General features: G+C 31.5%; 1 protein-coding gene across 11 annotated transcripts; it reads left to right on the top strand.

Annotated features, from left to right (window-relative positions):
• Positions 1-5,211: 5,211 nt before the first annotated feature.
• On the top strand, positions 5,212-54,911 carry LOC143234678 (protein boule-like). 11 transcript variants are annotated; one of them, XM_076472218.1, is made up of 12 exons: positions 5,212-6,371; positions 9,201-9,320; positions 13,416-13,507; positions 16,479-16,533; positions 18,550-18,609; positions 24,189-24,210; positions 25,724-25,845; positions 27,988-28,056; positions 31,588-31,635; positions 38,805-38,951; positions 47,455-47,652; positions 53,093-54,911. In XM_076472218.1, the coding sequence occupies exons 1-12, from the start codon at positions 6,369-6,371 to the stop codon at positions 53,348-53,350; spliced, it is 1,194 nt and encodes a 397-aa protein (XP_076328333.1). In that variant the 5' UTR covers positions 5,212-6,368; the 3' UTR covers positions 53,351-54,911. The 11 variants fall into 11 exon arrangements, with proteins under 11 accessions (XP_076328333.1, XP_076328338.1, XP_076328341.1 ...); XM_076472216.1 differs by having other exon boundaries at positions 5,224-6,969; XM_076472219.1 differs by having other exon boundaries at positions 5,225-6,371; positions 9,204-9,320.
• The last annotated feature ends 6,037 nt before the right edge of the window (positions 54,912-60,948 follow it).

The raw sequence follows: 60,948 nt of genomic DNA, 5'->3' as shown, positions 1-60,948 counted from the left end.
ATTTTTGTTCAACTTAGGACATGTTGGTTGGTAACACAACATACTTGGCCTATATAGCTTATAAATGACAAACAATCCTCAAGTTTGACTGCCAATATTAATTTCATTCCTTCAAGTCAAACATTCGATTTTTTTTCATACCTAAGGTGTTTTTGATTAGTTGTCAACATTTTTTGTCAATACACACCAACAAACAACAACAGGTAAGAAAGTGAACCCAGTATTGACGACCATCACATTTTGAATCACGGTCAGGTAATTAAAGGGCCTGACACGAAAGGTGTGAGTGGCGAGTTCGAAATTGCTTGACGAAAGCTTTTTGAAAATTAATACAAAGTTTTGTCAGAGATGTGTTTTTACTTATTTTGAACACATTTTTATTATTTTTCCACGTCTTAAGCTCTTTTGAACTATCTTTTTTCTATCAAAATGTTTATTTGTAAATAAAGCCAAAATGCGTTATTACAATTTATAAATAAACGAAAAAATATCAGTTCTTTTATTTAGAATATCGGTTTCATAAATTGCACTTGTACAATCTTTTAGATGTATTAACCATCCAATGTTGACTAGTTACCTTCTCTCTAGCCTATACGTAGATAGTGCTCGAGTGGTTTTGTACTAATTTCAACGGTCCGACATGGCCAAGCGTGTTGAGGCATGCGACTCGTAATCTGAGGGTCGCGGGTTCGCATCCCCGTCGCGCCAAACATACTCGCCCTTTCAGCCATGGGGGCGTTATAATGTGACGATCAATCCCACTATTCGTTGGTACAAGAGTGGCCCAAGTGTTGGCAATGGGTGGTGATGACTAGCTGTCTTCCCTCTAGTCTTACACTGCTAAATTAGGGACGGCTAGCGCAGATAGCCCTCGAGTAGCTTTGCGCGAAATTCAAAAACCAAAAAACAAACTTTCCAAACAAACTTTTCGGTTTACCTGTTTTTCTTTATTTCGCAATGATGACCAAGCATTTAGCAACAGTGTTTATGATTAGTGATGTCGAGAAAACCCACTTGTAGAAAATATATATGTATATATATGCTAAAACGGCTCGTTTGAGTTGAGAAAATTTTTTTACGTAGAGGAGCGAACAACGTTTCGACCTCCTTCTGACGATGACCGAATATATATAGTGTTTATGATTGGAAGAAAAATAATAACATTTCAGTAAGTTGGGAAATTTCAAAGTATCAGTTAAAAAGGAGTTAATAAAGGTAATAATATATCCAGTATTCGATACACGTTATCATGTCACTCCACTTTTTATCAGATTCACCAACTGTGATCACCTTGAGAGACGAAACATTTTCAAAATGTTCAACTTCCTGGCTGTAAATTTTGAAAGTCCACAATCTTGGTGTGCTTGATTGTATCATCGAACTGGAATATGTCTTTCATTCGTTTTTTTTTTGTTTTTTTTCTCGCACATGGTCCATGATTTTAATAAATGTTACTATTTCTTCATCAAACTGGTCTTTACCGCCATAACAGTATGACCCAGGTTCTTATAATCTCTATGCTGTGTTGAATTAATTAGCCTGGCCCGGTACTGCCAGGTGGCTAAGGCGCTTGACTCGTAATCTGAGGATCGCGGGTTCGAATCCCCATCACACCAAACATGCTCGTCCTTTCAGCTGTGGGGGCATTATAAGTGACGATCAATTCCCACTATTCGTTGGTAAAAGAGTTGGTGGTGGGTTGTGATGACTTGCAGCTTTCACTCTACGGGGTGGCCCGTAAGTCCATACCCATCTATACGTTATTATGTTATATTAAATTACGCATGTATTACAAATTTATTTCTTTTTCTCAGAGAAATATAGCGGATGTAAGCCCATTTATACTTGAAAATGTCTCACAAAACATGGCGTCGCATAATATTATGCAATGAGAATGAGGGACAGCACACAGATATACTGGATATATAAGATATATGGATGGGTAGGGACTTACGGGCCACCCTGTAGACTTTACACTGCTAAATTAGGGATAGCTAGCGCAGATAGCCCTCGTGTAGCTTTGCGCGAAATTAACAAACAAACAAATATCTATTATTCCACAGGTTTATTTAGGTTATTTAAAAAATAATACCAAATTCAACATTACATAGTGGCCCAGCTGTTTAATTATTGAAAATACGTGTTGAAGATATTTTTCACAGGAGTTAAATTTCAAACAGAATTTGTGACTTAGAAATTTAATGTATTGCTTGATTGGCCGTACCTTCTGCTGTGGATTATTCAAGGCTCATCAGCGCAGATTGAAGCAGCAAACCAAAGAATTGCCATTAGGCCTCGCAATAACTATAAAGTACATAAGATATCTATGGGTTTTGAATGCGTTTAGTTCATCATATAATAACCTGAATTAATTTACGTATGTGAATAATATTATTATATTTCGTCGAATTCATTATTCAATATTATAGAGCGGACCAGCTGTTTAATTTCTTGTTTCACCAGAGGTGAAACGGAAAAAAAAAGTGTGTGTGGTTTTTCTTATAGCATTGCCATACTGGGCTATCTACTGTGTCTACCGAGGGGAATCGAACCCCTGATTTTAGCGTTGTAAATCCGAAGACTTACCGCTGTTCCAGCGAGGGTAAAAACTGAAAAGAGAAGCCTAATGTTATTTCTTCTGTTTCTTGATTCAAGCAGTGGGTACGACCACTCAAAGAATGCATTTGGCTTCTACGTCATAGATTCTTTTCTCAGTTTCGCCTCTGGTTAAAAAAAAAAAAAAAGGTAGAGAGAGAAATCTTTAACTCGTGTATACAATTATTAACAGATGGTCCCCTGTATATTAATGAATACCGACTTCGATGAATGTTTGTTTGTTAATTTCTCGCAAAGCTACACGAGGACTATCTGTGCTAGTCGTCCCCAGTGTAAAGACTAGAGTGAAGACTGCAAGTCATCATCACCCACCACCAACTCTTAGGCTACTCTTTTACCAACGAATGGGGTAATTGATCGTTTCATCATAATGTCTCACGGCTGAAAGGGCGAACATGTTTGGTGTTCGATGAAATGTTATAACATTATTCACATACCTAAATTAACTTGGGTTACTATAAGGTGAAGTTCAGTCAACGTAATAATAAAAATTAATTTATTTCTTCAATCATGTTTGCTGTTGTAGGTCCAATACACTTATTTTTATTTGTATAAACTAATTTTCCAGTGGTAACCACAAAGTGATTACCTTATAAACGAAAGTAGCTCTCACTGAGTAAATTTCTTAGATCTATCTTCCTTAATCAACAACTACTTCTTTCCTACTATTGAAATATTTCACTGAACTATTTAACTTGTGTGCGACTAACTAGCAGGAGTACCCGTCTGTTTGACGGTAGAATATTATGTTTCTATTTTTTTTATTAACCTAATAAACATTAATAGTGTAATAAAATATATAAAGACAGAAATATATACCGTTTTCAATAATTTTATCAATATGAAATTAGATGGGGATCCCACTCCCCTCATGATCTTTCTCATATTATTCTGTATCTTATCAGTATCTCAAATTTCGCTTTGTGCGAAATTCAAAGCAAACAAGCTATGATAATTGGTATTTTTTAAAGAAATTAAATGAGTGGTCCAAACCCCCATCATGATATCCATTACCACTGTGTTAAGTTTAGTGCTGATTGATAAAAAAATGTGGGAACGTATGAGGTACAGATATATACACATACTGACGTTTATTTATATGGACGTACATGTGTCTGGACATTAATTAGCTTTACTAGGGTTTAGATGTGTTCGTGAACTTTCTTGGTATTCAAGACTGAACTGACGTCATACATCCCAGAGATGTCGCTAAGCGCTGGCACATGGGGTACGTTTCTATTTGACAATGTTCAGAATCTCAATTAGTGTCTTGAAAAATCAGAACAAAAACTACGTTCTGTATCATACCGAATTGCCGAAAAATTTCGCAATTATAGGCCTAAGTCTGGATCTTTTAAATACTTAGCGACACCTGTACACTTCTGGCAAATTACTTAAATTAAAACAATGAAAATATAGCTTACAATAATATAAACTGCATATACAAGTAATCTTTACACTTGACGATCATCAAATTCAACCGAGTGTGTCAGAGATACCCTCAGTTTATAAACTTATGAGATTGTCTTATTAAGTAAAAAAATTCCTAGGAGAATCGGAGGCATTCAGAAAGGATGTTTGCTCAGTTCCATTATATCCATTTATAAATTATATATCAGAGCACTTATTTAATATTGCTGCATGGTTACAGGTAACATGTATAATAACCTTACGGAAAAACTCGAAGCCTTACAATATCAATTCGTACAGCTTACCAATTATCAAGGTACACTCCCCCATTTACCCAGATTCGCTCAATACATTACTTAGACTCAGAGAATTCAAAATTTAGCCAAAAGATAGTATCAAACAGCTAGTAGAAGAAATACATTAATAAAACAATTTTCAATTTTAACTAAAATATCCTACCATGGCGCACCCACCAGTCTCCTTACTTTATTTGTAATATGTAGCGTATTAACCATTAATGTTTCCAAATTTCATTTTAGGTATACAGCTCAGGCACTTCTCAGATAGGTAATTTGGTGTCTAGGTATTTCTCTCGGGGTTCTCGCGCTTCTCCAACATCCAATTCTTGGCATAGGATCTACTGTTTCTCTACCGCCCAGAAAGACCCTAATTCCCACATCGGCAGTTGATATTGAAATAATCGTCGTTTTTTCCGCAGCTACTTGCTTGCTTGCTTTTATCTACTTCCAGTAAATTTTGTCTTATGTAAGTTCTTCAATTTATTTTAAATTTTCTTTTTTATTATAATTTTTATTCATTATTATTTATGATTATCATTATTTATTTATTTATAATTATTATTATTTATTTATTTATTTATTATTATTTATTTATTTATTTATTTATCATTATTATTATTATTTATCATTATTATTATTATTTATAATAATTATTATTTATTTATCGTCATTACTATTATTTATAATAGTAACGTTGAAAGCCATCTGGACCATTCTGGTTAAATGTTTTCTCATCAGAGAACAAAACTTTCTTTCACTTTTCTATGTCCCATGTTTTGTGCTTCTCAGCAAAGTTTAACCGAGCTGTTTTGTGATGTAGAAGGAGGCGTGGCCTTTGAAGACATTTACGGTTTTTAAAGTCTTTCTCTCGTAGATTCCGTCTTATTGTTCTTGAGCAGCATTCTGCATCCGTAAGAGCCTTAATCTGTTTCGACGATCGGCTGGTGTCTTTAAACGGAAAACCCGTCGAATCCTCCTGCTCAACGCCGGCGAAATTTTCTTTGGCCGACCACTTGAAATTTTCGTTCCGTAGCCCTCAGGATCTTTTAAGAATTTTGCAACAGGAGTTTTACTGAGCCCAATCTCACCAGCGATGGCACGTTGATAGAGACCTTGCTTTTGCAGCTCGACAATTCTGCCACGTTCAAACTCTGCCAACCTTTTAGCCAATGTAACACAGGAGATGTCAGTGGGAGATGTTGACAACGCTAATGCTTGAACACAAATGACTAAATTTTGTTACGTGTATACCGAATAACGCTTCGTTTCAGTATGGACTTAAACTTTTGACCAGCTAGTATTTAGGTCAATTTCATGGTCTTCACATTTCCCTATTATAAATGCTGAAAACGATTTTTATTTTTATTTTCTTTTTTCTTATTTTCACCTTTCGAAGCTCTACTCAAATAAGTGGTTGAGTCTAACAACGCAAAACGCATATTTTTTCTTTATGTTCATAGGCCTTAAGATTTTGGCCAGCAATGTATCATATTTTTTGGACAAATATACCAAGCATGTTTGAGCAACTTTGTTTAGTCATACTCTTAAGAAATTTTGCGAATGACAAGGATAGAGGGCACTGATGCAGTGGGGTAAAACTCAGTTCTGAGAACATCAATTTGACAGCACTTGGTGATGTAGTTAATCAAACCTAAAATAATATTGTTCAGCTTATGTATAATTTTGGTAAAATACTTTATTTGACAGAATTTTATGAATAAAAACTTTTAAAAGAAAGTTTTAATATGCTGTGATGAAAATGTTATTTGCTCGATTAAATAATTTACGTATAATGTGATAAATATTCTCTACTTTATAAGTCAAACGACAGAAAATATTTGTTTGTAGCTGAATAGACTATTTTGAGAATGTAAAAAGTAGTCCCTTCATCTTAAAGTGGAAGGTTATAAGTACCCGAAACTCTTAAAATTGTCTTTTGGGAGAGTAATATCATATATCGTTGTTGTGTTTACTGTGTCGGTGTTTGAAGATTGAGAGTGAATACTTTGGATACTGCAGAAAGATTTGGCATTAAAATTCAGCATGGTGGGTCGAATTACGTACTTTATGATTTTGCATATATTTGTATTATTCATGATGTATATTTAAAATAAACTAGATCTGTAACTTAAAAATTAAAGAGATATGTATGTTATTTTATACTAAGTCGACAAGTATTAACCCAGTTTAGTGTAGCCTGTATTGTCTACAGTAACAATATTATTATTAATATTAGTAAGAAAGAGAGGTTACCAAATAATATATTTACATTAAATAGTGAATATGTAATACACACTGTTTTTATTTGCATACTGTGTTTTTCGACTGACACTGACAGCGACATTGCTTTTCAGCATATAAAAGTATAAACAGTGAAACATTAATAGCAGTATTGAGTGATGAGAAAAGTTAAGACATACATCGTCACTTTTCCATTTGTCGGGCTGCATTAAACCTAGTGTTACGCGAAGAAAGAACTTATAATTGTATTTTACTGCTAACTTTGTAATTGGAAATTAAAAGTTAAATTCTCTCATAGTATTAATAACAACTCAGAACAATTATATATATCTAAGACTAAACATAATTTATTGTGATGCAACTGGAACGACCTTGTGATGTAGAAGCTTTGTATTTACTGAAGGTAAGTCTTGTCTAAAATATAGAAAACTGTTTGAACGTAATAGTACTAACGGCAGTCTTTCTATACAACATGTTAGGCCTAACAAATGTTTGTTAGGTACAACTCAACTAGCAACAGTTAGTCTACTGTGTATAAAATCAAAACTTCAGATATTCTGTAAAGAGAGTCTCTACTGTGTATAAAATCAAAACTACAGATATTCTGTAAGGAGAGTCCAATGTGTATAAAAACAAAACTACAGATATTCTGTAGAGTTACTGTGCATAGAATCAAAACTACAGATATTCTGTAAGGAGAGTCTAATGTGTATAAAAACAAAACTACAGATATTCTGTAGAGTTACTGTGCATAGAATCAAAACTACAGATATTCTATAAAGAGAGAGAGACTACTGTGTATAAAAACAAAACTACAGATATTCTGTAAGGAGAGTAATGTGTATAAAAACAAAACTACAGATATTCTTTAAAGAGAGACTAGTGTGTTTCAAAACAAATGGGTCTATCTGATGTTAAAAAAGAAGCTACAGATATGTAAAGAATGTAACAAGTTACATAATAATAGAATAGAAGGTAGTGTTCTACTGATAATAGAAAATAGAATAATTAACATTTGTTTAATTGTTTGTTTCTTTTAGATACATTTATAAGACTAACTTAAATCAGCTGGAATTGTGAAAAAGTACAGCTGTTTCATAGAATACTGATTTTTATTTCCATGATTGTATGGCAGAGACTTATCTTACAGTGACATTGGATAGTAAATGGTGTAGTTAAAAGTTTGCAGACATTATGGTAAACAGCTGTAAATCAATGAACACCACTGTTTATTGAACTGTGAACAGTTTTTTTATCATCCTAAACTGTGTTTGATGAGGGAATACAATATTAGTGAGTGAAAGTATTATTTAATACTGCAGATAAAATAAAAAACCACGAAGGTTGTCTTCAAATAGTTTTCAGAATCACATTACTTTGAAGACCTGACACTGTAAAACTGTACCATGTAATAATGTTATCTTCCAGTAGAATGTAACACTGTACCATGTAATAATGTTATCTTCCAATAGAATGTAACACTGTGCCATGTAATAATGTTATCTTCCAATAGAATGTAACACTGTACCATGTAATAGTGTTATCTACCAGTAGAATGTAACACTGTGCCATGTAATAATGTTATCTTCCAGTAGAATGTAACACTGTACCATGTAATAGCGTTATCTACCAGTAGAATGTAACACTGTGCCATGTAATAATGTTAACTACCAGTAGAATGTAGCACTGTGCCATGTAATAATGTTATATTTCAGTAGAATGTAACACTGTACCATGTAATAATGTTATCTTCCAGTAGAATGTAACACTGTGCCATGTAATAATGTTAACTACCAGTAGAATGTAGCACTGTGCCATGTAATAATGTTATATTTCAGTAGAATGTAGCACTGTGCCATGTAATAATGTTATCTTTCAGTAGAATGTAACACTGTGCCATGTAATAATGTTATCTTCCAGTAGAATGTAACACTGTACCATGTAATAATGTTATCTTCCAGTGGAATGTAACACTGTGCCATGTAATAATGTTAACTACCAGTAGAATGTAGCACTGTGCCATGTAATAATGTTATCTTCCAGTAGAATGTAACACTGTACCATGTAATAGCGTTATCTACCAGTAGAATGTAACACTGTGCCATGTAATAATGTTAACTACCAGTAGAATGTAGCACTGTGCCATGTAATAATGTTATATTTCAGTAGAATGTAACACTGTACCATATAATAATGTTATCTTCCAGTAGAATGTGACACTGTGCCATGTAATAATGTTAACTACCAGTAGAATGTAGCACTGTGCCATGTAATAATGTTATATTTCAGTAGAATGTAGCACTGTGCCATGTAATAATGTTATCTTTCAGTAGAATGTAACACTGTGCCATGTAATAATGTTATCTTCCAGTAGAATGTAACACTGTACCATGTAATAATGTTATCTTCCAGTGGAATGTAACACTGTGCCATGTAATAATGTTAACTACCAGTAGAATGTAGCACTGTGCCATGTAATAATGTTATCTTTCAGTAGAATGTAACACTGTACCATGTAATAATGTTATCTTCCAGTAGAATGTAACACTGTGCCATGTAATAATGTTATATTTTTGTCTTCCAATAAAGTACAACTCTGCAACATGTAATATTGAGATATTTTTTGTCTTTCAGCAGTCAAGTGACCCAAGTTGTGATAGATCACCTTCACCTTCCCCAGTTGGTGGACTTAATGCTCCGAAGTTTGGAACTTTAGTTCCTAATAGAGTATTTGTTGGTGGAATTGATCCAAGTGTAAGTGTTTTACAATGTTTTAGTGGAACCACTTATTGGTGTTAATAATATTTAGGTTAACACACACAGTTTGATTGTGAAATTGTTTCGTGTGTTTTAGTGGAACCAATTAGTAGTGTCAATAATATTTTAGGTTAACACACACAGTTTGATTGTGGAATTGTTTCAAGTGTTTTAGTGGAACCACTTATTGGTGTTAATAATATTTAGGTTAACACACACACTCATGGTTTATGAATTTGTTCAGTTATGCAGTATGTAAAAGTACTTTTATATGAAACATTTTGGTTTAATTTTGATCCAATGGTCATTCATATTAGACTATTTATGATAGTTGTCAGAAGTGCTTTATAACTAAACTTGTTAAATGTTTCTAGTGCATTTTAATAAAGGTGCTCCCCTAAAAAAAAGGAATGAAATAGATAAATAGAAACAAAGTAAACTGATTGATTTACAATAAAATAGTAGTATTAATCATTAGAGTTGGGTTGCTTGTTGCTGATCAGTTCACCCTCTAATATTAGTTCGGATCAAAGTGCACTTGTAGTGACCTCTTAGTGAATTATATTAAATCACTTTGGCATCAGAACGTATTTGATAAGTCAAGTTTTATTAATATTCATGTTTTAATTTTTTTATTTTTCTCACACTTCAGTTTTCTAGGTAAAGATACCTTGTTACTCCAAATTGCTCATATTTAAACTAATTCTCACATTTCAGTTTTCTAGGTAAAGATACCTTGTTACTCCAAATTGCTCATATTTAAACTAATTCTCACACTTCAGTTTTCTAGGTAAAGATACCTTGTTACTCCAAATTGCTCATATTTAAACTAATTCTCACACTTCAGTTTTCTAGGTAAAGATACCTTGTTACTCCAAATTGCTCATATTTAAACTAATTCTCACACTTCAGTTTTCTAGGTAAAGATACCTTGTTACTCCAAATTGCTCATATTTAAACTAATTCTCACACTTCAGTTTTCTAGGTAAAGATACCTTGTTACTCCAGATAGCTCATATTTAAACTAATTCTCACACTTCAGTTTTCTAGGTAAAGATACCTTGTTACTCCAAATTACTCATATTTAAACTAATTCTCACACTTCAGTTTTCTAGGTAAAGATACCTTGTTACTCCAAATTGCTCATATTTAAACTAATTCTCACACTTCAGTTTTCTAGGTAAAGATACCTTGTTACTCCAAATTACTCATATTTAAACTAATTCTCACACTTCAGTTTTCTAGGTAAAGATACCTTGTTACTCCAAATTGCTCATATTTAAACTAATTCTCACACTTCAGTTTTCTAGGTAAAGATACCTTGTTACTCCAAATTACTCATATTTAAACTAATTCTCACACTTCAGTTTTCTAGGTAAAGATACCTTGTTACTCCAGATAGCTCATATTTAAACTAATTCTCACACTTCAGTTTTCTAGGTAAAGATACCTTGTTACTCCAAATTGCTCATTTTTAAACTAATTCTCACACTTCAGTTTTCTAGGTAAAGATACCTTGTTACTCCAAATTACTCATATTTAAACTAATTCTCACACTTCAGTTTTCTAGGTAAAGATACCTTGTTACTCCAAATTGCTCATATTTAAACTAATTCTCACACTTCAGTTTTCTAGGTAAAGATACCTTGTTACTCCAAATTGCTCATTTTTAAACTAATTCTCACACTTCAGTTTTCTAGGTAAAGATACCTTGTTACTCCAAATTGCTCATATTTAAACTAATTCTCACACTTCAGTTTTCTAGGTAAAGATACCTTGTTACTCCAAATTACTCATATTTAAACTAATTCTCACACTTCAGTTTTCTAGGTAAAGATACCTTGTTACTCCAGATAGCTCATATTTAAACTAATTCTCACACTTCAGTTTTCTAGGTAAAGATACCTTGTTACTCCAAATTGCTCATATTTAAACTAATTCTCACACTTCAGTTTTCTGGGTAAAGATACCTTGTTACTCCAAATTGCTCATTTTTAAACTAATTCTCACACTTCAGTTTTCTAGATAAAGATATCTTGTTACTCCAGATTGCTCATATTTAAACTAATTCTCACACTTCAGTTTTCTAGGTAAAGATACCTTGTTACTCCAAATTACTCATATTTAAACTAATTCTCACACTTCAGTTTTCTAGGTAAAGATACCTTGTTACTCCAGATAGCTCATATTTAAACTAATTCTCACACTTCAGTTTTCTAGGTAAAGATACCTTGTTACTCCAAATTGCTCATATTTAAACTAATTCTCACACTTCAATTTTCTGGGTAAAGATACCTTGTTACTCCAAATTGCTCATTTTTAAACTAATTCTCACACTTCAGTTTTCTAGATAAAGATATCTTGTTACTCCAGATTGCTCATTTTTATATTTTTTTTATCTTTGTTCAAGATGCTAAGTTTCCTATAAATTATGTGTCTTTATTATACATATCCCTGATCTAAAATATTAATTTTTAATGTAGAAGAAGGATTTAACAAAATATATTTTATTTATAATATGAAAATCATCTTCCACTTGTTCAAACTTGGTGAAGGGTTTGTAAATTCACTAAAAAACTTTGATGTATTTGGAAAAAAAAAAATTTTGTGTACAATACTTATAACGTACTAAAATCTTGTGAATCATTTGAAAATACACTGTATCCATTCAGAGATATTGTATGTGTAATTTTATGGTTAGAAACTTGGTCAGTGGTCAAGCGTATGTATGGATAGTTAATATTTCAGCTTTTTAAGTGATTACATGAGATTAATAAATTATTCTCTTGGGAGACTTAGACAGTTGGAGTAATTAACACTAATGTTAATTATAAACATTAATTTTGATTGGTTACCTGTTATCAGGAGTAGTGAAAGTAATAATTAAACTGAACAACTTTGAATTAATTAACTAAATAATAATGAGAGAAGTCTTTGTGGAAACATTTAATTAACTAAATAATAATGAGAGAAGTCTTTGTGGAAACATTTAATTAACTAAATAATAATGAGAGAAGTCTTTGTGGAAACATTTAATTAACTAAATAATAATGAGAGAAGTCTTTGTGGAAACAATTAATTAACTCAATAATAATGAGAGAAGTCTTTGTGGAAACAATTAATTAACTCAATAATAATGAGAGAAGTATTTGTGGAAACATTTGAAATGTGTGGATAGTTGGGATGATCAAATGGTAATTTTAACTGTTTGATCATCTGTGAGAAGATTACAATTTCTTTTTATTAATTAGAATAATTGATGTTTATTGGTAATTCAAGTTAATCCCTCATTTCTTTTGTTCTTAAAAGCTCTCATTACTATATGCTGTTACTTTTGTTGATTTAAATAATATTTTAAATAGTCTAGTGGATATTGTTATTTTTAGTCTTTCATCATTGTTCAGTTCTGATTATCTTCACCTTTGATTGTGTAACAACACACAGGAATCAGTAAACTCTTTATGTGTTTGCAGTTAAAGTATTATTGTTGATGTGTTTTTTCCTAGTGAACTATATAAAGCTATACGTATGAACAACATTGTCATATAACAACACACATGAATCAGTAAACACTTGAGTTGTTCAGAGTTAAAGTATTATTGTGGATGCGAGTTTCTTCCTCCTGAACTATGTAAAGTTATATGTATGAACACTACATTGTTATTTAACACTAGACTGATACAACACAAAATACATAACTTTGTTCTGTTAACAGCATTTGTTTGTTAAATATTTAAAAATGTTCCTGAATTTTGTTATTTCTATTGGCCCTGTATTAAGAACATTGGTTGGTTATATTGTGTAGATATGGTTAATTCTACAACTAAAATCAAACTTAGAATGAGTGTAGATAATAAAGTAGTTTTCTTATGATTGTTATAATGCAGTCTTTGGTCAGTTAAAAACTGCTACTGTCAGTAATAATATCTTGTGTGTATCATAAGCCCACTAATTACAATTATGTACATAGTTTCTAAATATTTATTAACAAATCTGTGTTGTATACCTTCAGAATAACCCTAACTCAGAGCCCTTGGATGTGCAGCAATATGAAACAATGCAAAACAGTTTAATATTGTAGTTTTATTTCAGACAACAGAAGCAGAACTATATGCATTATTTTCAAACTATGGAAATGTCAAAGCTACCAAACTTATAGCAGACCGAGCAGGAGTTTCAAAAGGGTAAAGAATTTTAGTTATTGGAAGATTTATAAGAGAGAAAGTTCTGTTTACTTGACCTTTTATGTGGTTGTTATATAGTAAGTTGTTGAGGTAATTAAAACAATTATTTTTACATATTTTTCACATGGCTTGTTACAGAGATTAGTTACAGTGTGGTAAAGTATGTTTAGAACATTTAATTTATCAATAGATCTATGTTGTTAAAGCAGCCTGTTGCTGTAGTGATACTACTTGGATAAATATTGTGATGAACTGTTTAAACAAGTTCATGGTATGGTATTAAATGTTTACTAACATTTCTGTTGCTGTAATGATACTACTTGGATAGATCTTGTGATGAACTGTTTAAACAAGTTCATGGAATGGTATTAAATGTTTACTAATATTTCTGTTGCTGTAGTGATACTACTTGGATAAATCTTGTGATGAACTGTTTAAACAAGTTCATGGTATGGAATTAAATGTTTACTAATATTTCTGTTGCTGCAGTAATACTACTTGGATAGATCTTGTGATGAACTGTTTAAACAAGTTCATGGAATGGTATTAAATGTTTACTAATATTTCTGTTGCTGTAGTGATACTACTTGGATAAATCTTGTGATGAACTGTTTAAACAAGTTCATGGTATGGAATTAAATGTTTACTAATATTTCTGTTGCTGCAGTAATACTACTTGGATAGATCTTGTGATGAACTGTTTAAACAAGTTCATGGAATGGTATTAAATGTTTACTAATATTTCTGTTGCTGTAGTGATACTACTTGGATAAATCTTGTGATGAACTGTTTAAACAAGTTCATGGTATGGAATTAAATGTTTACTAATATTTCTGTTGCTGCAGTAATACTACTTGGATAGATCTTGTGATGAACTGTTTAAACAAGTTCATGGAATGGTATTAAATGTTTACTAATATTTCTGTTGCACAACTGTAGCATTTTTTATAAAGTTCTTTAACTCTCTCAACACGGGTTTGGTCTATATGACTGACCACGTGATATCTTTGTACTTTTTAAAGTCTTTTTAGATTTAGTACGTATTTCAGTGTAGTGTGTATGTCTTCACAAAGTTGACAGATTTTCAGTAAATATTATAAGTCTTTCACTAACAAAAGAAACATATTCTTAGTGAAGTATATTTAATTAGATGTAGACTTGTCCATGAATATATTAAGTATTTGTTTTGAATAACCCATGGGCAAAGTAATTTTTGTGTTAAAATTAAAAATACTTTTCCTTGTTTTAAAATTATTAAATTACCTTTCTGTGTATCCATAAAACCTCCTAAGTGCATTCCAAACAATTTGTTTTCAGTAAAACTTCATAACTTGTATGTTATTTTCTCTACCCTATCTCATAACTACCAAATAAAAATCTAAATAAATTTAAATTACATTTCCACTCTTCTGGAATGACTTCATATTGAACAACAATAATTTATGCTAATATGTTTGTAACAGTATACATCTATTTATAAGTACATTTTATGGTTTTATTGCCCATTGACTGTATCTGTGTCAAAAAATATTACTGTGATAATGAAAATATGTTGTTTTTATTTTATTAGTAAAAAACCACAAATATTCACGTAAGATTAAATATTATCTAATCTATCACCAGCAAGGTTTGTAAGATAAGAGACTGAATATCATTGACTGTTACCAGCAAGGTTTGTAAGATACAAGACTGAATATCATTGACTGTCACCAGCAAGGTTTGTAAGATAAGAGACTGAATATCATTGACTGTTACCAGCAAGGTTTGTAAGATAAGAGACTGAATACCATTGACTGTCACCAGCAAAGTTTGAAAGATAAGAGACTGAATATCATTGACTGTCACCAGCAAGGTTTGTAAGATAAGAGACTGAATATCATTGACTGTTACCAGCAAGGTTTGAAGGATAAGAGACTGAATATCATTGACTGTCACCAGCAAGGTTTGTAAGATAAGAGACTGAATATCATTGACTGTCACCAGCAAGGTTTGTAAGATAAGAGACTGAATATCATTGACTGTAACCAGCAAGGTTTGTAAGATAAGAGACTGAATATCATTGACTGTCACCAGCAAGGTTTGTAAGATAAGAGACTGAATATCATTAACTGTTACCAGCAAGGTTTGTAAGATAAGAGACTGAATATCATTGACTGTCACCAGCAAGGTTTGTAAAATAAGAGACTGAATATCATTGACTGTTACCAGCAAGGTTTGTAAGATAAGAGACTGAATATCATTGACTGTCACCAGCAAGGTTTGAAAGATAAGAGACTGAATATCATTGACTGTAACCAGCAAGGTTTGTAAGATAAGAGACTGAATATCATTGACTGTCACCAGCAAGGCTTGTAAGATAAGAGACTGAATATCATTGACTGTTACCAGCAAGGTTTGAAAGATAAGAGACTGAATATCATTGACTGTTACCAGCAAGGTTTGAAAGATAAGAGACTGAATATCATTGACTGTCACCAGCAAGGTTTGTAAGATAAGAGACTGAATATCATTGACTGTTACCAGCAAGGTTTGTAAGATAAGAGACTGAATATCATTGACTGTTATCAGCAAGGTTTGTAAGATAAGAGACTGAATATCATTGACTGTCACCAGCGAGGTTTGTAAGATAAGAGACTGAATATCATTGACTGTCACCAGCGAGGTTTGTAAGATAAGAGACTGAATATCATTGACTGTCACCAGCAATGTTTGTAAGATAAGAGACTGAATGTCATTGACTGTCACCAGCAAGGTTTGTAAGATAAGAGACTGAATATCATTGACTGTTAACAGCAAGGTTTGTATTCTGTTAATACGTAGCCTTTATAACTATAGATACATATATGTATGTATGTATTTTTTTCACTTCTTTGTTTTATTTCTAAAAAAAAAATTTGGATAAAATAATTTTGACTCATAACAACACACATTTCATTTTTTATTTATTATTTATTTCATTTCTTACTTCTAGCTATGGATTTGTAACATTTGAAACAGAAGAGGAAGCTAGGAGGATGCAAACAGAGGTAATTCGTCTATATTTATCATTGTTAGTGGTGTATATGACAATGATGCAGATGTAGTTCAGGTATAATTATCATTGTTAGTGGTGTATATGACAATGATGCAGATGTAGTTCAGGTATAATTATCATTGTTAGTATGTATATGATGATACAGATGTAGTTCAGGTATAATTATCATTGTTAGTGGTGTATATGATGATACAGATGTAGTTCAGGTATAATTATCATTGTTAGTGGTGTATATGATGATACAGATGTAGTTTAGGTATAATTATCATTGTTAGTGGTGTATATGACAATGATACAGATGTAGTTCAGGTGTAATTATCATTGTTAGTATGTATATGACGATGATACAGATGTAGTTCAGGTATAATTATCATTATTAGTGGTGTATATGACGATGATACAGATGTAGTTCAGGTATAATTATCATTGTTAGTATGTATATGATGATACAGATGTAGTTCAGGTATAATTATCATTGTTAATGGTGTATATGATGATACAGATGTAGTTCAGGTGTAATTATCATTGTTAGTGGTGTATATGACGATGATACAGATGTAGTTCAGGTATAATTATCATTATTAGTGGTGTATATGACGATGATACAGATGTAGTTCAGGTATAATTATCATTGTTAGTATGTATATGATGATACAGATGTAGTTCAGGTATAATTATCATTGTTAGTATGTATATGATGATACAGATGTAGTTCAGGTATAATTATCATTGTTAGTATGTATATGATGATACAGATGTAGTTCAGGTATAATTATCATTATTAGTCATGTATATGACGATGATACAGATGTAGTTCAGGTATAATTATCATTGTTAGTATGTATATGATGATACAGATGTAGTTCAGGTATAATTATCATTATTAGTGGTGTATATGACGATGATACAGATGTAGTTCAGGTATAATTATCATTATTAGTGGTGTATATGACGATGATACAGATGTAGTTCAGGTATAATTATCATTATTAGTCATGTATATGACGATGATACAGATGTAGTTCAGGTATAATTATCATTATTAGTGGTGTATATGACGATGATACAGATGTAGTTCAGGTATAATTATCATTATTAGTGGTGTATATGACGATGATACAGATGTAGTTCAGGTATAATTATCATTATTAGTCATGTATATGACGATGATACAGATGTAGTTCAGGTATAATTATCATTATTAGTCATGTATATGACGATGATACAGATGTAGTTCAGGTATAATTATCATTATTAGTGGTGTATATGACGATGATACAGATGTAGTTCAGGTATAATTATCATTGTTAGTATGTATATGATGATACAGATGTAGTTCAGGTATAATTATCATTGTTATTGGTGTATATGATGATACAGATGTAGTTCAGGTATAATTATCATTGTTAGTGGTGTATATGATGATACAGATGTAGTTCAGGTATAATTATCATTGTTAGTGGTGTATATGATGATACAGATGTAGTTCAGGTATAATTATCATTATTAGTCATGTATATGACGATGATACAGATGTAGTTCAGGTATAATTATCATTGTTAGTGGTGTATATGATGATACAGATCTAGTTCAGGTATAATTATCATTGTTAGTGGTGTATATGATGATACAGATCTAGTTCAGGTATAATTATCATTGTTAGTGGTGTATATGATGATACAGATGTAGTTCAGGTATAATTATCATTGTTAGTGGTGTATATGATGATACAGATGTAGTTCAGGTATAATTATCATTGTTAGTGGTGTATATGATGATTCATATGTAGTATCAAAAAATTTGGATGTGATATTATAATTTAAACACTGGTTTTGTGTTGTTTAAGTTGAGAAGGCTGTTAAATATAATAATATTATGTCATTAGAACAACTGCAGAATAATTGATATTTTGTTATTCAACTGAAACTAGAGAGGTGAAGTTAATGAATGTGGATAAGACATAATTTCATAAAATATATGAAGTTTGATTTGTTTATATGAATTTTAGGCTGACAACTTAGTACTTAAAGATAGAAAACTGAATATTGCTCCAGCAATCAAAAAGCAGGTGAGTTGTGTTTGAATTTCAACATGTTATACTCAGAATAAAACTGTAAATTAGAGATAAAAAGAATGCTTCACTGGTGACATATTAAACAGTTTACAACATGTTGCTACATTCTTTTAATGTTCTTAAAAAAACAACATATATTATGCTTTAAGACTGTGTAACATTTTAATGTTACCTTTTATGTCTATCTGTAATTATTTAATTAACTTTTTGTTAGCGTCACTTAACAGCTTACAGACCCGAGAGTTCTCATTGTTCTATACGTGACCTACCTTTTCTGTTCTCACATTGGAAATACCTCGTTATGTGACACAAAACATTTATCTGATCTCTAATTTTAATGTTATGTAACTTGATTCAGTTTGTGTATCATGTTGTACATCATGAAGAAACTGAAAAATACATTATTACATGTGTTGTTTATAGGTGAGACTCCAGCAAGAGAAATCAAACCTCAAACATGTTTATCAATTACTTTTTGATAACAACACTAAATAAATATCATATAATACTACATAATAAATACCATATAATGACAATGTGATTTCTAAATAAGTAAATATTATATAATGACAACGTGAGTTCTAAATAAGTAAATACTATATAATGACAATGTGAGTTCTAAATAAGTAAATACTATATAATGACAACGTGAGTTCTAAATAAGTAAATACTATATAATGACAACGTGAGTTCTAAATAAGTAAATATTATATAATGACAACGTGAGTTCTAAATAAGTAAATATTATATAATGACAACGTGAGTTCTAAATAAGTAAATATTATATAATGACAACGTGAGTTCTAAATAAGTAAATATATAATGACAACGTGAGTTCTAAATAAGTAAATATTATATAATGACAACGTGAGTTCTAAATAAGTAAATATATATAATGACAACGTGAGTTCTAAATAAGTAAATACTATATAATGACAACATGAGTTCTAAATAAGTAAATATTATATAATGACAACATGACTTCTAAATAAGTAAATATATAATGACAACGTGAGTTTTAAATAAGTAAATATTATATAATGACAACATGAGTTCTAAATAAGTAAATATTATATAATGACAACATTAGTTCTAAATAAGTAAATATATAATGACGACGTGAGTTTTAAATAAGTAAATACTATATAATGACGACGTGAGTTCTAAATAAGTAAATACTATATAATGACAACATGAGTTCTAAATAAGTAAATATTATATAATGACAACATGAGTTCTAAATAAGTAAATACTATATAATGACAACATGAGTTCTAAATAAGTAAATATTATATAATGACAACATTAGTTCTAAATAAGTAAATATATAATGACAACGTGAGTTCTAAATAAGTAAATATTATATAATGACAACATGAGTTCTAAATAAGTAAATATTATATAATGACAACATGAGTTCTAAATAAGTAAATATATAATGACAACGTGAGTTTTAAATAAGTAAATATTATATAATGACAACATGAGTTCTAAATAAGTAAATATTATATAATGACAACATTAGTTCTAAATAAGTAAATATATAATGACAACGTGAGTTTTAAATAAGTAAATACTATATAATGACAACGTGAGTTCTAAATAAGTAAATATTATATAATGACAACATTAGTTCTAAATAAGTAAATATATAATGACAACGTGAGTTTTAAATAAGTAAATATTATATAATGACAACATGAGTTCTAAATAAGTAAATATTATATAATGACAACATGAGTTCTAAATAAGTAAATATTATATAATGACAACATGAGTTCTAAATAAGTAAATATTATATAATGACAACGTGAGTTCTAAATAAGTAAATATTATATAATGACAACGTGAGTTCTAAATAAGTAAATATTATATAATGACAACGTGAGTTCTAAATAAGTAAATATTATATAATGACAACGTGAGTTCTAAATAAGTAAATATTATATAATGACAACGTGAGTTCTAAATAAGTAAATATTATATAATGACAACGTGAGTTCTAAATAAGTAAATATTATATAATGACAAGCGTGAGTTCTAAATAAGTAAATATTATATAATGACAAGCGTGAGTTCTAAATAAGTAAATATTATATAATGACAGCGTGAGTTCTAAATAAGTAAATATTATATAATGACAACGTGAGTTCTAAATAAGTAAATACTATATAATGACAACGTGAGTTCTAAATAAGTAAATACTATATAATGACAACGTGAGTTCTAAATAAGTAAATATTATATAATGACAACGTGAGTTCTAAATAAGTAAATATTATATAATGACAACGTGAGTTCTAAATAAGTAAATATTATATAATGACAAGCGTGAGTTCTAAATAAGTAAATATTATATAATGACAACGTGAGTTCTAAATAAGTAAATATTATATAATGACAACGTGAGTTCTAAATAAGTAAATATTATATAATGACAACGTGAGTTCTAAATAAGTAAATATTATATAATGACAACGTGAGTTCTAAATAAGTAAATATTATATAATGACAACGTGAGTTCTAAATAAGTAAATATTATATAATGACAACGTGAGTTCTAAAATAGGTTAAAATGTTTTCATATGGCATAGGAAGTAATAAAGTTAAAACTAACCAATAATTTAGTTAAAATGTAAACATGTGGTGTGGGAAGTAATAAAGTTAACACTAACCAAAAGTCTAGTTAAAATTTATACACAATAATTAGTTTTTAGAAATAATCAGATGTGGCAGATAACTTAATAACAATAGTAAATATGATTGAAGGAACCATCTAAAGATTGGTAGGTGACTAAAGATGTAACTTCAACACTGCACAAGAAAGTAAATACTACAAATGTGAGTTTAATGATAGGTCTAATTAGTGTTAGTTACCACACTGTAGTGGATCATTATTACCTTAAACTTTGTTTTTTAAATAATTATAATGTTGTTTAAATGTTTAAAAGTTCAAGATATTCTAATAGATAGTAAGAAGATTATTAAATTTTCCAAAAAATTCATAAATCTGATTCTAAAGATATAGTAGGGGAATATTGACTTGTTTATATGCAAAAACGGCTTGTTTGGGTTGAGAAAATATTTTACATAGAAGAGCGAACCTGATGATGACCGAATAAGGTCGAAACGTTGTTCACTCTTCTATGTAAAATATTTTCTCAACCCAAACGAGTCGTTTTTGCATATAAATTTCTCAACAAGTGGGTTTCTCGACATCACTGATTAATATTGACTTGTGAAAAATTGTCAGTTTATCGTCCAACAAGTTCTGTAATCTGTAAGTAGTAAGCACTGTAACATAATTTTGTCAGTTTATCGTCCAACAAGCTCTGTATTGTCAGTTTATCATCCAACAAGCTCTGTAATCTGTGAGTAGTAAGCACTGTAACATAATTTTGTCAGTTTATCGTCCAACAAGCTCTCTATTATCTCTGAGTAGTAAGCACTGTAACATAATTTTGTCAGTTTATTGTCCAACAAGTTCTGTAATCTGTAAGTAGTAAGCACTGTAACATAATTTTGTCAGTTTATCATCCAACAAGTTCTGTAATCTGTAAGTAGTAAGCACTGTAACATAATTTTGTCAGTTTATCGTCCAACAAGTTCTTTAATCTGTGAGTATTAAGCACTGTAACATAATTTTGTCAGTTTATCATCCAACAAGTTCTTTAATCTGTGAGTATTAAGCACTGTAACATAATTTTGTCAGTTTATCGTCCAACAAGTTCTGTAATGTGTGAGTAGTAAGCACTGTAACATAATTTTGTCAGTTTATCGTCCAACACGTTCTTTAATCTGTGAGTAGTAAGCACTGTAACATAATTTTGTCAGTTTATCGTCCAACAAGTTCTTTAATCTGTGAGTATTAAGCACTGTAACATAATTTTGTCAGTTTATTGTCCAACAAGTTCTGTAATGTGTGAGTAGTAAGCACTGTAACATAATTTTGTCAGTTTATCGTCCAACAAGTTCTTTAATCTGTGAGTATTAAGCACTGTAACATAATTTTGTCAGTTTATCATCCAACAAGTTCTTTAATCTGTGAGTATTAAGCACTGTAACATAATTTTGTCAGTTTATCGTCCAACAAGTTCTGTAATGTGTGAGTAGTAAGCACTGTAACATAATTTTGTCAGTTTATCGTCCAACACTTTCTTTAATCTGTGAGTAGTAAGCACTGTAACATAATTTTGTCAGTTTATCGTCCAACAAGTTCTTTAATCTGTGAGTATTAAGCACTGTAACATAATTTTGTCAGTTTATCGTCCAACACGTTCTGTAATGTGTGAGTAGTAAGCACTGTAACATAATTTTGTCAGTTTATCGTCCAACAAGTTCTTTAATTTGTGAGTATTAAGCACTGTAACATAATTTTGTCAGTTTATCGTCCAACAAGTTCTTTAATTTGTGAGTATTAAGCACTGTAACATAATTTTGTCAGTTTATCGTCCAACAAGTTCTTTAATTTGTGAGTATTAAGCACTGTAACATAATTTTGTCAGTTTATCGTCCAACAAGTTCTTTAATTTGTGAGTATTAAGCACTGTAACATAATTTTGTCAGTTTATCGTCCAACAAGTTCTTTAATTTGTGAGTATTAAGCACTGTAACATAATTTTGTCAGTTTATCATCCAACAAGTTCTGTAATCTGTGAGTAGTAAACACTGTAACATAATTTCTAATTTTATTCAAAAAAAGAAAAATTGTTACTTAACAATTAAAAATTGCATTGTGTGATGAAACTTAGTTGATTGGATGACAACTGCCTGTTATAAAAACATGAGCTTAAAGGATAACTTTTTGAATGTCTTCTGCCATTTGTCTTTAGACTGTTAGAAGACTTCTGAAACATTGCCTTCTACATTTGTGTTTCTACAACACACAGATGCCGTCCAGTCAGCTAATTGCAATCAGGAATACTCTGCACGGACAAGGTATCAAAGAATGTTACTGTGTATTCAACAGTTAATGGTGTTCATATCCACAGAGAGTGCTCTCCCTTTAGAGAGGGTCTGGCATGGCCATGTGTTTAGGGCACTTGACTCACAATCTGCAGGTGGTGGGTTTGAATCCCCATCTTACCAAACATGCTTTTTCAGGCATGGGGTCTTTATGATGCAAGGTCAATCCCATTGTTCAGAGGTCACAATGTAGCTGAAGAGTTGGTGGTGGGTGGTGATGAATGGCTATCTTCCCTCTAGCCTTTTACTGTTAAATTAGGGATGGCTAGTGCAGATAGCCCTCATGTAGTTTTGTACAAAATTCAAACCAAACAAAAAATCTGCGAAGGAAAAGTTCTCGTGGGTAAATATTGTTTGACAATTTAAGATAATTCATTGTAAAGTTAAAATCAATCTTGTCTGATGTATAAAGAGGTGTCATGTATATTCTTTTTTATAAATGAATACAGATCTGCAGGATATCTGTTGAAGTCAACTTCCTTAGGCATTTCATGTTTGCTGAAAGACATTGGTGAAAGTTTAACTAAAATATAGTTTGTAAGATTTATTTATTTTGTATTGTTTTTTAACAGTAAATCATTAATTAATAAATTGTTTTCTTATTTTAGCCTTTTGGAAGGATGTATAATGGTAAGTTCAGACTAGTATCAGTTTGTTAGATTGTAATAGAGTTTTCATTAAATAATGGTAAGTTAAGACTGGAATAGTTCGGTTATGTTGTAATAGTGTTTTGATTAAATAATGATACATTAAGACTGGTATAGATTTGTTAGATTGTAAAAGTGTTTTGATTAAATAATAATACATTAAGACTGGTATAGATCTGTTAGATTGTAATAGTGTTTTGATTAAATGATGTTACATTAAGACTGGTATAGATCTGTTAGATTGTAATAATATTTTGATTAAATAATGTTACATTAAGACTGGTATAGATTTTTTAGATTGTAATAGTGTTTTTATTAAATAATGTCACATTAAGACTGGTATAGATCTGTTAGATTGTAATAGTGTTTTGATTAAATAATGTTACATTAAGACTGGTATAGATCTGTTAGATTGTAATGGTGTGTTGAAAAAATAATGTTACATTAAGACTGGTATAGATTTGTTAGATTGTAATAATATTTTGATTAAATAATGTTACATTAAGACTGGTATAGATTTTTTAGATTGTAATAGTGTTTTTATTAAATAATGTCACATTAAGACTGGTATAGATTTGTTAGATTGACTGGTATAGATTTGTTAGATTGTAATAGTGTTTTGATTAAATAATGTCACATTAAGACTGGTATAGATTTGTTGGATTGTATTAGTGTTGTGAATAATTTCTGATGAGGTGTTTGATGTTGCTTTATATAAATATTTATAATGTCATACTTATTAAGAATTGTTTTGTGCTGTTTTCTAATGTAGAAATATATTTCTTTTATACTCTCATTACATCACTAGATTTTGTAAGGTATGTATTATTTTTAATTTTCATAACTGATATTGATATCCAGTGTTCTGTTATGTATGTTAAAACAATCTTATGGATAGTTTTGTCTTCAGTAGACTACTCGTACCTGTTTTTAGAGTTGGACAATATTTTACTTTCCATAAAAGTAAAAATTTCTATGTTTACACTGTATAAAAATGTCTTTCTCACAAGTGTCCTACACATGATTTATAACTAATGTTTATGTATTATATTTAGTTGTTCAGGGATTGTATTACATACTTTGATTATTATAGTAGAAACAGCTTCAGCTTGTTTATTATTCTCTGATCTGTTATTAGTTTTATCACTTGATTTCTTTGTCCATTTTACTACTCTTGTTAATATGAATACTTCACTTCCACTATAATCTCCTGTATCTTTTCATATTTGTCATTCAAATATAATGAGAACCTGAGATTAATTTATATTTATTAGTTTATTATATGTATGTATCTGTATTTTTACACAATATTTGTTTGTTATTTATTTAGTTTCACAAATCTTCAGGCCAAATAAAAACTATAGTCTTTGATAGTAAGCACATGTTTTTATGTGGTTCACAGCTTTGATTGAAATAATCGAAATCAGGTACCTTTATGATTATACTTGGTTTGTAATGTTGTAACAGTCTCATTAAAATATTAAGTCTTTCATTAGAATCAGTACAACTGGTACCAAATGGGACCATCATTTATCAGAATGGCGTACCCTGTACTTATCATAATGGTATGGCTTTCTACTCACCACCTGATTCACTTTATCAACTGCCACAACAACAGGTATGTTTTTTGTTGGTTGTTCAACTTCTCACTTCTAATAGTGCATATGTTTGAAAATGTCTCTCAGTTATCACAGTTACAAATTATTCATGCATGTTGGTTGTTATATTCCTCTCTTTAACCTATATATTTCAGTCATTCTGTTGTTGTTTTTTAAATATAGTGTTGTAGTGAAAGCATCATATGAGCCACTAGGATCTGCTAGCTGTAAGTAAGACTGTAGTCAAAACACTATATGAACTACTAGGACCTGTTAGCTGTAAGACTGTAGTCAAAACACTATATGAACTACTAGGACCTGCTAGCTGTAAGACTGTAGTCAAAACACTATATGAACCACTATGACCTGGTAGCTGTAAGACTGTAGTCAAAACACTATATGAACTACTAGGACCTGGTAGCTGTAAGACTGTAGTGAAAACACTATATGAACCACTAGGACCTGGTGGCTGTAAGACTGTAGTGAAAACACTATATGAACCACTAGGACCTGGTAGCTGTAAGATTGTAGTCAAAACACTATATGAACTACTAGGACCTGGTAGCTGTAAGACTGTAGTCAAAACACTATATGGACTACTAGGACTTGTCAGCTGTAAGACTGTAGTGAAAACACTATATGAACTACTAGGACCTGCTAGCTGTAAGACTGTAGTGAAAACACTATATGAACTACTAGGACCTGCTAGCTGTAAGACTGTAGTCAAAACACTATATGAACCACTAGGACCTGGTAGCTGTAAGACTGTAGTGAAAACACTATATGAACTACTAGGACCTGTCAGCTGTAATACTGTTGTCAAAACACTATATGAACCACTAGGACCTGGTAGCTGTAATACTGTTGTCAAAACACTATATGAACCACTAGGACCTGGTAGCTGTAAGACTGTAGTCAAAACACTATATGAACTACTAGGACCTGGTAGCTGTAATACTGTTGTCAAAACACTATATGAACTACTAGGACCTGTCAGCTGTGAGACTGTAGTGAAAACACTATATGAACCACTAGGACCTGGTAGCTGTAAGACTGTAGTGAAAATACTATATGAACCACTAGGACCTGGTAGCTGTAAGACTGTAGTGAAAACACTATATGAACGACTAGGACCTGTCAGCTGTAATACTGTTGTCAAAACACTATATGAACCACTAGGACTTGGTAGCTGTAAGACTGTAGTGAAAACACTATATGAACCACTAGGACTTGGTAGCTGTAAGACTGTAGTGAAAACACTATATGAACCACTAGGATTTGGTAGCTGTAAGACTGTAGTCAAAACACTATATAAACTACTAGGACCTGTCAGCTGTAATACTGTTGTCAAAACACTATATGAACCACTAGGACTTGGTAGCTGTAAGACTGTAGTGAAAACACTATATGAACCACTAGGATTTGGTAGCTGTAAGACTGTAGTCAAAACAGTATATGAACCACTAGGACCTGGTAGCTGTAAGACTGTAGTCAAAACACTATATGAACTACTAGGACCTGTCAGCTGTAATACTGTTGTCAAAACACTATATGAACCACTAGGACCTGGTAGCTGTAATACTGTTGTCAAAACACTATATGAACCACTAGGACCTGGTAGCTGTAAGACTGTAGTCAAAACACTATATGAACTACTAGAACCTGGTAGCTGTGAGACTGTCGTCAAAACACTATATGAACTACTAGGACCTGTTAGTTGTAAGGCTGTAGGGAAAACGCTATGTGAACCACTAGGACCTGGTAGCTGTAATACTGTTGTCAAAACACTATATGAACCACTAGGACCTGGTAGCTGTAAGACTGTAGTCAAAACACTATATGAACTACTAGAACCTGGTAGCTGTGAGACTGTCGTCAAAACACTATATGAACTACTAGGACCTGTTAGTTGTAAGACTGTAGGGAAAACGCTATGTGAACTACTACGACCTTTTATCTGTAAAACTGTAGTGAAAACACTATATGAACTACTAGGACCTGTTATCTGTAAATTAACAGAATTGGATATTGCTATTAAACAGGATAAACATTTGTAAGTTTGTTTGTAGTTTGAATGTCCTTCTATTACTCTGAAATAGTTCTATTTTCACTGTTAGTTAATTTAATATATGTGTATAATAAGGCTATTTATAATGTTAAAGGCAGCCTGTTCATTAGTTTATGGACAACCAGTATACCTACCTCCTCAACAATACCAGCACCAGCCTACAGTGAGTATGGAATATTTTGATATTTTTATAGACTATGTAAGGTAGTTTACTTTGAGTATCAGGTTTTCAGCTTTCAAGCACATTTCCACTTCATAAGTTTATAACAAAATGTAGTGTGGAGCTGATATTGTAGGATTGTACAATCTCTACCTTATTTCTTAAATATATATTTGGGAAATGGTCAAACCCTTATTTGTACTTTGTGTCTAAGAGACTGGTTTTAATTGTTACTTCCTCTGTCAAATTCCAGTGTTCTGCCATGAGTTTGAGCTGCCCTACCCTTTGATGGAGAGTGTCATACGTATACTGGTCACTGGATCCAATGCCAGCTCTGGACTTGAGGCATATATATATCCAGTCAATGGGTTTGACCACATGCTTACGTGTTAATCCAAGCAATTAGCATTTTATTTGGCGAAACATCAGAGGCTGGATCTGATGGATGCTCTGCATGAGCTGTGAAATTCCAGCATGCCATGCCAGAGGTTTGTGCGACCCTACCCTTTGATAGGATTTGTCATACATATACCAGTTACTGGAACTGTTGCCAGCTCTGGTTGAGAGGCATGCATCCAGTCAGCGTGTTTAATAGCACACTACTCGTTAATCTGAGTGAGTAACGATTCCTTTGTCGAAACATCAGAGGCTGGATCTGATGGATGCTCTGTATGATTTACAACACTAAAATCAAGGGTTTGAACCTCCTTGGTAGATACAGCAGATAGTCTAATCTGGCTAAAACACAAACACACTTCTTAATCATTACACTTTCTGATTTGTTTTTGTTGGTTTCAAATCTTATTGTCATTTGTTCCAATAAGATATGAATATTTATGTTTTTAAAAATTATTATATTGCTGTTTTGCAAAGGAAACAGGGTTAACATGTTAGAAGGTGAAGTGACTCTATACTAATTATTCTTTGTCTGTGTGTTTGTGTAGTTTACAGATAGAAGTTGGAGCCAACTGTTTAGGTTAAGTGTAACTTTTTGATAAGTTAAAATAAAATAATATTACAGCTTGTGGATTGGTACGTGCTAGTTACATTGTATATATTACAGCTGGTGGATTATTACGTGTAAGTTACATTGTATATATTACAGCTGGTGGATTGGTACGTGTGAGCTACATTGTATATATTACAGCTGGTGGATTGGTACATGTGAGCTACATTGTATATATTACAACTGGTGGATTGGTATGTGTAAGTTACATTGTATATATTGCAGCTGGTGGATTGGTATGTGTAAGTTACATTGTATATATTGCAGCTGGTGGATTGTAATATATACAATCTAACTTACATGTAGCAACTAGTGGATTGGTATGTGTAAGTTACATTGTATATAGTACAGCTGGTGGATTGCTACATGTAAGTTACATTGTATATATTACAGCTGGTGGATTGGTATGTGAAAGTTATGTAGTATATATTACAACTTGTGGATTGGTACGAGCACGTTAGGTTCTATATGTTACAGCTTGTGGATTGGTACCTGTAAGTTGCATTCCATATATTACAGCTTGTGGATTGGTACATGTAAATCATCTTGTATATTAGAGTTTAGAGATCAATATGTGTAAGTCACACTGTATATTACAGTTTATAGACCAATATGTATAAGTCATTTTGTATATTACACTTTATAGGGCAATATGTATGGCTCACCTTGGATATTACAGTTTATGTATCAGTATATATGGCTCACCTTGTAAATTACAGTTTACAAATCAGTATGTATAAGTCACCTTGTATATATTAAAGCTTGTGGACTGATACAGGTAACTAATTTGTATGTTGTAGCTTTATATCACTCAATCTGTTGAGTAATTTGCACTTAAATTCATAATGAAAGAATCTTCGATAGAAGAAATGGAGTATATTCTCACCTAATGTGATGTATTTATTATGTGATTCCTATAGGTCCAGGAGAAGTATAGAAATATTTAATTTTGATTTTCAAAAGGCCCTGATATTTTCTTTCAGTTATGTAACTCTGAAATGAAAAATAATGGTCTTGGTACATCTAAAAATGGACAAATGAGGAACATTTTTTCAAGTGTTTATTGACATTTCACCTTTACTCATTGTAAGCTGCAGTTGAGTTGATTAATAAGTATGTAGAAGATTCTTTGATTTTGGATAAAAATAAGTTTAATTATTAACAGTGAAACTGATAGACAAAATAATATAAGGTTTTTCAAATTTTAGCCACTTTCACTATTGTTACAATGAATCTCTGTAATATGAGATTTGACAATCTCTGTGATATTTTTTTTCTTCCAACAGTCAGTAGTTTGTTTATTTGAATATTTTGTTGTACTGAATTATTTTTGATATATATGTATTTAAGATAATACATTTATTTCCATTTGTGGTTAGTCAGTAGCTGATACTCGTGCATAACTTGGTTAATCTAGTTGTTAATTAGTTTAAAAAGTCCAGTAGTTTTGTCATCAAAAAAATGTGGAATTGTTTTTGTAATTCCTTGAAGTGCAGTGAAACAAGGGAAAGTTCTTAAAAGATTTATGGATTTTTAAAATGACTAAAAGTTGTTTAGTTAGTTACAAGAATTCTAAATAAAGATACAGTGATTGACTAGGTTAATAAATTCGAAGTATGAAACCTGAATTTATCATAACTTTGCCACATTATCAGTACATGATAATTCACTTCCCAACATTATGGTAACCCTAATCATTATTCAAGATACCTACACCTCCAAATTTAATGCAAGTTGTATCAGCTACCCTTAAAACTTGCTGTGCAGTTCGTCTGTATCATCTTTTTATAGACCTTTATTTACTTCTTCCAGTTTCACTTATCTAAGTTACATTTACACTTAGAGTATAATTTTTGTTAAGCAATAAATATTTTATGAATTCAATTGAAACTGAATTACATACCTTTTCTGGGCCAACTAAGATTGAAGTTTATCTGTTATGGACTGAAATAGGATAGTTTGAGAGTGCTTCATTTCATTAGATTAGAATGTTTTATCAGCTAAATACGATATAGGAATGTTTAAATATGTGTAACAAACAATATCATCTCCAGTATATCACCATTATGAACATTTTCCATTCCTAACCAAATTGATATCTGAATTACTTTTCTTACAAAAGAAAAAGACAGGTATACTTTGTTTTCATGTGGGGAAAACATGTAGGTTCAGACAAAAAACAACCAAAGTCCAATAACTCAAGAGCTTTTGAAATGGGGCCCTTTCTTCATTGTTGGAATGAATTAGTGGTTTTTGTTGAGTAAAAACAATCAAGACGTAAATAAAATATTGTAGTTTTGATATGAGTAATGTAGTTATTAAACTATTTTTTGAGTGTTTGATTTACACTTTCAAGTTTGTTTTATTGGTAGTGAGGGTTTAAAAGAAGATATTTGATATCTAATATCTGTTAACTGGCATATATGAACAACATTTTTCTCTAATTTTTCTCTTCAAAACAGGAAAATTCTCTTAATGTCTTTAGCACCAGTTTTTAAAGCTATGTTGTTATCACTATTGTGTTTTAGATGTCTCCACAATGGGCAGCCAGTAATACATGGAGGTTGACTCCCCAGGTGAGTCTAGTTTCATACAAGTTTTGCTACTTTGTATTAAGAGTTACTTTTGCTGTATGCTACTTGTCCCAGTTGTACTAAATGTACATATGATCATGACTTTCCAGTCGTAAACTATAACTTACCTCACCTTGAAGTTTTGATAACTTTCTAAAAGAAAAACTGTTATTAGTCATTGGTAATATGATTAAGTTTAATCATGTTGTATCACCATTAACAGTAAATACAAACTTTTAACATTCATTTACTTGTCATGCTGTAGAGACAAAACTACTGTTATAGTGTGGGGACTCCATACAGAAACATGGAACTTGTATGTTACCAAATATTAGGTTACAGGTTATGTTAATGGTAGAGTGTTTGGTAGTAATATAGAAACATTGAAACTGTTACTAAACGTTAGGTTACAGGATATATCTATAGTAGAGTGTTTGGTAGTAATATAGAATTATTGAAACTGTTACTAAACGTTAGGTTACAGGTTATATATATAGTAGAGTGTTTGGTAGTAATATAGAATTATTGAAACTGTTACTAAATGTTAGGTTACAGGTTATATATATAGTAGAGTGTTTGGTAGTAATATAGAAACATTGAAACTGTCACTAAACGTTAGGTTACAGGTTATATCTATAGTAGAGTGTTTGGAAGTAATATAGAAACATTGAAACTGTTACTAAACATTAGGTTACAGGTTATATCTATAGTAGAGTGTTTGGAAGTAATATAGAAACATTGAAACTGTTACTAAATGTTAGGTTACAGGTTATATATATAGTAGAGTGTTTGGTAGTAAAATAGAAACATTGAAACTGTTACTAAACCTTAGGTTACAGGTTATATCTATAGTAGAGTTTTTGATGGTAATATAGAAACATTGAAACTGTTACTAAACATTAGGTTAAGTTATATATATAGTAGAGAGTTTGGAAGTAATATAGAAACATTGAAACTGTTACTAAACATTAAGTTACAGGTTATATCTATAGTAGAGTGTTTGGAAGTAATATAGAAACATTGAAACTGTTACTAAACGTTAGGTTACAGGTTATATATATAGTAGAGTGTTTGGTAGTAATATAGAAACATTGAAACTGTTACTACACCTTAGGTTACAGGTTATATATACAGTAAAGTGTTTGGTAGTAATATAGAAACATTGAAACTGTTACTAAACGTTAGGTTACAGGTTATATATACAGTAGAGTGTTTGGTAGTAATATAGAAACATTGAAACTGTTACTAAACATTAGATTACAGGTTATATCTATGGTAGAGTGTTTGGTGGTAATATAGAAACATTGAAACTGTTACTAAATGTTAGGTTACAGGTTATATATATATTAGAGTGTTTGGTAGTAATATAGAAACATTGAAACTGTTACTAAACATTAGGTTACAGGTTATATCTATAGTAGAGTGTTTGGAAGTAATATAGAAACATTGAAACTGTTACTAAATGTTAGGTTACAGGTTATATATATAGTAGAGTGTTTGGTAGTAAAATAGAAACATTGAAACTGTTACTAAACCTAAGGTTATATTTATAGTAGAGTGTTTGGTTGTAATATAGAAACATTGAAACTGTTACTAAACCTTAGGTTACAGGTTATATCTATAGTAGAGTTTTTGATGGTAATATAGAAACATTGAAACTGTTACTAAACCTTAGATTACAGGTTATATCTATGGTAGAGTGTTTGGTGGTAATATAGAAACATTGAAACTGTTACTAAATGTTAGGTTACAGGTTATATATATATTAGAGTGTTTGGTAGTAATATAGAAACATTGAAACTGTTACTAAACGTTAGGTTACAGGTTATATATACAGTAAAGTGTTTGGTAGTAATATAGAAACATTGAAACTGTTACTAAACGTTAGATTACAGGTTATATCTATGGTAGAGTGTTTGGTGGTAATATAGAAACATTGAAACTGTTACTAAATGTTAGGTTACAGGTTATATATATATTAGAGTGTTTGGTAGTAATATAGAAACATTGAAACTGTTACTAAACATTTAGTTACAGGTTATGTATATAGTAGAGTGTTTGGAAGTAATATAGAAACATTGAAACTGTTACTAAACGTTAGGTTACAGGTTATATCTATAGTAGAGTGTTTGGAAGTAATATAGAAACATTGAAACTGTTACTAAATGTTAGGTTACAGGTTATATATATAGTAGAGTGTTTGGTAGTAAAATAGAAACATTGAAACTGTTACTAAACCTTAGGTTACAGGTTATATCTATAGTAGAGTTTTTGATGGTAATATAGAAACATTGAAACTGTTACTAAACATTAGGTTAAGTTATATATATAGTAGAGAGTTTGGAAGTAATATAGAAACATTGAAACTGTTACTAAACATTAAGTTACAGGTTATATCTATAGTAGAGTGTTTGGAAGTAATATAGAAACATTGAAACTGTTACTAAACGTTAGGTTACAGGTTATATATATAGTAGAGTGTTTGGTAGTAATATAGAAACATTGAAACTGTTACTAAACCTTAGGTTACAGGTTATATATACAGTAAAGTGTTTGGTAGTAATATAGAAACATTGAAACTGTTACTAAACGTTAGGTTACAGGTTATATCTATAGTAGAATGTTTGGTAGTAATATAGAAACATTGAAACTGTTACTAAACGTTAGGTTACAGGTTATATATACAGTAGAGTGTTTGGTAGTAATATAGAAACATTGAAACTGTTACTAAACATTAGATTACAGGTTATATCTATGGTAGAGTGTTTGGTGGTAATATAGAAACATTGAAACTGTTACTAAATGTTAGGTTACAGGTTATATATATATTAGAGTGTTTGGTAGTAATATAGAAACATTGAAACTGTTACTAAACATTAGGTTACAGGTTATATCTATAGTAGAGTGTTTGGAAGTAATATAGAAACATTGAAACTGTTACTAAATGTTAGGTTACAGGTTATATATATAGTAGAGTGTTTGGTAGTAAAATAGAAACATTGAAACTGTTACTAAACCTAAGGTTATATTTATAGTAGAGTGTTTGGTTGTAATATAGAAACATTGAAACTGTTACTAAACCTTAGGTTACAGGTTATATCTATAGTAGAGTTTTTGATGGTAATATAGAAACATTGAAATTGTTACTAAACCTTAGATTACAGGTTATATCTATGGTAGAGTGTTTGGTGGTAATATAGAAACATTGAAACTGTTACTAAATGTTAGGTTACAGGTTATATATATATTAGAGTGTTTGGTAGTAATATAGAAACATTGAAACTGTTACTAAACGTTAGGTTACAGGTTATATATACAGTAAAGTGTTTGGTAGTAATATAGAAACATTGAAACTGTTACTAAACATTTAGTTACAGGTTATGTATATAGTAGAGTGTTTGGAAGTAATATAGAAACATTGAAACTGTTACTAAACGTTAGGTTACAGGTTATATCTATAGTAGAATGTTTGGTTGTAATATAGAAACATTGAAACTGTTACTAAACCTTAGGTTACAGGTTATATCTATAGTAGAGTGTTTGGTAGTAATATAGAAACATTGAAACTTTTACTAAATGTTAGGTTACAGGTTATATATACAGTAGAGTGTTTGGTAGTAATATAGAAACATTGAAACTGTTACTAAACGTTAGGTTACAGGTTATATCTATAGTAGAGTGTTTGGAACTAATATAGAAACATAGAAACTGTTTTATGTTATTTGATGATAGGTTATAGGTTATATCTGTGGTAGAGTGTTTCTCAGTAATTTAGAAACATGGAAGCTATTTATGTTGCTAGAATATAGACAGGTATACCAGGTTTCACTACAAGCCAATCTAGGATGTAGACAGGTGCACTAGGTTTCACTGTAAATCAGTGTAAGATGAAGACAGGTTTACTAGGTTTCACTGTAAACTAATTTAAGATGTAGACAGGTATACTAGGTTTCACTAGAAGTCAGTCTTGGATGTAGACAGGTGTGTACTAGGTTTCACTAAAGTCAGTCTAGGATGTAGACAGGTGTGTACTAGGTTTCACTAAAGTCAGTCTAGGATGTAGACAGGTGTACTAGGTCTCATGAAAAGTCCGTCTAGGATGTAGACAGGTGTACTAGGTCTCATGAAAGTCCGTCTAGGATGTAGACAGGTGTACTAGGTCTCATGAAAAGTCAGTCTAGGATGTAGACAGGTGTACTAGGTCTCATGAAAAGTCAGTCTAGGATGTAGACAAGTGTACCAGGTCTCATGAAAAGTCAGTCTAGGATGTAGACAAGTGTACTAGGTCTCATGAAAAGTCAGTCTAGGATGTAGACAAGTGTACCAGGTCTCATGAAAAGTCAGTCTAGGATGTAGACAAGTGTACTAGGTCTCATGAAAAGTCAGTCTAGGATGTAGACAGGTGTACTAGGTCTCATGAAAAGTCAGTCTAGGATGTAGACAGGTGTACTAGGTCTCATGAAAAGTCAGTCTAGGATGTAGACAGGTGTACTAGGTCTCATGAAAAGTCAGTCTAGGATGTAGACAGGTGTACTAGGTCTCATGAAAAGTCAGTCTAGGATGTAGACAAGTGTACTAGGTTTCACTAAAGTCAGTCTAGGATGTAGACAAGTGTACTAGGTTTCACTAAAGTCAGTCTAGGATGTAGACAAGTGTACTAGGTTTCACTAAAGTCAGTCTAGGATGTAGACAAGTGTACTAGGTTTCACTAAAGTCAGTCTAGGATGTAGACATGTGTACTAAGTCTCATGAAAAGTCAGTCTAGGATGTAGACAGGTGTGTACTAGGTTTCACTAGAAATCAGTCTAGGATGTAGACAAGGGTACTAGGTTTTAGTACAAGTCAGTCTAGGATGCAGACAAGTGTACTAGGTTTCACTAGAAATCAGTCTAGGATATAGACAAGTTTACTAGGTTTCACTACAAGTCACTCTAGGATGTAGACAAGGGTACTAGGTTTCAGTACAAGTCTGTCTAGGATGTAGCCAAGTGTACTTGGTTTCACTAAAAGTCAGTCTAGGATGTAATGTTTGTTTGTTTTGGAATTTTGTGCAAAGCTATGTGAGGGCTATCTACTCTAACTGTCCCTAATTTAGCAGTGTAAGACTAGAGGGAAGACAGCTAGTCATTAGCACCCACCACCAACTCTTGGACTACTCTTTTACCAACGAATAGTGGGATTGCATGCAGGGGCGAACATGTTTGGTGCAACAGGGATCCAAACCCGTGACCCTCAGATTACGAGTCGAATGCCTTAACCCACATGGTCATGCCAGGCCTGTCTAGGATATAGACAAGGGTACTAGGTTTCACTGCAAGTTAGTCTAGGATGTAGACAGGGTTATTAGGTTTCACTATAAGTTAGTCTCGGATGTAGACGAGGGTACTAGGTTTCACTACATGTCAGTCTAGGATGTTGACATGTGTACCACGTTTCACTAGAAATCAGCCTATGATACAGACTTTTTAAATCATATTTATGAAGTAGCACTATTATAGTCAATTAATGTTTTGGTTTGAAGTATTTAACTCACTAAAATATGGACATTATTTGTTTATACTTGGATATCCAGTACTGTCATACTGCAGAGTGTAGTCTTCTTTTCTCATACCCAACTGTTTTTAGATATATGTAATCTTCGTATCAGTTTTTAGTTTTATTTTGTACTGCTTTATTACTAACTGTAAGCTAATATATAATACAATATCTTAAGTATTATAATCTTAACATCTTGAAACTGGTTTCTTTGGGGCTTATGGAAGGTTGTTTGCCATTCTGATTATTATTTGTTTGTGGGATTACATTTGTTCAATTTGTGTTTTTAGTATTGTTGATTTTATAAAATGTCAGTTTGTGATGGTCATGTTAGAATGGATGGAGAACAAAGCTATGTTATTAAACTTATCAAAAAACATTATGAAGATTTAAGTAACAAAAACTTTGTTTTCCTTGAAATGAAAAAAAACCCAAAAAACATCAATCTAATATCTAACTGTTTTAGACATGCCACCAAACTGTCTTCGTGTTCACCAGTGTAGGAACAGAAAAATATATATGCAGGGAATTGTTTCAGTTTTTTCTTCATCATATCTGTGCCACATGTTTAAACAACCAATTTAAGTATTAACATGTATTCAGTCCTAGTTCTCTAAATATCATCATATATGTATGTCTGTCTAATCAAGGATTTTTTAATAAAATGGTATTAAAATAATCAAAACTTTCTTGTACCCAAATAATTTATTTGTGGATTGATTTAAATTAGAAGTGGAAGATGATCCTGTGAAGGTGTGTGTATGAAAACATGAAAGTTTAAATTAGAATTGGAAGATGATCCAATGAAGGTGTGTGTATAAAAACATGAAAGTTTAAATTAGAATTGGAAGATGATCCAATGAAGGTGTGTGTATAAAAACATGAAAGTTTAAATTAGAATTGGAAGATGATCCAATGAAGGTGTGTGTATAAAAACATGAAAGTTTAAATTAGAATTGGAAGATGATCCAATGAAGGTGTGTGTATAAAAACATGAAAGTTTAAATTAGAATTGGAAGATGATCCAATGAAGGTGTGTGTATAAAACATGAAAGTTTAAATTAGAATTGGAAGATGATCCAATGAAGGTGTGTGTATAAAAACATGAAAGTTTAAATTAGAATTGGAAGATGATCCAATGAAGGTGTGTGTATAAAAACATGAAAGTTTAAATTAGAATTGGAAGATGATCCAATGAAGGTGTGTGTATAAAAACATGAAAGTTTAAATTAGAATTTTGAATATCTTATCAATATTATTTATGGTAAGTGTAGAGAAACCTTAAAATGAAAATATAACATTATTATTTCACTGTATTTAGTGAAAAAGAACTACTGTGTATATGTAAGCCAAACATGTCTATTTGTGATATGTGAAGAGTCTTATGTTTCATGGAAACATGAATTTCACATTTAAATAGTACAAAAGTGGTTATAATTTTTAATTTCACCCATCTTGAATGGTTGAGTTAGATGTACTCTGTAATGTTTATTAGGTATTGAACTATTGTACTGTTACAACATAACTAGTTGGGTATACTAGTACTGTTGTAATGTGATTATTTGTACTGATCCAAAGAAAGTGTCTGTTATTGTCAGTGCATCTTTATGATTGTAAGTTTTGTTCTATATTTGCAGACTGGAAGTGCAAGCATTACATCTGAGGGTGGGGCTCTTTTCCCCTCTTTGTTACCCCCCTACATCTTTTTTTTATTTACACAGAAACTTCTGACATTTATTTCAATGAAAGACAGAAAAGATAATGGACCTTTTTACTTGTCTCTTGTAAGTCGGAAGAATGATACACATTAGAGTCAAGTGAAACCCGTGTAGTTATGTTTTACCATGCTTGTTGTAGAACCCATGTAGTCATGTTTTACCATGCATGCAGTGGAACCTGTGTAGTCATGTTTCACCATGCTTGTTGTAGAACCTGTGTAGATGTGTGTTACCATGCATGCAGTGGAACCTGTGTAGTCATGTTTCACCATGCTTGTTGTAGAACCTGTGTAGACGTGTTTTACCATGAATGCTGTAGAACCTACGTAGTCATGTTTTACCATGAATGCTGTAGAACTCATGAAGTATGTAACGGAATCCATACAGATATGTTTTACTATGTTTGTGATGGAACCCATATAGTTATATTTTACCAAGCATGTGATGGAACCCATATAGTTATATTTTACCAAGCATGTGATGGAACCCATGTAGCTATGTTTTACCAAGCATGTGATGGAACCCATGTAGCTATGTTTTACTGTGCATGTAATGTAACCTGTGTAGTTTTGTTTTACTATGTATGTGATGGAACCCATATAGTTACGTTTTACTATTTATGTAACGGAACCCACATAATTATGTTTTACTATGTATTTGATGGAATCCATATAGTTATTTTTTACCAAGCATGTGATAGGACCCATGTAACTATGTTTTACTATGCATGTGATGTAACCTGCTTAGTTTTGTTTTACCAAGCATGTAATGGAACCCATGTAGTTATTTCTAGCTGAATGTGCTGTGGAAGTCACATAGCTATGTTTTACCATGCTTGTTGTAGAACAGAAAGTCATGTTTTACTACATGTGTGATGTAACCTGTATAGTTTTGTTTTATCATGTGTGTGAAGAAACCTATGTAGTTATTTCTTACTGAATGTGCTGCAGAAGGCATGTCGCTATGTTGGAACCCTTGTAATTGTTATGTGATCCCATAGAACCTGATGCTATAGAACCCATCTTACTTATATCAGTATTACAGGCTATTTCACATACATTTGTAACTGAATGTATATTTATAAGTATTTCTAATCAAAGTTGTTAGAGAATTGGTGAGTTAATAAATTAACTGTTGTCCTTGTTTAAGACTACAACAGGATTTTGTTATATTTAACAGGTATTTTAACATATTTTCCAATTTTATCTCTATATATGATCTGATGTTTTAACCACAGCTAATATTTAAAGATTTGACTTTAGAGTTGAAACAGCTTGTGGTCAGTTTTTAGTGAAATGTGTGTCATCATGGCTGAAAGCTGTCATCTTGTTGTGGGACTAATGTGTCTAAATGCATAACTACAAAGTGATATAAGAAAAATACTTTATTTATAATATATTACATGTCACTGGAATTTAAATTACATAAACTTGATAATAACATTTTCTAAATGGTTGATACTGAACTAAAGTGAGTTAAAGTATATATATTCATATTTGTAGGTGAAAGATTTCTGATTAATGTTCTTGTAGTGTTTCACATTTCATACTGTTAACTGGCAGTCTGCTTCTTGCAATAACTATTTAGTTAATTACAAATGTGTATGTACTCATAAGGTTTATTAGATGTTCTATTATACATCTTGCAATAACTGTTTTTATCATCACAACCTTAAATCACTTTGTACTTAGACTAGTAACAAAATACTCCATTTTCACAAACAAATCACCTTGCACTTAGACCAAGTAACAAAATACTCCATTTTCACAAACACATCACTTTGCACTTAGACCAGTAACAAAATACTCCATTTTCACAAACAAATCACTTTGCCCTTAGACCAGTAACAAAATACTCCATTTTCACAAACAAATCACTTTGTACTTAGACTGGTAACAAAATACTCCATTTTCACACACACATCACTTTGCACTTAGACCAGTAACAAAATACTCCATTTTCACACACAAATCACTTTGCACTTAGACCAAGTAACAAAATACTCCATTTTCACAAACACATCACTTTGCACTTAGACCAGTAACAAAATACTCCATTTTCACACAAAATCACTTTGCACTTAGACCAGTAACAAAATACTCCATTTTCACAAACACATCACTTTGTACTTATACTACTAACAAAATACTCCATTTTCACAAACAAATCACTTTGCACTTAGACCAAGTAACAAAATACTCCATTTTCACAAACACATCACTTTGCACTTAGACCAGTAACAAAATACTCCATTTTCACACACAAATCACTTTGCACTTAGACCAGTAACAAAATACTCCATTTTCACAAACAAATCACTTTGCACTTAGACCAGTAAAAAAATACTCCATTTTTACAAACAAATCACTTTGCACTTAGACTGGTAACAAAATACTCCATTTTCACAAACAAATCACTTTGTACTTATACTAGTAACAAAATACTCCATTTTCACAAACACATCACTTTGTACTTAGACTGGTAACAAAATACTCCATTTTCACAAACAAATCACTTTGTACTTAGACTGGTAACAAAATACTCCATTTTCACAAACAAATCACTTTGCACTTAGACCGGTAACAAAATACTCCATTTTCACAAACAAATCACTTTGTACTTATACTAGTAACAAAATACTCCATTTTCACAAACAAATCACTTTGTACTTAGAGTGGTAACAAGATACTCCATTTTCACAAACAAATCACTTTGCACTTATACTAGTAACAAAATACTCCATTTTCACAAACAAATCACTTTGCACTTATACTAGTAACAAAATACTCCATTTTCACAAACAAATCACTTTGCACTCAGACTAGTAACAAAATAGTCCATTTTCACAAACAAATCACTTTGCACTTAGACCAGTAACAAAATACTCCATTTTCACAAACAAATCACTTTGCACTTAGACCAGTAACAAAATACTCCATTTTCACAAACAAATCACTTTGCACTTAGACCAGTAACAAAATACTCCATTTTCACAAACAAATCACTTTGCACTTAGACCAGCAACAAAATACTCCATTTTCACAAACAAATCACTTTACACTTAGACTGGTAACAAAATATTCCATTTTCACAAACAAATCACTTTGCACTTAGGCCAGTAACAAAATACTCCATTTTCACAAACAAATCACTTTGCACTTAGACCAAGTAACAAAATACTCCATTTTCACAAACACATCACTTTGCACTTAGACCAGTAACAAAATACTCTATTTTCACAAACAAATCTTCAGTAAAAATAGTTTGTCAAAAAGTATTTTTTTTTTGTGTATAAAAGTCTTGTAATCTTAACTAAAAGTCTGTTACATTTTGTGAAGATACACATGCAGTATCAGTAAGCTATAATACAAATACTTATTGTGTGGATGTGTGTAGACAGACTTGTGTATATTATACCAAAATGTGTGGAAGTGTGTAGACAAACTTGTGTATATCATACCAAGGTTTGTGGAAGTGTGTAGACAGACTTGTGTATATCATACCAAAATGTGTGGAAGTGTGTAGACAAACTTGTGTATATCGTACCAAAGTTTGTGGAAGTGTGTTGACAGACTTGTGTATATTATACCAAAATGTGTGGAAGTGTGTTGACAGACTTGTGTATATTATACCAAAATGTGTGGAAGTGTGTTGACAGACTTGTGTATATCATACCAAAATGTGTGGAAGTGTGTTGACAAACTTGTGTATATCATACCAAGGTTTGTGGAAGTGTGTAGACAGACTTGTGTATATCATACCAAAATGTGTGGAACTGTGTAGACAAACTTGTGTATATCGTACCAAAATGTGTGGAAGTGTGTAGACAAACTTGTGTATATCATACCAAGGTTTGTGGAAGTGTGTTGACAGACTTGTGTATATCATACCAAAATGTGTGGAAGTGTGTAGACAAACTTGTGTATATCATACCAAAGTTTGTGGAAGTGTGTTGACAGACTTGTGTATATCATACCAAAATGTGTGGAAGTGTGTTGACAGACTTGTGTATATCATACCAAAATGTGTGGAAGTGTGTTGACAGACTTGTGTATATCATACCAAAATGTGTGGAAGTGTGTTGACAGACTTGTGTATATCATACCAAAGTTTGTGGAAGTGTGTTGACAGACTTGTGTATATCATACCAAAGTTTGTGGAAGTGTGTTGACAGACTTGTGTATATTATACCAAAATGTGTGGAAGTGTGTTGACAGACTTATGTATATCATACCAAAATGTGTGGAAGTGTGTAGACAAACTTGTGTATATCATACCAAAATGTGTGGAAGTGTGTTGACAGACTTGTGTATATCATACCAAAATGTGTGGAAGTGTGTTGACAGACTTGTGTATATCATACCAAAGTTTGTGGAAGTGTGTTGACAGACTTGTGTATATCATACCAAAGTTTGTGGAAGTGTGTTGACAGACTTGTGTATATTATACCAAAATGTGTGGAAGTGTGTTGACAGACTTATGTATATCATACCAAAATGTGTGGAAGTGTGTAGACAAACTTGTGTATATCATACCAAAATGTGTGGAAGTGTGTTGACAGACTTATGTATATCATACCAAAATGTGTGGAAGTGTGTTGACAGACTTGTGTATATTATACCAAAGTTTGTGGAAGTGTGTTGACAGACTTGTGTATATCATACCAAAATGTGTGGAAGTGTGTTGACAAACTTGTGTATATCATACCAAAATGTGTGGAAGTGTGTTGACAGACTTGTGTATATCATACCAAAATGTGTGGAAGTGTGTTGACAGACTTGTGTATATCATACCAAAATGTGTGGAAGTGTGTTGACAGACTTGTGTATATTATACCAAAATGTGTGGAAGTGTGTTGACAGACTTGTGTATATCATACCAAAATGTGTGGAAGTGTGTTGACAGACTTGTGTATATCATACCAAAATGTCTGGAAGTGTGTAGACAGACTTGTGTATATTATACCAAAGTTTGTGGAAGTGTGTTGACAGACTTGTGTATATTATACCAAAGTTTGTGGAAGTGTGTTGACAGACTTGTGTATATCATACCAAAATGTGTGGAAGTGTGTTGACAGACTTGTGTATATTATACCAAAGTTTGTGGAAGTGTGTTGACAGACTTGTGTATATCATACCAAAATGTGTGGAAGTGTGTTGACAGACTTGTGTATATCATACCAAAATGTGTGGAAGTGTGTTGACAGACTTGTGTATATCATACCAAGGTTTGTGGAAGTGTGTTGACAGACTTGTGTATATCATACCAAAATGTGTGGAAGTGTGTTGACAGACTTGTGTATATTATACCAAAATGTGTGGAAGTGTGTTGACAGACTTGTGTATATCATACCAAAATGTGTGGAAGTGTGTTGACAGACTTGTGTATATCATACCAAAATGTGTGGAAGTGTGTTGACAAACTTGTGTATATTATACCAAAATGTCTGGAAGTGTGTAGACAGACTTGTGTATATTATACCAAAGTTTGTGGAAGTGTGTTGACAGACTTGTGTATATCATACCAAAATGTGTGGAAGTGTGTTGACAGACTTGTGTATATTATACCAAAATGTGTGGAAGTGTGTTGACAGACTTGTGTATATCATACCAAAATGTGTGGAAGTGTGTTGACAGACTTGTGTATATCATACCAAAATGTGTGGAAGTGTGTTGACAAACTTGTGTATATTATACCAAAATGTCTGGAAGTGTGTAGACAGACTTGTGTATATTATACCAAAATTTGTGGAAGTGTGTTGACAGACTTGTGTATATTATACCAAAGTTTGTGGAAGTGTGTTGACAGACTTGTGTATATTATACCAAAATGTGTGGAAGTGTGTTGACAGACTTATGTATATTATACCAAAGTTTGTGGAAGTGTGTTGACAGACTTGTGTATATCATACCAAAATGTGTGGAAGTGTGTAGACAAACTTGTGTATATTATACCAAAATGTGTGGAAGTGTGTAGACAAACTTGTGTATATCATACCAAGGTTTGTGGAAGTGTGTAGACACACTTGTGTATATCATACCAAAATGTGTGGAAGTGTGTTGACAGACTTGTGTATATTATACCAAAATGTGTGGAAGTGTGTAGGCAGACTTGTGTATATTATACCAAAATGTGTGGAAGTGTGTAGGCAGACTTGTGTATATTATACCAAAATGTGTGGAAGTGTGTAGGCAGACTTGTGTATATTATACCAAGTTAGTTGCAAAAGGGTTAAGTAAAAAATTCTTCATGGCGAGAAACCCACATGAAATAAAAATGTGTCTCAGGACGTGTGGTATGGATATTAACACTTTTATTGATAAGGAGGGAACAACATTTCGACCTTCCCAGGTCATCTTCAGGTTAAGAAATAGAGAGTTTAAATGTGACTGATGACAGACACATCTTAGGGATGAGAGTATAAACAGGTACGGGATTGTAGGGGGCATTGCAGTTGTATGTTAGGTTGTTAATTAGTATAGGTATAAAGGTGTTCCTTTATATTCGTTTAGCTTTGGTTATAGTTGCTTTATAAGTTGGGCTTCTTTTTGCATTTGTTTATATTTGTTTCCCTACTTAATGTGTGGGTGTTTTCTATGGTTATATTGTGCTTATTTGATTTGCAGTGATTAAAAAAGTGTTTTTTTTCTTTGAATCTAGTTTCCATTTTTATGCTTGTTTCTACAATATAGAAGTCGTAGTAGTTGTTGCATTGTATTTTATAAATTATGTTGGTGTTGTGTTTGTTAGTGTAGTTTTTTGCATAGTATGGACTTTAGTTTTGTACTTGGTTTTTGAGTAAATTTGGTGTTTACTGGAATGTTGTGTTTTGTTATGAGTTTTTCTAAATGTTGGTTATTTTTACGCTGATGTCAGGAACATGTGGTATGCAGCAGTACAAGCCTTCATCGTATGTTGCATCTTGGGATTTATTGTTGTCTATTTGTTGTTGGTCTAGGTGTATGCATTTAAGTTTTTCCATGGGTTTTTTTAGGAAAGTTCTTGCTGTTGATGAAATGTTCTTTTATTTTGTTGGTTTCATCATTAATTTTATCAGGTTAGCATAGTTTTATGGCTGTATTTATTTAGTTTCTTAATATGTTGAGTTTTTGTTTTGTTTCATGTGCTTGGTACCATGGAATGTATAATCCAGTATGGGTGATTTTTCTGTTTTGATTTGTGTATCAGTTCTAATGATTTTGAGATTAAGAAATGTTATTTGGTTAGTTTTTTCCTGTTCACATGTGAACTTAACGTTGGGATGTATCGAGTTAACATGAATGAGAAAACTACATGTGTATTCTGAAGATGTGAATCCTGCAATTGGAAAACTTAACAAAACACAACATTCCAGTAAACACCCAATTTATTCAAAAACCACGTACAAAACTAAAGTCCACACTATGTAAAAACTACACTGACAAACACCATCATAATTTATAATATACAATGCAACAAGTGCCATGACTTCTATATTGGAGAAACAAACAGAAAAATGGAAAAAAAAACAAAAAACACCTTCACACTTTTGAACACTGCAAATCAAATAAACACAACATAACCACAGAAAACACCCACATATTAAGTAGAGAAACAAATATAAACAAATGCAAAATCAAAGAAGCCCAACTTATAAAGCAACTAAAACCAAAACTAAATGAATATAAAGGAACACCTTTATACCTATACTAATTAATACCCTAACATCCAACTGCAATGCCCCCTACAATCCTGTACCTGTTTATACTCTCATCTCTAAGACGTATCTAGCAGCAGTCACCTTTAAACTCTCTTTCTTAACCTGAAAATGACCTAGAAAGATCAAAATGTTGTTCTCTCCTTATAAATGAAAGTTACTGTTTAAATAAAAGATTACATCCTGACTAATGAAGTTACTGTTTGAATAAAAGGTTACATCCTGAATAATGAAGTTACTGTTTGAATAAAAGGTTACATCCTGAATAATGACAGTTACTGTTTGAATAAAAGGTTACATCCTAAATAATGACAGTTACTATTTGAATAAAAGGTTATATTTTGACAACTGTTTGTAACTATTTAGTAAAATATTGCATGCTGAATAGTGATGACAGTTACTGTTTAAATCCAATAGGCTTAAACCTTGTGATAAGCAAATAACACATTTTTCCAACTTTTCATTCAACATTGTGAACCTAAAATGTGAAATGTGTGAAAAAATTACATTTTCCAATTTTTATCAAAACATTTTGGCCTGATAGCAGTTACTCTTGAAAATTAATATAGCAATTATCATTTTTTTCTGATATATTTAGAAGTTTGTCATTTATTTAGCTGAGAAAGCCTGTTACAAGATGTAGTGACATTAACATGTCCTCCAGTGTTTAATTAAAAGGTCCCTCAGTGAGGATGCACATTCTTCTCTCCTAAGAGTGGATTCTGAAATATCAAATATGGCATAGCAGAAAATATGCAAATATAACAGTTTGAGCCAAGACTGCAATGTCTAAATGTAGTTCAGTCAGTAATTTTGGTAAATTTTTTCACCATGTTGGTTGTTTTAATATGGTTATTGTAAAACCAATTTCAGACCTCATCTGTCTCTGGTCAGTTCCTGCATTCATCAGTCCCTCCAGTTACAACCACACCAACCTCATCAGAGGTGTATCATTATCATGCCATACCTCAACATGCATACACTCTAACCTCTCCTACTAAATCTCCTGTAGTGCAATTGTCCCCTTATGGAGAGTATGTGGATATTGCTGTGTTGGAAAGTGAGTGTGAGGTAAGATTTATGATGTTTTACTCAGACTTCATACTGTTCAAGTTGTACAGCTTTTGTTTACATTAAGTTGAACTTTTAGAATACATGACATTTCAATAGACTTCACTTTCTTCAAATCTTCCTACAACATGACATTTAATTCAGACTTCATACTGTTTAAGTTGTACAGCTTTTGTTTACATTAAGTTGAACTTTTAGAATACACGATATTTCAATAGACTTCACTTTCTTCAAATCTTCCCACAACATGGGATTTAATTCAGACTTCACATTGATTATGTTGTACAGCTTTTGTTTACATTAAGTTGAACTTTTAGAATACACAACATTTCAATAGACTTCACTTTCTTCAAATCTTCCCACAATGTGACATTTAATTCAGACTTCACACTGTTTATGTTGTACAGCTTTTGTTTACATTAACTTGAACTTTTAGAATACATAACATTTCAATAGACTTCACTTTCTTCAAATCTTCCTACAACATGACATTTAATTCAGACTTTACACTGTTTATGTTGTACAGCTTTTGTTTACATTAACTTGAACTTTTAGAATACACAACATTTCATTAGACTTCACTTTCTTCAAATCTTCCTACAACATGACATTTAATTCAGACTTCACACTGTTTATGTTGTACAGATTTTGTTTACATTAAGTTGAACTTTCAGAATACACAACATTTCAATAGACTTCACTTTCTTCAAATCTTCCTACAATGTGACATTTAATTCAGAGTTCACACTGTTTATGTTGCACAGCTTTTGTTTACATTATGTTGACTTTTAGTATACACATTTCAATAGACATCACTTTCTTCAAATCTTCCTACAACATGACATTTAATTCAGACTTCACATTGATTATGTTGTACAGCTTTTGTTTACATTATGTTGACTTTTAGTATACACAACATTTTAATAGACATCACTTTCTTCAAATCTTCCTACAACATGACATTTAATTCTGACTACACACTGTTTATGTTGTACAGCTTTTGTTTACATTAACTTGAACTTTTAGAATACACAACATTTCATTAGACTTCACTTTCTTCAAATCTTCCTACAACATGACATTTAATTCAGACTTCACACTGTTTATGTTGTACAGCTTTTGTTTACATTAACTTGAACTTTTAGAATACACAACATTTCAATATACTTCACTTTCTTCAAATCTTCCTACAACATGACATTTAATTCTGACTACACACTGTTTATGTTGTACAGCTTTTGTTTACATTAACTTGAACTTTTAGAATACACAACATTTCATTAGACTTCACTTTCTTCAAGTCTTCCTACAACATGACATTTAATTCAGACTTCACACTGTTTATGTTGTACAGCTTTTGTTTACATTAACTTGAACTTTTAGAATACACAACATTTCATTAGACTTCACTTTCTTCAAATCTTTCTACAACATGACATTTAATTCAGACTTCACACTGTTTATGTTGCACAGCTTTTGTTTACATTATGTTGACTTTTAGTATACACAACATTTCAATAGACATCACTTTCTTCAAATCTTCCTACAACATGACATTTAATTCAGACTTCACATTGTTTATGTTGTACAGATTTTGTTTACATTAAGTTGAACTTTTAGAATACACAACATTTCAATAGACTTCACTTTCTTCAAATCTTCCTACAACATGACATTTAATTCAGACTTCACACTGTTTATGTTGCACAGCTTTTGTTTACATTATGTTGACTTTTAGTATACACAACATTTCAATAGACATCACTTTCTTCAAATCTTCCTACAACATGACATTTAATTCAGACTTCACATTGATTATGTTGTACAGATTTTGTTTACATTAAGTTGAACTTTTAGAATACACAACATTTCAATAGACTTCACTTTCTTCAAATCTTCCTACAACATGACATTTAATTCAGACTTCACACTGTTTATGTTGCACAGCTTTTGTTTACATTATGTTGACTTTTAGTATACACAACATTTCAATAGACATCACTTTCTTCAAATCTTCCTACAACATGACATTTAATTCAGACTTCACATTGATTATGTTGTACAGCTTTTGTTTACATTATGTTGAACTTTTAGAATACACATTTCAATAGACATCACTTTCTTCAAATCTTCCTACAACATGACATTTAATTCAGACTTCACATTGATTATGTTGTACAGATTTTGTTTACATTATGTTGAACTTTTAGAATACACAACATTTCAATAGACTTCACTTTCTTCAAATCTTCCTACAACATGACATTTAATTCAGACTTCACACTGTTTATGTTGCACAGCTTTTGTTTACATTATGTTGACTTTTAGTATACACAACATTTCAATAGACATCACTTTCTTCAAATCTTCCTACAACATGACATTTAATTCAGACTTCACATTGATTATGTTGTACAGATTTTGTTTACATTAAGTTGAACTTTTAGAATACACAACATTTCAATAGACTTCACTTTCTTCAAATTTTCCTACAATGTGACATTTAATTCAGACTTCACACTGTTTATGTTGTACAGATTTTGTTTACATTACGTTGAACTTTTAGAATACACATTTCAATAGACTTCACTTTCTTCAAATCTTCCCACAACATGGCATTTAATTCAGACTTCACACTGTTTATGTTGTACAGATTTTGTTTACATTACGTTGAACTTTTAGAATACACAACATTTCAATATACTTCACTTTCTTCAAATCTTCCTACAACATGACATTTAATTCTGACTACACACTGTTTATGTTGTACAGCTTTTGTTTACATTAACTTGAACTTTTAGAATACACAACATTTCATTAGACTTCACTTTCTTCAAATCTTCCTACAACATGACATTTAATTCAGACTTCACACTGTTTATGTTGCACAGCTTTTGTTTACATTATGTTGACTTTTAGTATACACAACATTTCAATAGACATCACTTTCTTCAAATCTTCCTACAACATGACATTTAATTCAGACTTCACATTGATTATGTTGTACAGATTTTGTTTACATTAAGTTGAACTTTTAGAATACACAACATTTCAATAGACTTCACTTTCTTCAAATCTTCCTACAACATGACATTTAATTCAGACTTCACACTGTTTATGTTGCATAGCTTTTGTTTACATTATGTTGACTTTTAGTATACACAACATTTCAATAGACATCACTTTCTTCAAATCTTCCTACAACATGACATTTAATTCAGACTTCACATTGATTATGTTGTACAGCTTTTGTTTACATTATGTTGAACTTTTAGAATACACATTTCAATAGACATCACTTTCTTCAAATCTTCCTACAACATGACATTTAATTCAGACTTCACATTGATTATGTTGTACAGATTTTGTTTACATCATGTTGAACTTTTAGAATACACAACATTTCAATAGACTTCACTTTCTTCAAATCTTCCTACAACATGACATTTAATTCAGACTTCACACTGTTTATGTTGCACAGCTTTTGTTTACATTATGTTGACTTTTAGTATACACAACATTTCAATAGACATCACTTTCTTCAAATCTTCCTACAACATGACATTTAATTCAGACTTCACATTGATTATGTTGTACAGATTTTGTTTACATTAAGTTGAACTTTTAGAATACACAACATTTCAATAGACTTCACTTTCTTCAAATTTTCCTACAATGTGACATTTAATTCAGACTTCACACTGTTTATGTTGTACAGATTTTGTTTACATTACGTTGAACTTTTAGAATACACAACATTTCAATAGACTTCACTTTCTTCAAATCTTCCCACAACATGGCATTTAATTCAGACTTCACACTGTTTATGTTGTACAGATTTTGTTTACATTACGTTGAACTTTTAGAATACACAACATTTCAATAGACTTCACTTTCTTCAAATCTTCCTACAACATGACATTTAATTCAGACTTCACATTGATTATGTTGTACAGCTTTTGTTTACATTATGTTGACTTTTAGTATACACAACATTTTAATAGACTTTACTTTCTTCAAATCTTCCTACAACATGACATTTAATTCAGACTTCACACTGTTTATGTTGTACAGCTTTTGTTTACATTATGTTGACTTTTAGTATACACATTTCAATAGACTTCACTTTCTTCAAATCTTCCTACAATGTGACATTTAATTCAGACTTCACATTGATTATGTTGTACAGCTTTTGTTTACATTATGTTGACTTTTAGTATACACAACATTTTAATAGACTTTACTTTCTTCAAATCTTCCTGCAACTTCCTACAATGTGACATTTATTTCAGCTTTTACTATGTTAATATTTCACACTGTTTGTATTGGTGTTTGTATATCATAAATGAGTTTTTTGTTTTTTTGGTTCGTTTTGTGGTGCTAGTAATTATTTTTATAATCTTGTCTCTCTATATTGTAATATTTTACTTTATATCTCAAAATCAAATCAAAATTACTTGAAGTACTAACAAAGCATTCTGTTACTTTAAATGCTTGTGTGTGTTGTATAGTGTATATATGTGTGCCAATAATAAACACTAGAAGTTTGTCTTTTGCTCGTGCTACATGGAAAGTACAATATATTATAATGTGAGTTATTTATGTACCACTTATAAGTTACCATAGAAACTATTCACAGGACAATTTTCAAATACAATATTCAACCTTTCATACATTTTGTTTTGCATACTTTTGAGAAGATCTCAGAATAAATCAAGATGGAGTTATTTCTCTTTGAACAAAACTTAAGTATTGTACAATGGTACTTTTAATGTACAGTTTTCATAAAACATGTTTTTTATCTTAGATGATTAATTCAACATTTGTATGACTTACCATCAATTAGTAATGTCCACTTCCCAATCTAAATGGCATCACTTACCAACCATTAATTTGACCTGTTCCTTATCTAAATGGTATTGACTATCGTTTATTAAATGTGGCCTGTTTTTTATCTAAATGGTATTGATTACCATCCATTAATTGTGACCTGTTACGAAATTAATTGTTGTTGGCCACCATCCATTAATTGTGACCTATTACTAAACTAAATGTTATTGACCATCATTTATTAATTGTGACCTATTTCTTATGTAAATGTTATTGACCATCATCCATTAATTGTGACCTATTACTTTTTTAAATAGTATTGACTATCGTCCATTAATTGTGACCTGTTCCTTATCTAAATAGTATTGACTATCGTTTATTAATTATGACCTGTTTTTTTATCTAAATGGTATTGACTTCCATCCATTAATTGTGACCTGTTACGAAACTAAATGGTATTGACCATCATCCATTAATTATGATCTGTAATGATTAGTTGTCAATTAATCACAGCTTGCCTACTGTAGTTTTTGAAACAGGACAAACTATTTTACTGATTTACAATATTGCAGCTAAACAAATATTTAAAATTATACATTCATGGTTGTAGGGAAGTAGAACAACATCCATCAAAAAAGCTACTGATCCTGGACAGGTTGGCTTCTTTTCCTCCAACACGAAGTGTCATTGTTCTGGAGATGGCACAGCAAGACGACATCATCTGGTCCCCAAGATTGTGAATGGTGTTACAGTTATGGCTTATCCAACCTCTGTAGTGTTTACCACTCCTCCACCCATCAGTGCTAAGGCTTCTGGAGATTGTGAAACTGTCACCATGGCAACTGTTGGAGAGGTTGGGTTCATTTAAGCTTTGAATATGCCCTCAATTTCTTACTTGAAAGACAACACCCAAAAGATGAGAACCTTTCCTCTGTAGTAGAGAGAAAAGTATTTGTTCTTCCCAAAATAGTTTTGATTTAGATAACATTCTCTCCTGTCAGATGCTCAATTCTCTGTACAAAGAACTCACCACAATTTCTCTAGGTCACATGCAACTTAAAAAAACAACATATTTTTTGGTCTAACTAGTGAATGTTGATTATATTAATATATATAATTCTTTTTCATATTTTTTGCTGTATCTTATATTTGGTAAATTAGTTTTAATGTTCAAATCTTCTAAAGATGGTATGTCCTCAGACTTTAGCTGCTAGATCATCTTCTGTCTGTCTCAACCTACCTGTTCATATCACCTAAGAAATCTTAAGGTGTCTTATTCACGGACAATTTGATGTTGCGCATATCATACGATTTTCTCATCATCATAATCTTGAGGAAATGTTCCTTAACTTGGCAGATCTCGCTTCATCCATTTAGACGTCAGTTATCAAAGTTCTAGTCAAGTTTTGGTTTTTGCAGCTGAACATGAAACCCTTGGATTTCTAAACAGCTATTTGTTACATTTAATATAACATTTATTTATACATTTTACCTTGTTAGTGATACTATTTGTGCTGAAATGAAGGTGGTTTGATTGATGGCCGTCCATTTCTTGTGTGTCTTGTTAATCAGAAAGCAACTCAAGTCTCATCATATCAGAGAATTGTTTGTTGTCCAAAAACTAGTAATTTATCTTCATTGAGATTTTTAGTTTTGTTCTCTGTAAAATTTCAAAAGTTCCTGAACAAAATTCAATCAAATATCTGAAAGATTTTCCAAATTACGTTTATTTTGCAATAGTAGACAATTGTGTTGTAATACAGTAATGAGAGGAAAAGAACACAATTTCATATCTTTTTTCTAAAGACATATTTTAACTATTGTGACATAAAGACCAGAAACAAAGGTTTCTGTTATCATGTGCATTTGATGTAAGTTCTGTATTTGTTGGTTATGTCAATTGACAGAGTTTAGTTGTAGATCTGCATGTGGTATTAATTTAACTACATTGTATGTGTGACAGTCTGTTGTGGAACTTCTTTACAGATATGTATCTCTCCTACTTGTGGCTTGTTCAACATTTTTATTTTATGTACTTGCGTTCATGGTTTAATCTATATTGTTGAAACTGTTGTTAGGAAAAGAAACATCTTTATAAGTAATCTGTGATATTCAATTTATCACAAGTTCCTTTTACCCTAGATTACCCTAGACTTGACATACTAAGATGTAATAGTTTTATTTAAGGTTTTGTTCACAGAGATTCCAAAAGCGTTGTTGAACTAATATATTTATGAAAACTGTTAAATTTGAAATATTAAAGTGGTTTTATGGTGTAATATTTTATGTGAAGGTGTAGAAACCTAATATTTTAATACATGAGCCCTATATTGAGTGTTTAATAAATGTTTTTGACATGTTAATCAATGCTTCACTTTAAGTTTCCAAAATTGTGTATGTAGTAAATAAATAAAAGTAATCAGAATGTTCACAGTGCTTTAGTTTGATTGTTATGTGTAGTTTCCTCCAGGAAAAGTAGTTCACAGTGTTTTAGTTTGATTGTTATGTGTAGTTTCCTCCAGGGAAAGTAGTTCACAGTGTTTTAGTTTGATTGTTCTGTGTAGTTTCCTTCAGGGAAAGTAGTTCACAGTGTTTTAGTTTGATTGTTATGTGTAGTTTCCTCCAGGGAAAGTAGTTCACAGTGTTTTAGTTTGATTGTTATGTGTAGTTTCTTCCAGGGAAAGTAGTTCACAATGTTTTAGTTTGATTGTTTTGTGTAGTTTCCTCCAGGGAAAGTAGTTCACACTGTTCTAGTTTCACTAATGTTCATAGTTTTTTTCAGTTAAAGGATCTTACAGTGTTCTAGTTTCACTAATGTTTATAGTTTTTTCCAGTTAAAGGATCTCAGTGTTCTAGTTTGACTAGTTTGTAGTTTCCTCCAATGAAAGCAGCTCACAGTGTTCTCGCTTCACTACTGTTCATAGTTTTTTCCAGTTAAAGGATCTTACAGTGTTCTAGTTTGACTAGTTTATAGTTTCTTCCAGTGTAAGTAGCTCAGTGTTTGAGTTTGACTAGTTTGTAGTTTCTTCCATTGAAAGCAGCTCAGTGTTCTAGTTTCACTACTGTTTATAGTTTTTTTCCAGTGAAAGGATCTTAGTGTTCTAGTTTGTAGTTTCCTCCAGTGTAAGTAGCTCACAGTGTTTGAGTTTGACTATTCTTTGTAGTTTCTTTCAGTGAAGGGCCTGGCATGGCCTGGTAATTAGGTCACTCAACTGCACCTGAGGATCATGGGTTTGAATCCCTGTAACTAAACATGCTTCCCATTTCCATCAGGGGGCATTATATATGACAGTTAATCCCACTATTTGTTGGTAAACAAACAGTCAAAGATTTGTTGGTGAGTGGTGTTGACTGTATTCCCTGTGGTCTACTCGTCAATTAGTGATAGCATTGCAGTTAGTCCTCGAGTGTCTTTGCGATAAACTAAAAAAGAATCAATCCTCGTGTGATGGAAGTTCATATTATTGTTTTTGTACTTTCTATGAAAGTTGTCTACATTGTTTATCCCCACTGAACGAGGTTCGTAATATTGTTGCTCAATTATGGATTTCCTACTGTGACATATTTCGTGAATCGCAGATTGCCATCTAATATACAAACATTTTTTTTTATTTTGCTAAACGAAATAAAAACTTTATTATAGCCTGTGGGTACGTATTGCCATCTATTGGAGAATAGAAAATTTAAAATTGTATTTAAAAAATGGCTTAATTGGTACTTCAAAATAGAGAATTTAATTATTTGAATATGTACATACATATCTCTGTAAAGGAAATTTCTTATCAATCCATTTACCTAAGCCTTTTTGGTACAGTGAATTATTCTTCCTGCGTGGTTTGGAATATGACCAGCTAGCTCTCCTGTTAACAGCGATTGGGCTGGTTGTTTTTGTAGTAGTAACATAATTTTATTATTGTAGTGTGAACAATTATAACGAAGCATTGTTGTAACAGTCACATCTTACTCGGTAAGATTGTTTTGTTATATAGTTTTAACTAATATTGTCGGCTAGACTAATTTTGTCAGAGTAAAAACAACTTGTTTCGAATTCGTTTAGGGCGTGGATTTTGTAACTCATTTATTTTGCCCTGACTCATAACCAGATCGGCATATCCGCTTGAAGTGGTTTTAATAAACCTTCGTGCCATTTATGTCCACGTTATTGTAATGATTTTAGAGTGCGTGAGGGCTTTGTAACTTTCTTTGGGTTAAAATTTTAAGTAATATAAGAAAAACAACAAGGAATCCCTAGTAACCATGACACTCGAAATTCTTTCAGTCAGAATTAGAGTAAATTAATCTTCGAGACCTTGGACCTGGTAAAATACATTCATCGAAAGGGTTTGACCTTCTGAGTCCAAAACTGTAACTAGATCTCATATTGGTCAAAAGGTCACGGATCTCTTATATGCTGCGGCTATTAATTAAATGAGAGGTGAAATATTTGTTTAAAGTTAACTATGTTTCGTCATTTTTGAAGTGTATCAAAGAAGTAGTTAACTGATTACGGTGAAGCGACCTCTACTTTAGGATTAGTTAATATTTTGAACATCAAAATAAATGTGTTACGCGAAACCCCCGAACCAACGGAACTCTTTTCTTGTATGTGAACGTTAGATTTAAGGACTATAATAAAACATCACAGTTGAATTTTCTAACAAGATATAAGTTTTTTATGAAATTAATATATATCTTCTTTAAAGTTAGTAACTGTTCTACGAAATGTATGGATGTATAGATTTAAGTTCGTGTTATACACTGTGGTGTATCGGAGCCAGTATGTGTGTAACTGTAGTCTATAATAACTGAAGTGTCTGATAATTAGGCTATTTGTGCTCGTGCGGGAACCCTTGTTGTCACGTGATTTGCCAATGAAGCATTTTGAGGATAACAAAGACACCGAATTAAAAGTAACAGTTAGCCCTATTAAAGTAAACTTGGCTGATAGAACGTGAACTGAGATCGCGCTACTTTACTTTCTTTTTTCATAGACGGAATAACAAATTTAAATCGGACGATGTTGCGTCATCGTGAGTGTTTATTCTACATCTGTATATCTTGAACCTTCCTTCTTTTTATTGAAGTTACTGAAAAGCTATTTAGTTTGTTTACAGTTTTCTCTACCTATGAATAGCTCATATTTTACTGTATTTTTTCAGTTATTGATAGAAACCAAACGTTCGTTTTCTTTCGCGTTTCATTAACATTTGAAATCTGTTTTTCGTGTTTTTCAATATAATTATTTTTTAGATATCATGATAAACCGAACCTACTTTGATTTTCATTTCGTGAGTCACTAGTCATCAAACTTTAGGTTTTATAATAATGTAATAAAGAAATAATATAATTCCTAAATATTTTCACAAAACTTCATACATTCTACTGCAATTTCAAATTAGAAATTAAGTTTTATAGGTTGATATAAAGCAGCGGTTTCCAAACCTTTGTTATTGACCAACTTGCCGCGACCTACAGTTTGGAAACCGCAGGTGTATGAACTATATTGACAAAAAGTGCACTATGGGGCTGAATACAAACATACGACTTTGGTCTAAGCTGTAGATGCCATCCCATGCATAATGAGATGTTAGATTTTGGCCTAAAGTACAAGTGGTTAAGTGACTAAAATCAGAGATTCGATTCTTCAAAGTGGACAGCGCACGTACAGCCCGTTGTGTAGCTTTTACCTAAATTAATCAACCCAAACACAACGGCAACAATATGTTAAAGAGTTGGTCTTAGAAAATGGTCGTTTTCCTAAATGTGTTCAGGTAAATATATATATTCAAATACATTTAAAATCGGCACAGTTGTCAAAATTGAATATTTAAGAACGCTGAGGCTAAGTGACAATAATGAAAATATCTTAACAGTATTATATATTTAAAGAAGGTGTAGCTAAGAGACAATAGTAAAAACATATTAATGGTATCACTATACATTTAAGAAAGGTGTAATTGAGATACGACAATGAAAACATTAACCGTATTATAGGATATTTAAGGAAGGTGTAGCTAAGAGACGATAATGAAAACATTAACCGTATTATAGGATATTTAAGGAAGGTGAAGCTAAGAGACGATAATGAAAACATTAACCGTATTATAGGATATTTAAGGAAGGTGTAGCTAAGAGACAATAATGAAAACATTAACCGTGTTATAGGATATTTAAGGAAGGTGTAGCTAAGAGACGATAATGAAAACATTAACCGTATTATAGGATATTTAAGGAAGGTGTAGCTAAGATACGAAAATGAAAACATTAACCGTATTATAGGATATTTAAGGAAGGTGTAGCTAAGAGACGATAATGAAAACATTAACCGTATTATAGGTTATTTAAGGAAGGTGTAGAGAAGAGACGATAATGAAAACATTAATCGTATTATAGGTTATTTATGGAAGGTGTAGTTAAGAGACGAAATTAAAACATGAACCGTATTATAGGTTATTTAAGGAAGGTGTAGCTAAGAGACGATAATGAAAACATTAACCGTATTATAGGATATTTAAGGAAGATGTAGCTAAGAGACGATAATGAAAACATTAACCGTATTATAGGATATTTAAGGAAGTTGTAACCAAGATACAAGAATGAAAACATATTAACAGTATTAATAAATACTTAACAAAAGTGTAACTAAGATACAATAATGAAAACATATTAACAGTATTAATAAATACTTAACAAAAGTGTAACTAAGATACAATAATGAAAACATATTAATAGTATTAATAAATACTTAACAAAAGTGTAACTAAGATACAATAATGAAAACATATTAACAGTATTAATAAATACTTAACAAAAGTGTAACTAAGATACAATAATGAAAACATATTAACAGTATTAATAAATCTTAAAACATACGGAGCTTTCAATAGTTCCATATTTCAAAAGTGTTGGGTTTTATTATCTTTGTTGTTGTTTTTTTACTGTTATGAATGTATTAGCAATAAACAAAATTCGTTGTATACATAGATGCGTTTACCATTTGCAATATTTAAACATACTTAGGGCTTGCATTTCTGATGCTGAAATTCCCACAATTCCTAGTGAAGTGTACACCTTGTCTGTTAACCTAAAATCGTCTCCTACTGCATTGTTTCTGTTATATAAATTTGACTGAATATTTTAAGCCTAACTATATAAGTCTCCTGATTGGTGTACATTCTTTGTTGCTGTAAGAGGCGATTTAGGTTTAAAACTAGAAGCTTTGATCGGTGTTACTAATGTTACTTCCCCGAAAGGAGGCCGAAGAGAAATAAAACAAATTGATACTCTAAGTTTTGGTTTTATTTACTCTTGAAACAGTCTCGGGGATCTTGCGTAAGTATATTTAATTTCTGAGCTTGTCATTGTAGATTGGGCCATCTAATAGGTCTAAGTGTACGATATTTAAAGTTCCCTTGTACAGATATATCATTATGGACTTGAACCTTATAAAACGAAAAATATATTAGGCCTAGTAGGAAAACTAGGAAGTGTAATTTGCGGTAATGAAACTGTGAGTGGGTCTGGCAGTGAGTAGTTTGGTTTGTTTTGAATTTCGCGCAAACCTACATAAGTGCTAGCCGCCCCTAATTTTGCAGTGTAAGACTAGAGGGAAGGTAGTTAGTCGTCACCACACACCGCTAACTCTTGGGCTACTCTTTTACCAACGAATAATGGGATTGATCGTAATCATATAACGCTCCCACGGCTGAAAGGGCGAGCATATTCGGTGTGACGGGGACCCTCACATTACGAGTCGAGTGCCTTATCCACCTGGCCAGGTAATGAATGATAAGTAATGTAGTCATTACGAAACACATACAGTATAATGAATGATAAGTAATGTAGTCACTACGAAACACATACAGGATAATGAATGATAAGTAATGTAGTCATTACGAAACACATACAGTATAATGAATGATAAGTAATGTAGTCATTACGAAACACATACAGTATAATGAATGATAAGTAATGTAGTCATTACGAAACACATACAGTATAATGAATGATAAGTAATGTAGTCACTACGAAACACATACAGTATAATGAATGATAAGTAATGTAGTCATTACGAAACACATACAGTATAATGAATGATAAGTGATGTAGTCATTACGAAACACATACAGTATAATGAATGATAAGTAATGTAGTCACTACGAAACACATACAGTATAATGAATGATAAGTAATGTAGTCACTACGAAACACATACAGTATAATGAATGATAAGTAATGTAGTCATTACGAAACACATACAGTATAATGAATGATAAGTGATGTAGTCATTACGAAACACATACAGTATAATGAATGATAAGTAATGTAGTCATTACGAAACACATACAGTATAATGAATGATAAGTAATGTAGTCACTACGAAACACATACAGTATAATGAATGATAAGTAATGTAGTCATTACGAAACACATACAGTATAATGAATGATAAGTGATGTAGTCATT

This window comes from Tachypleus tridentatus, chromosome 12 (genome assembly GCF_004210375.1).
Source record: "Tachypleus tridentatus isolate NWPU-2018 chromosome 12, ASM421037v1, whole genome shotgun sequence".
In the NCBI taxonomy this organism is placed as follows: Eukaryota; Metazoa; Arthropoda; class Merostomata; order Xiphosura; family Limulidae; genus Tachypleus; species Tachypleus tridentatus.
The sequence above is the reverse complement of the archived record's forward strand: the minus strand, read 5'-3'. Positions and strand labels throughout refer to the sequence as shown.

Excerpts from the sequence above, each read along its gene's own strand:
- LOC143234678 (XM_076472216.1), top strand. The coding sequence starts at position 6,922 with ATGCAACTGGAACGACCTTGTGATGTAGAAGCTTTGTATTTACTGAAG. Across the intron at positions 31,636-38,804 it reads CATGGAGGTTGACTCCCCAG|ACTGGAAGTGCAAGCATTAC; the intron begins GTGAGTCTAGTT and ends CTATATTTGCAG. Across the intron at positions 38,952-47,454 it reads GACCTTTTTACTTGTCTCTT|ACCTCATCTGTCTCTGGTCA; the intron begins GTAAGTCGGAAG and ends AACCAATTTCAG.